This window comes from Lithobates pipiens, unplaced genomic scaffold, assembly GCF_037356315.1.
Source record: "Lithobates pipiens isolate NorthernLeopardFrog02 unplaced genomic scaffold, aLitPip1_a1.2 Scaffold_19, whole genome shotgun sequence".
Taxonomy (NCBI): domain Eukaryota; kingdom Metazoa; phylum Chordata; class Amphibia; order Anura; family Ranidae; genus Lithobates; species Lithobates pipiens.
Genome location: NW_027507764.1, coordinates 491,671,379 through 491,743,467, shown reverse-complemented (window position 1 = coordinate 491,743,467; position 72,089 = coordinate 491,671,379). Strand labels below are relative to the sequence as shown.

At 42.9% G+C, this 72,089-nt stretch overlaps 1 pseudogene; it reads right to left on the bottom strand.

The window, feature by feature from the left end:
* Nucleotides 1–49,303: 49,303 nt before the first annotated feature.
* On the bottom strand, nt 49,304–49,426 carry LOC143999753 (U2 spliceosomal RNA; annotated as a pseudogene).
* Between the last annotated feature and the right edge of the window lie 22,663 nt (nt 49,427–72,089).

Below are 72,089 nucleotides of genomic sequence, written 5' to 3'. Positions count from 1 at the left end.
CCACCAAAAGAAATCTCTATTTGTTGGGGGGGAAAAAATTATCAAAATGTAATTTGGGTACAATGTCGCATGACAGCGCTGAAAGCTGAAAATTGGCCTAAGCAGGAAGTGGTTAATATCATGTTCCCTCTGTGAGAAAGCTGGTGACTAGAGATGAGGCTCTGATTCATTGTGAATCCAGTGGGTTTGAAATTTGCCATCTTAAGCCTCATACACACGATCGGACTTTGTACAAACTTTCCCCGTGGACTTTTGTACAAAGGGCGTTGACCATAAATTTGTATTGTATACACACGATCAGACTTTTTAGGCAACAAACACGAATATAGTGACGTTTCAATGTACCGATGACACTTCAAAAGAGGACGTTCAATTAAGCCTCATACACACGATAGGACTTTGTACAAACTTTCCCTTGGATTTTTGTACAAAGGGCGTCGGCCCTGAACTTGTATTGCATACACACAGCAGGACTTTTTCAGCCAACTTTCACCAAATCATGTGGTTTTTCTGCTCTTTACCGCCACCTTTGGTCAACTTCTGTATTGTTGTCTGATCTTTTGCATTGGTTCTGAGCATGCCTGTTTGTACTTTGTACAAAAGTCCTATGGTTTTCTGTACACACGATCAGACTTTGCTCCATCGGACTTTTGTTGCCAGAAAGTTTGTCCGTTTGCACAGCCAACAAAAGTCCGATGAAAACCCAAAAAGTTTGTCCGATGGAGCGTACACACGGTCGGATGTTGCTCCAAAACAGCTAATTTGCATGTTTGTTGTCAAAAAGTCTGATCGTGTGTATGGGCCTTTACTCCAGCGCCACCTTTGGTCAACTTCTGTATTGTTGCCTGATCTTTTGCATTGGTTCTGAGCAAGTCCGATGGTTTTGTGTACACATGATCGGACTTTGCTCCATCGGACTTATGTTGTCAAAAAGTTTGTCCGTTCGCACAGCCAACAAAAGTCAGATGAAAACGGCTAATTTGCATGTTTGTTGTCAAAAAGTCTGATCGTGTGTACGGGCCTTTAGGACATTTATATCCACCCAAGCAAACTTTTTTTCGACCATAATGCACTGCCCGGCTTTTAAAACGGGAGTAAACCCGCTGACATTTTTTTTTTCAGACCTGCAAGGGAAAAGGCATAATGAGCTAGTATGCACCGCATTCTCCGCATACTAGCTCATTATGAAATACTCACCTTAGAACGAGGCCCCGACATCTCACCCGATCCATGCCGAGGGAGCTGGCATGTTCCCTCAGCGTGTCTTCCGGGTATTGCGGCTCTGGCGCTGTGATTGGCTGGAGCCGCGACATCGCCACTGCCGCGCATGCGTGTGGGAGATTTCTTTCCGGCAGGGTACAGCGTCTGCCGGGCTTTCAGCCGAAAATCCCCTGTGCGAATGCACCGCTTCAGTCAGTGGCTCATTGCGATGGGAATATCTCCTAAACCATACAGGTTTAGGAGATATTATTTTTACCTACAGGTAAGCCTTATTATAAAAAAAAGAAAGACTATACAACTGCTTTAGGCCGGGTTCACACCGCTGCGATGCGGGAACGCCGCAAATCCGCGGCGTTTTCCCGCATCGCATGACTCCCGCCGGCAGTTCACACTGCCCTATGCGGACGGCTGGGAGTGTCAATGATATGTTAATGACACCCCCAGATCCGTCCGCATATCGCAGTGCGATTTGCCGACTCGCACAGGAATCGGATCGCATGGTGTGAACCCCCATGCGATCCGATTCTGTTGCGGACCCAAAAAAGGGTCCCGTGCGAGTTTGCTGCGGGAGCGATGCGAATTCAGCCATACTATCTGTATGGCTGAACTCGCATCGCTACGGAGATCGGATGTGATTTGCGGTGCGAATCACATCCGGATCTCCCCCCGCAGCAGTGTGAACCCAGCCTTAAGCTTTTAAGCCATGGCCAACCTGCATAGAACAACCAAAAACGGGATTTTGGATAAGCCAGTTCCTTCCCTATGAAAGGAGTTGGGGGGGCACAGAGCATACATAGTGGAAGTATATCATAAATCTGACAAACATCATTGGGAGAGATTCGGGTCAGTTAGGAAACTGTACTTTAGTTCTAAATACTAACTCCATATGGTTTATGTTGAATATAATCAAGTTGTATTGTTTTACTCATATGTTTTATTTTAAATATACTATGTATCTATCTATCTATCTATCTATCTATATATATATATATATATATATATATATATATATATATATATATATATAGATAGATAGATAGATAGATAGATAGATAGATAGATAGATAGATAGATATAGATAGATAGATATAGATACATATCTATATATATCTATATATATATCTATATATATCTATATATATATATATATATATATATATATATATATATATATATATATATATATATATATATATATATATATATTATTATTATTATTAATTTTTTTTCAAAGCATCCAAACTACCTGTGTTTTTTTCCATTTAGGCTTATTTTCAATTTTCTTTCCCTGTGGCTTGTAATTGGCCATAGGTATTCAATTACCCCTCAATTGACATACAGCTGGGTTGCACTTTGTCATGCTGATATGCAATGAGATGTATCATGGTTCACACATATGGCAAATCACTCACGTGTACATAACCTTGCTGTAAAAAAGAAATAGTATTTCAGGCACTTTACTCAAAAAACATATTTTAGGTGAGTTTGACCCCCTATACTGGCTGCTTGCAAAGCTTGTGTTTGCCTTGGAGGCAATATAAAACCCAAATATATAGAGGCATTGCCGGCTTAATATTTGAATCATTCTTAAAAAATGCCATTAATTTCTTGGCAGGAATATGCTGGCCCGATGCTTACAATAAATTTTAACAACATGATCCAAGGATATAGCACCCAGGTATTAACTCCAGATTTAAAGCAGGACAATCTGGACCACAGGAAATAAGAGGATTTAATAAAATACCATATTTGTGCAGTAACGTAGTAAGAGACTGGAGAGTTGAGAAAATAAGACCCCCCATGTGTTTCATCTCTCTAAACTTAGAATTACTGTTTATAGGAAATATAGATTGTATAATGGTGGCAACAGGGTCTCTATAAAGCTACTCTGTATAGAAAACAAATATGAATGATGGCAGAAGAAATATGGCTAGGGAAAAATTTTTTTTTTATATATATATATATATATGTATATACAGTATCTCACAAAAGTGAGTACATCCCTCACATTTTTTAAATTATTTTATTATATCTTTTCATGTGACAACACTGAAGAATTTACACTTTGCTACAATGTAAAGTAGTGAGTGTACAGCTGGTATAACAGTGTAAATTTGCTGTCCCCTCAAAATAACTCAACACACAGCCATTAATGTCTAAACTGCTGGCAACAAAAGTGAGTACACCCCTAAATGAAAATGTCCAAATTGGGCCCAAAGTGTCAATATTTTGTGTGACCACCATTATTTTCCAGCAACCCTCTTGGGCATGGAGTTCACCAGAGCTTCACAGGGTGCCACTGGATCCTCTTCCACTCCTCCATGACGACATCACTGAGCTGGTGGATGTTAGAGACCTTGCGCTCCTCCACCTTCCGTTTGAGGATGCCCCACAGATGCTCAAGAGGGTTTAGGTCTGGAGACATGTTTGGCCAGTCCATCAACTTCACCCTCAGCTTCTTTAGCAAGGCAGTGGTCGTCTTGGTGGTGTGTTTGGGGTCGTTATCATGCTGGAATATTGCCCTGCAGCTAAGGTTGCCACCTCATCCCTTTAAACCTGAACGCTTATGAATTACACAGGTTCTGGGGCTAATGTAATGCAGATAAGGCACAGAGTGAGTTTAATTACCTCCTTAATTAGCCACAGAACCTGTGTAATTAATGTGTGTTCGGGTTTAAAGGGATGAGGTGGCAACCCTACCTGCGGCCCAGTCTCTGAAGGAAGGGGTTCATGCTGTGCTTCAGTATGTCACAGTACATGTTGGCATTCATGGTTCTCTCAATAGTGTAGCTCACCTGTGCCGACAGTACTCATGCAGTTCCAGTCCATGAGACTCCCACTGCCATGCTTGACTTTAGGCAAGACACACTTGTCTTTGTACTCCTCACCTGGATTCCGCCACACACATTGGTGGGGAGGGGTTTGTCTGAAGCTGACCTTTCACCAGTCCAAATTTGCTGGTTTAACAGGGACTAGCCATATTTGAATTAGTCTGCTTGTCTTCAGCAAACTGTTTGTGGGCTTCCTTGTGTATCATCTTTAGACGAGGTTTCCTTTTGGGCGACAGCAATGCAGACCAATTTGATGCAGTATGCGGAGTATGATCTGAGCACTGACAGGCGGACCCCCCACCCCTTTAACCTCTGCAGCAATGCTGGCAGCACTCATATGTCTATTTCCCAAAGACAACCTCTGTATATGACGCTGAGCACGTACACTCAGTTCTTTGGTCGACCATGGTGAGGCCTGTTCTGAGTGGAACCTGGCCTGTTATACCGCTGTATGGTCTTGGCCACCATGCTGCAGCTCAGTTTCAGGGTCTTGGAATTCTTCTTATAGCCTAGGCCAGGGGTCAAGTCCTGGGAAAAAAAGTGTGGGAACTCCCACCCAAGATCCATTCCCCCACCAAAAAAAAAAAAAAAAAAGGTACGCTCATATGCATATATACTGCACAGAAAATACAGTACAAAATTTATTGTAAAGTGCCAGTTTACAAAAACAAAATAACGTGTCAAACAAAACAATCAACACAATGGGTGATGATCTTTCCCTCGCAGGGAATTTCTACCACAAATACACCCTGTTCCAAATTCTGTTACACAGCCCATTAGAAAATATCCCACAAACAGGAATAAGTATTGGCAGAGTATTGAAGAGTATTGGCAGGGTATTGCAGAGTATTGGCAGGGTATGTATTGAAGAGTATTGGCAGAGTATTGCAGAGCATCGGCAGGGTATGTATTGGCAGGGTATTGCAGAGTATTGATAGGGTATTGCAGAGTATTGGCAGGATATTGCAGAGTATTGATAGGGTATGTATTGTAGAGTATTGATAGGGTATTGCAGAGTATTGGCAGGGTATTGCAGAGTATTGATAGGGTATGTATTGCAGAGTATTGGCAGGGTATTGCAGAGTATTGATAGGGTATGTATTGCAGAGTATTGGCAGGGTATTGCAGAGTATTGATAGGGTATGTATTGGCAGGGTATGTATTGCAGAGTATTGCAGAGTATTGGCAGGATATTGAAGAGTATTGGAAGAATATTGAAGAGCATTGATAGGGTATTGCAGGGTGTGTATTGGCAGAGTATTGGCAGGGTATGCAGAGTATTGGCAGGGTATGTATTGCAGAGTATTGGCAGAGTATTGCAGAGTATTGACAGGGTATTGCAGAGTATTGGCAGGGTATTTATTGGCAGAGTATTGGCAGGGTATTGCAGAGTATTGGCAGAGTATTGCAGAGTATTGGCACAGTATTGCAGAGTATTGATAGGGTATTGCAGAGTATTGGCAGGGTGTTGCAGAGTATTGGCAGGGTATGTATTGCAGAGTATTGGCAGGATATTGAAGAGTATTGGCAGGATATTGAAGAGTATTGATAGGGTATTGCAGGGTGTGTATTGGCAGAGTATTGGCAGGGTATTGCAGAGTATTGGCACAGTATTGCAGAGTATTGATGGGGTATTGCAGAGTATTGGCAGGGTATTGCAGAGTATTGGCAGGGTATTGAAGAGTATTGGCAGGGTATTGAAGAGTATTGGCAGGGTATTGAAGAGTATTGGCAGAGTATTGAAGAGTATTGGCAGGGTATTGAAGAGTATTGGCAGAGTATTGGCAGGGTATTGCAGAGTATTGGCACAGTATTGCAGAGTATTGATGGGGTATTGCAGAGTATTGGCAGGGTATTGCAGAGTATTGGCAGGGTATTGGCAGAGTATTGAAGAGTATTGAAGAGTATTGGCAGAGTATTGAAGAGTATTGGCAGAGTATTGGCGAGTATTGGCAGAGTATTGAAGAGTATTGGCAGAGTATTGGCAGAGTATTGAAGAGTATTGGCAGGGTATGTATTGGCAGAGTATTGGCAGAGTATTGCAGAGTATTGACAGGGTATTGCAGAGTATTGGCAGGGTATTTATTGGCAGAGTATTGACAGGGTATTGCAGAGTATTGGCAGGGTATTTATTGGCAGAGTATTGGCAGGGTATTGCAGAGTATTGGCAGGGTGTTGCAGAGTATTGGCAGGGTGTTGCAGAGTATTGGCATGGTATGTATTGCAGAGTATTGCAGAGTATTGGCAGAGTATTGACAGGGTATTGCAGAGTATTGGCAGAGTATTGACAGGGTATTGCAGAGTATTGGCAGGGTATTTATTGGCAGAGTATTGGCAGGGTATTGCAGAGTATTGATAGGGTATTGCAGGGTGTATATTGGCAGAGTATTGGCAGGGTATTGCAGAGTATTGGCAGGGTATGTATTGCAGAGTATTGGCAGAGTATTGGCAGAGTATTGACAGAGTATTGACAGAGTATTGACAGGGTATTGCAGAGTATTGGCAGGGTATTTATTGGCAGAGTATTGGCAGGGTATTGCAGAGTATTGATAGGGTATTGCAGGGTGTGTATTGGCAGAGTATTGGCAGGATATTGCAGAGTATTGGCACAGTATTGCAGAGTATTGATGGGGTATTGCAGAGTATTGGCAGGGTATTGCAGAGTATTGGCAGGGTATTGCAGAGTATTGGCAGGGTATTGCAGAGTATTGGCAGAGTATTGGCAGGGTATTGAAGAGTATTGACAGGGTATTGCAGAGTATTGGCAGGGTATTTATTGGCAGAGTATTGGCAGGGTATTGCAGAGTATTGCAGAGTATTGGCACAGTATTGCAGAGTATTGATAGGGTATTGCAGAGTATTGGCAGGGTGTTGCAGAGTATTGGCAGGGTATGTATTGCAGAGTATTGGCAGGATATTGAAGAGTATTGGCAGAGTATTGAAGAGTATTGGCAGGGTATTGCAGAGTATTGGCAGGGTATGTATTGGCAGGGTATTGCAGAGTATTGGCAGGGTATTGCAGAGTATTGCAGAGTATTGATAGGGTACTGCAGAGTATTGGCAGGGTATTGCAGAGTATTGGCAGGGTATGTATTGCAGAGTATTGGCGGGGTATAGCAGAGTATTGGCGGGGTATTGCAGAGTATTGATAGGGTAGTGCAGAGTATTGATAGGGTATTGCAGAGTATTGGCAGGGTATTGCAGAGTATTGATACTGATAGGGTATTGCAGAGTATTGATAGGGTATTGCAGAGTATTGGCAGGGTATTGCAGAGTATTGATAGGGTATTGCAGAGTATTGGCAGGGTATTGCAGAGTATTGATAGGGTACTGCAGAGTATTGGCAGGGTATGTATTGCAGAGTATTGACGGGTATTGCAGAGTATTGGCGGGTATTGCAGAGTATTGGCGGGGTATTGCAGAGTATTGGCGGGGTATTGCAGAGTATTGGCGGGGAATTGCAGAGTATTGATAGGGTATTGCAGAGTATTGATAGGGTATTGCAGAGTATTGGCAGGGTATTGCAGAGTATTGATAGGGTACTGCAGAGTATTGGCAGGGTATTGCAGAGTATTGGCGGGGTATTGCAGAGTATTGATGAGTATTGGCAGGGTATTGCAGAGTATTGATGAGTATTGACAGGGTATTGCAGAGTATGGATGAGTATTGGCAATTTGGCAGGGTATTGCAGAATGCAACTTACTTACACATGACACTACTAGTGACTGACCTCCTGGTATTCTCTTCTTCCGTTCTGTTCTGGGGGGAGAAGAAATAAACTCAAAGTGCACTGCAGCGGCTGTTTCCCCAGGAGGCACTGGGTAGAGGGGAGCGGGAGGACAGTCCGGCGCGCAGCGTGTGTCACACTGACGGGCTCGTGCCAGTGCGTGCCCACGCCAAAGTCATGTGACCGGTTGCTAGATGCGGAGCGGCCTCTGCCTAGCAACCAGTCACTCGGCGGCTGAGGAGCGGCGCGGACTACGCGCTGCATAGCCTCAGCCGGCCCTGCTCAGACAGCTAATGGGAACGGCGTTCCCGCTGTGGAAATAGTACGGGAACGCCGTTCCCATGCGTTCCCGCAGCACTCGAGCCCTGGCCTAGGCCATCTTTATGTAAAACAGGAATTTTTTTATTCAGATCCTCAGAGAGTTCTTTGCCATGAGGTGTCATATTGAACTTCCAGTGACCAGTATGAGAGAGTGATAACACCAAATTTAACACACCTGCTCCCGATTCACAACTGAGACCTTGTAAAACAAACGAGTCACATGACAACGGGGAGGGAAAATGGCTAATTGGGCCCAATTTAGACATTTTCATTTAGGGGTGTACTCACCTTTCTTGCCAGCGATTCACACATTAACCACTTCCCACCTGCCATATAGCAAAATGATGGGCAGAAAGTGGTTTGGTTATCCTGACTGGACTTCATATGACGTCCAGCAGGATAAGCCGCGATTGCGTGCCCACGGGGGAGCGAAGCGCAGCGATCGGTGGTATGGTGTGTCAGTCTGACACACTGTATCTCCAATTGAGGTAAAGAGCCTATGACGTAGGCTCTTTACCACATGATCATCTGTGTCCAATCTCAGCTGATCACAGTGTAAACAGGAAAAGCTGTGTATCAGCTTTTCCTCCACTCCCACTGACAGGCATGAGTAGAGGAAAACCGATCGGCTGCTCTTCGGGGGGGGGGTCTGATAATTAGTACATACCCATCAAGGATGCCCACCCAGGACCACCAGGAATGCCCACCCATGACCACCAGGTAAGCCCACTAGAGCCCACCAGGGATGCCAATGAGTGTCCATTAGGGATGGCACTCTTCGTCCATCAGTGATGTCTGCCAATGCCTCCTTATCAGTGCTGCCTATCAGTGCCACCCATCAGTGCTGCCTATAAGTGCCCTCTAGGGCCACCTATCAGTGCCAACTATGAGTGCCCATCAGTGTCACCTATGAGTGCCCATCAGTGCCACCTATCCATGCTCATCAGTGCCGTCTATGAGTACCCCTCAATGCCCATCAGTGCCGCCTATGAGTGCCCATCAGTGCTGTATATCAGTGCCACCTATCAGTGCCCATCAGTGCTACTTATTAGGGATGAGGCAAACACCCCCCCCCCCCGGTTTGGTTTGAAACAGGCAAAAAAATTGCCCTCTATGACCCCCAATCATGCTGTCCCCCCATACTGCCCTCCACTACACCACCTGCAAGCAAAAATTGTAAAAACAAAACAAAAAAAACTATAAAAAATAAAATTTTAAAATAGATATAAAATGGTAAAAAATAATTAAAAAATTCAATAACAAAAAATAAAAACTACTGACCCCATCCACTGCCCTACTGACCACGTTCCACTGCCCTACTGACCACGTTCCACTGCCCTACTGACCATATCCCCTGCCCTACTGACCATATCCACTGCCCTACTGACCATGTCCACTGCTCTACTGAAAATATCAACTACCCTACTGACCATGTCCACTACACTACTGACCACGTCCACTGCCCTACTGACCACGTCCACTGCCCTACTGACCACGTCCACTGCCCTACTGACCACGTCCACTGCCCTACTGACCATGTCCACTGCCCAACTGACCATGTTCACTGCTCTACTGACCACGTCCACTGCACTACTGAATACATCCACTACCCTACTGACCACATCTACTGCTCTACTAACCATGTCCAATGCGCTACTGACCACATCCACTGCCCTACTGACCGTGTCCACTGCTCTACTGACCATGTCCACTGCCCTACTGACTGACACCACTGGTGGAACTACCAGGGCTGCAAAGGTCTAGAAATAGAGGGAAAAAAGAAATGCATAAGTTTACAGTAAAAATACAGCTAAAGGTGGAATCCAACTATAATCAACACAGTCTCTAAGATACATACAGGAACCCAAGTATATGTATCCTTAGTATGTATGTATGCATTTTTCATCCAAAACTTCCTTGCATTTGGCCCCAAATGTTGCTGTTATTCTAAAGATGTGGAATCACCTTAGTGCCTTTCAAGCTATGACCAGATATTCCCATCATCACCCTCTAAAACTAGACTACTGACTTTGCCAGATCCTCCCCTCTCATTGCGTTCATCCCCTGTTGTCCACCTAACTTCTTAAAGCGGAGTCCCAGCCTCAAAAACGTTTTTTAAAGTCAGTAGCTACTGTCCAGGGAGCCCGTGATTTTGCCCCCCCCACCACCATTGCAACTAAGGGAAACTGGCAGCGGAGGCTTCAGGCTTCACAGCTGGTTTCCTACTGCCCATGCACGAGTCGTGCCACGCTTTCTGAATGGCCCCAATCGAAGCCAGCCACAGAAGAGGAAATTATGTACCTCGCTACGGTGAGGTTGGGACAGAAGTACAGCTTTGTACTTCAAAAAAGGTAAGAAAAAAAATATGCTAAAATTAGGGGGTGTGGTGATGGGGTGGTCTTTAGTTTAAGACCTAGTTGTATAGTTGGGTGGAACTCCGCTTTAAGTATTTTTCCCGTCTTACATCTAAATTGGCCCTCTTACAGGAGACAAGATAGTAATTCTAAGCCCACGTACACACGGTCGGAGATTTTGCCAACCAAATCCGTTGGATTTTGCCCGTCGGATTTAGTCCAACGGATTGTGTCCGAAACTGTTGCATACACACGGTTGGGCCAAGTTGGCAAAAAATCCGATCTTTCAGAACGTGATGACATAATTTAGTTACGATGGGACTACATTCAGGCTAGTAGCCAATAGCTTTGATGTAGGAATTTGATCTGAGCATGCGTGGCACTTGGTCCGATCAAAACGCTCTACACATGATTGGATTAGGTCCGTCCGGCCCAGTTGGTCGGGAAATATTTCCAACATGTTGGAAAATTGGGTCGGGCGGAGATTCGGATGGAATCAGTCCAATGCATACCACACACAGTCGGATTATGTGACGACACGGTCCGATAAGACTCATTCCGACAGATTCTCTGACCGTGTGTACAAGGGCTTACTCTGGTAAGCAATTCATGCTGGTTCAATAAAAAAACAACCACTACAGCAGATGTATTTACAAGCTATCATTGGGGTAATAAAAATAAAACGGTATAAAAGGAAACTAGGGGCAACTCCAATTTTGTTTTGTTTTGTTTCTGTTTCCTAATGATATACAAAAGTCTCTTCGTATTGCAATGTTCTCTTGACTGTATTACTACATCACTTATCTAATTTTATGGCTGTCTGGATTTATTTTTTTATCGCAAAGACCTTTTTTTTATTATATGGAGCAACATGAGTGATAGGGAGCTGCTTGACATTATTGAAAAAGATATACATTTTCTCCAAATAATGGAGATACCATTGATAAGTTGAGTGATAAAGACCAATATCTTCAATAAGAAGTGGCTAGATGTTTATATTGCTGTAAAGGATTGCCTTCATCCTGCACAAACCTTGCCAGTCATGAATCACACCTTCACTAAACTCAGAGCCCAGAAATGCAACGGTTTTGGGGGTTGCAAAATCTTGCAGGTAGATTTGAATACTGTAACTAAAGTTGATAATTTTTTTGGAGTATTGATCTTGGGATCGATTGTCTATGAATAACTTTGGCAAGCATAATTTTTTAAAAAACAGCCAGATGGCAATCCAATGGTGGCCATACACACTTTAATAAATGATCGATTTATTTTCCGATTGATCTCTTCCCATAGGAATAATTGATTCACAGTCAACAACCCATGCAAGTGGATTTCAATGAATAGTTAATATAAGATCATTATTTAGGAGTGTAAGCCATCCACCACATCCCTGTCTCTACCATGTAATCTCAGAATCTGTTTGATAAAAATATGATCACATTTATGAACTAAGTATCTCAGTGCTGTGAATCGATGCAAACTCATTGATAATTTTCCCCCTTGGCCACTCGACTCAGATGGATTGAATTTAATCTAAATCAAGTCTAAATTGTTCATAATGTGAGACTGCATCTAAATACAGCTGCATACTGCACAACAGATCCCCCCAATGTGAATGAATGAATGAATGAATGAAATACTTGTATAGCGCACAATGCGAACTGAATCGCCTCTAGGCAATTGCCTCTGTGCCATTGATCGTCTAATTCCACCACCACCTGCCTGATTCAACTCAGTTTTACCAAAATACTTATGCCCCGTACACACGATCGGCTTTTCCGACAAAAAATGTTGGATGTGAGTTTGTTGGCGGAAAGTCCGACCGTGTGTATGCTCCATCGAACATTTGTTGTCGGACTTTCCGCCAAAAAATGTTGGCTAGCAGATTCTCGAATTTTCCGCCAACAAATGTTTGTTGTTGGACTTTTCGATCGTGTGTACACAAGTTGTCAGAATCAAGTACGAGCCAGAGATATAACTAGCGTTGTAATGGAGCTATCACATATGTCTTGTACGTCACTACGTTCATAATTGTTGGCCAACATTTATGTGAACGTGTGTATGTAAGATATGTTGGAGCCAACATCCATTGAACAAAAATCCAGGGTTTTGTTGTCAGAAGGTCTGATCGTGTGTACGGGGCATAAGTCTGAGGGGGCACAGACGTTCCCAAAACTGTAGCAAAAGCCTCTGTTTTTTTCAGACATTTGCTGTATGTCCACAATCATGGGCTCCAGCTGCCATTTTGGGAAAACCTGCTATTGATAATTAAGTGTTGAGATTGGCATCTGTCACCAGCTAAGCCAGCCCCCTGCAAGGCAGGAACACACACGCCAAAGGTTCTGCAGTAGCATATGCCCCCTTCAGAAGATATGCCCCAAGGCACTGACCCCACTTTCATCTTTTTTCAAGCCTGTGTATATTTTAGTGATCACACTACTGTTCCTGCCCATATATTGACTCCTTGAACATATAAAATGTTTTATCTCATGTCTTTAAATATTTGAGGATATAGCTATGCACTGAACTTTACACTTTTCCATTCTACCTAATCAACATTTTCCTATGTTGCAAACGACTTGAACTTTTTCTGCTGGAAACTAGTGTCATGGAAATATTGCATTTTACACCTATTATAAAAACATTACAAGACGACTTTATGGCACTAGTAGAGATAAAGATATTTATCTAATGCATACTTTTTCCGCTCCACATAATCTTGGTGATTAACATACAAATAAAGAAGAATGCAGGCAGACCATACTATTATCAAAATGTTTGTCCTATGATGTGTGGAAAGTATAATTTTATTTTAAGTAAAACTGCAGACATTTTATTTATGTATAGAGTGGAAGAAGTTAGAACCCCTGGTAAATCTTTGTTGCTGTTTCTTGTCACTGGAGTGGTGTTCCCTCAGTCCTGTCGTGGAACCAGTAACTAGAACAGGACATGATATGACACCCCCTCCCTAATCATTATACAAAAAACATGCTCTCACTGCCTCCCTGCTCAGGTGATCTCCTCTCTTAGTATCCCAATGGCCCCAGTTATTGGAACCCCAGTGTGAGCCCAGTGTCAGCCCTATCAGTATGAATTCCCTGACTATTCCTCACGCTGACCAGAGCAAAACAAAACATATTATTTTTTACAATATATTGATTCTTATGCCCCATACACACGAGTGGATTTTCCATCGGGAAAAAACTTGGATGGTTTTTTCGTCGGAATTCCGCTCAAGCTTGGCTTGCATACACACGGTCACACAAAAGTTCTCTGAACTTTCAACCGTCAAGAGCGCGGTGATGTACAACACTACTACAAGCCAAGAAAATTAAGTTCAATGCTTCCAAGAATGTGTCAAATTGTTTCCGAGCATGTGTAGGAATTTTGTGCGTAGTAATTTGTACAGACAATCGGAATTTCGAATCGTAACTTTTCCCGACCGAAAAATTGTGAAACATGCTCTCAATCTTTTGCTGGCCGAAATTCCGCCAGCAAAAGTCCGATGAAGCATACACATGATCACATTTTGCGACCAAAAGCTCTCATCGGACTTTTACTGGCGGAATTTCCGATCGTGTGTACGGGGCATAACAGTAAGTTTATGATGCTTAAATCCAATTTAAGTTAAGCAGGTGTTTAATTTATGCATGGATTTTGATGAAATTTAAATCTGAGGTCACTTAATAAGGCTATCATCATTGTAGGTAGAAGCACAGAAAAAAAATGTATTTTACAGTTACCTGCAGCTTTTTTTTCATCAAGTATTTTTATTGACTTGCAATGTGCCCTCTAAGTTATTACACTTCATAGCCTTCCCTCATCTGGGAGCGTCTAAATTACTTTTTGTGCTGGCCCAGCTCCTCCACTCCTCCGTTCATGTCCCTACATAACCTTTTATGTAACTGCTGAAGAGGAGAGAAGGGAAATACATTAGAGCAGGGAGGGATAGACAACCTTGGTACGCCAAATTCCATCAAGGCTCTGCCTTTAGGAGTCATGCCTGTGGCTGTCAGAGTCTTGCAATGCCGAGCAAGAATGCCAAGGTTGCCTATACCTGTTATAGGGTGTAACTTGAGAGACAGCTCTGAGAGAATGCTGACATCACATTCAAAATGTGATTTTGGATGTCCACACAGGGAAGGTTTTTACAAGTAAGTATTACCCATAAATATGTTAAATGCACATAAGATCCTATGGAAGGATTGTTGTTGAACTGATTGATCTGGTGACAGGGTCACTTTAAACATACAGTGACTTGAAAAAGTATTCATACCCATTGAAATTTTCCACATTTTGTCATTTTACAACCAACAACATAAATGTATTTTATTGGGATTTTATGTGGTAGACCAACACAAAGGGGCACATAATTGTGAAGTGGAAGGAAAATGATAAATGGTTTTCAATTTATTTTTACAAATAAATATGTGGAAAGTGTGGCATGAATTTGTATTCAGCCCCCTTAACTCTGATATCACTAACTAAAATCTAGTGGAACCAATTGCCTTCAGAAGTCACCTAATTAGTAAATAGAGTCCACCCGTGTGTAATTTAATCTCAGTATAAATACCGCTGTTCTGTGAAGCCCTCAGAGGTTTGTTAAAGAACCTTAGGGAACAAACAGCATTATGAAGGCCAAGGAATACACCAGACAGGTCAGGGATAACTTGTGGAGAAGTTTAACGTAAGGTTAGGTTATAAAAAAATATCCCAAGCTTTCAACATCTCACGGAGAACTGTTTAATCCATCATCTGAAAATGGAAAGAGTATGGCACAACTGCAAACCCACCAAAACATCACCCACCTAAACTGACAGGCTGCCCAAAGAGAGAATTTATCAGAGAAGCAGCCAAGAGGCCCACAGTAACTCTGGAGGAGCTGCAGAGATACACAGCTCAGGTGGTAGAATCTGTCTACAGGACAACTATTAGTTGTGCACTCCACAAATTTGGCCTTTATGGAAGAGTGGCAAGAAGAAAGCCATTGTTGAAACAAAAGCCCTAACAAGTCCCGTTTGCGAGAAGACATGTGGGGGACACAGCAAACGTGAAAGAAGGTGCTCTAGTCAGATGAGACCAAAGTTTTACTGTTTGGCCTAAAAGCCAAGTGCTCTGTTTGGTGGAAAACTAACACTACACATCACCCTGTACACACCATCACCACTGTGGAACATGGTGGTGGCAGCATCATGTTGTGGGGATGCTTTTCTTCAGCAGGGACAGGGAAGATGGGTAGAGCCAAATACGGGACAATCTTAGAAGAAAATAATTTAGAGTCTGCAAAAGACTTGAGACTGGGGCGGAGGTTCACCTTTCAACAGGACAACAACCCTAAATATACAGCCAGAGCTACAATGGAATAGTTTAGATCAAAGCATATTCATGTGTTAGAACAGCCCAGTCAAAATTCAGACCTACCTTTCTAGATGTGCAAAGCTGGTAGAGACAGCCCCAAAAAGGCTTGCAGTTGTAATTGCAGGGAAAGGTGGTTCTCAGGGGGGCTGAATAAAAATGTGTGCCACCCTTTCCACATATTTATTTGTAAAAAAAATTGAAAACCATTTATCATTTTCCTCACACTTCACAATTATGTGCCACTTTGTGTTGGTCTATCACATAAAATCCCAGTAAAATACATTTACGTTTTTAGTTGTAACATGACAAAATGTAGAAAATTTCAAGGGGTATAAATACTTTTTCAAGGCACTGTGTATACTTTGATTGCCCAAGCATTGCTTAAGGAGGCAGTATACTGTAGGTGTGAGACATCTCAGTAGCTTTATTCTGCTTAAAGCTGGGGTCAGTACATTTTATTGCAGAGCTATCAGCAGAAATCCAGGGCCTCATTCAAATTGTTTGCATCCAGGGTTCGTTTTCTACCAGTAAATGCTACATGTCCAATTACATGAAAATGGCCATGAATGGCTAAGTGCACTGTCAAGTTCTCATTGCTTTTTATGGGGCTTCCTGCCTACAGCTGTTTTGCGGAAACCCAGCTGAGTCTCCAGCAAAAAGTTACAGTCGGCCCCCAAAAAGTGAATGAGGCCTAAGGGTAGATTGCAGTAGCTCCCAGCACAGAATGAGGCTGTATACAAAATGGATTAGAGGTAGCTCAGCATTCAGCAGTTAAGGTGTTTGAATGAATTTAAGGGTTGGGGTTTAGGGGTGTACCAGTACCCCTCAAGAGCCACTGGATATGTGGGTCCTACTATCTTCCCTCCAGTGATGACCCAACCTAAACTGACCCAAAACTCTCCAACGCAATAGTAGTGTAAAGTGGGCTTAACTAACAAGCTAGAAGCTCTACGGGTAAGCGGGTTTGTTAAGATTGTAAAAGAGAAAAAAATACACAACAATAGTATAGGTAAAAAAATGCTAATGGAGATAATGGTCCTATCTATCTGGCCTACCTGCAAATAGGAGACCCTATCTACACCTCTAGCCAGTGGGACTAAAAACAGAGCTAACGAGCTCTGGGCCCGGTACTGTTGCTGGAGTGCTCAATTACAGTATGGCAAACTGAGGTGGCCAAGATGCCTCTCACAAAAATCTTTGGAACCGGGTCAGTCCCCAGAAGGCTATGAGAAAAGTCATTCCTCATAAACAGGGCTCTCCAGTCAAGCTGTCATCCATTCACCAGCAGTAGGGTTCAGTCCTCTTTTCCAGGAGTCAACCATCTCGCCCTCAAGATTCTGGCACATGGATCTCTGGCCCTGTATTTCTCTGCTACTCTCTCTCTTAAGTTAGTCTCTAGCTCAGGGTCCCACAGCTGTGATTCAGCTCTCTCTTTTCAACTCTAGGTACAGCAGCTCAGTGTCTAATAGGACACACTGCCACCTCTGAGCCCTGTCCCTGACTCTCGTTTCCTCCTTTTGGATGGGTTGGTGTATCCCTCAGTTTCGGCAGCTACCAAGCACAGTCCAGCCTGCCCCATTGCTAGAGGTGAGATTCCTCCCAGGTTTTGCCAGAATCCAATTAAGGCCCTTATCTGCTGCTTTTTACCTGCACTGTCCATCAAGGCCAGGGAGGGAGCAAGAATTTGGGAAGAAGCATTATGTGGGGGAGCCTAAAGGAGCTGCTGGCTAGTGCCACAAGGACAAGGTAAGTGTGGAGGTGTTTACTACTGTAACTTAAGAGTTAGGATTTGGTGTTAGGGTCAGGTGTAAAGCTATGATAAAGCATTGATAAGCAGTTAAATGTTAGGAAAGAAGAAAGACATAGGGGTGTTATTTTAGGTATTAGAAGGTTGAAGTGATTGTAAAGCTTTGTTTTTTTTAAATAACAAACATGTTATACTTACTTCCACTGTACAGCTCGCTTTGCACAGAGTGGCCCCGATCCCCGATTTCTGGGGTCTCCCGGCTGCCTTCCCATATCAGATAACCCCCTAGGAGAAGCGATCTCCTGGGGGGTTACCTTGTGGGTGCGCTCCCGAGTCCAGCATTTGCATGCATAGACACGAATTCCGGACTCTTCCCCGCCCCCCCAGCGCCCACATCATTGGATTTGATTGACAGCAGCGGGAGCCAATGACTGCGCTGCTATCAATCTATCCAGTCAAGTGCCAAGAACCCCGGGCAGAGGGACAGCGCATCCTCACTGTTGGAAATTCCAGGGCTCAGGTAAGTAAAATGGGGGGCCTGGGGGGCCAGTGACTGACAGAAGTTTTTTCACCTTAATGCATAGAAACACAAGGGTTTACAACCCCTTTAAGGGTTTAGAAAGGGGTTAGTTAATTCTTACATTTTAGGTGTTGTTTTATAGAAGATATTTAAGATATAATAGCGATTAAGGGAGCCTCAGAGTTTTCTATGGACTATGGTCCAGGCTATAGATAATTTAGCTAACATCTTACATGCATGTGTACCTTAGCTATAGAAAGATACCTGTTTACAATACACCTTTTGTGGCAGAAGGGTGCTAAAAAAAGTCAATAAAATTTTAGGACTTAGACAAAGCTTTTGGAGTTAGGTAAGAAACCTCTTCCTTAGCTTCACCATTGTGGCTGTACCTCCTAGTGGAAAGTAGAATTTTTTTTTTAAAAAAGTGTCCTACAACTTTTGCCTAAATATCCAAGGGCAATCATAGTGCACATCGTGGGGGAGTGTAATTGGCAAACCAATCCATCTGTGTCATTTTAGATCAGAAAGAGCATGCAGTATAACAATTACCTGTCAATGTCACAGACAACTAACTACTGCTGTGTATGGCTGCCCTTGCCTGAACAATTCTATTTATTCACTGCACAGAAGTCCAATAGTTTGACTGACCATACTAAAATCATACACACTGTGCAGTTTTAGCAGATAAATATATATTTTTTCTTTTGTAACACTGTAGAAATTTGTTTTGGAACAATTTATTTGAGGACATATACCTATTTCTTTGTGACAAAGCATGCAAGCAAAGCATGCAACAATAAAAAAAAAAAGTAAAATGGACAGACTCCATAGACTACTCTAACTTTTTCTGCCATCACTTTTCTATGTTTCAGGTAGTCTTTTATTCCACTATCTTAATGTGGGTTTTGTTTGTGCATTTCTTCCAAATGAACTCTGTGACTTACTACACCTTTGGCATAACCAGATTGCAGACTCCTTGGCTTATCACCAAAATCAGTTTTCTAGCCATAAGAGCATCCAATCTCATCTACTTCAGTTAGAAATTTAACTTTAACAACTGGGACACCAAACTTATGTTAACTTATGTGACCTATAAATATTATTTGTCAAAGTTTCCAAGTCATAGGAGAAGGCACTCCTGTAATTTTGCACATTGTCGTTGAAGCAATTTCTCAGTTTAATAGGCTATAATCATTTTGTCAGAGTTTCCAAGCAGATAAACTCGGGTAATTTTATGCAGGAAGTAGTTAGAAATGTCTTGTGAGCATTCCAGAACACATTGCAGGTCTCTATTGACCTTTCTATGTCTCCTTGTTTCCGTCACATGCCTGATCATCTCATTGCTACTGTACTTTAATTATTATTGCTATTATTATTTATCCAGTTAAGCTCATTTTCACATTTCAGTTATATACCTTTTAATTTTGTCATAACTTTGTTGTTACTTATGCTTAGGGGTGAGGTTTGGGTTCTCTGCTTGCTACCCTGGGTTTACAGTAAATCTTGCATGTTCATAGATCCAGCAAAATAATGTAGGAATTAACTACGGTATGTTATTCATAGTGCACTGTGTGACCGTTGAATGTAGGTCAGATAGCTTAGAATGGCTTTTGAATATGCTAACCTGTACGGGGGGGGGGGGGGGGGGCAGGGTAATGGATGTCAGTTGACATCCACGTTGGGTGGCAAGCAAAGGTCACATGAGAGGCCTACCCCGAGATGGGCTCTTCTGGGCTACATTAGGCACTTTGTATAGGGTCACTTTACCACACACGGGGTACCTTTGTCTTTGTACACTTTTCACCAATGCCCTGGGACAAGGCTGAGGCTGCCACAAGGGAAAACTCAACCTTAAGACTGATCTCTACCCTTAGAGATGAACGTGCACCATGCATGCTGACACTAACTGTTCTCCAGTTAACTCTCTGTAACTGTTTTCTAGTTCATTTTCGACACCTAGCTATTTTCTATTGGGGTCTTCTTTAGATTATACCTTTTAGCCTGGGGTGATATATATTAGTCAATCATGTTGTAAAGCGGTGCGTAAACTGTTGGCTCTATACACTTACCTGACACTTTATTAGGTACACCTTGCTAGTACCGGGTTGGACATCCCTTTGCCTTCAGAACTGCCTTCATTCTTCATGGCATAGCTTCAACAAGGTGTTCCTCAGACATTTTGGTCCATATTAACATGATAGCATCACGCAGTTGCTGCAGATTTGTCGGCTGCACATCCATGATGCAAATCTACCGGTCCACCGCAGCACAAAAGTGCTCTATTGGATTGAGATCTGGGGACTGTGGAGGCCATTGGAGTACAGTGACCTCATTGTTATGTTCAAGAAACCAGTTTGAGATGATTTGAGCTGTGTGACATGGTGCATGATCCTGCTGGAGGTAGCCATCAGAAGATGGCTACACTGTAGCCATAAAGGAATGGACATGGTCAGCAACGATACTCAGGTAGACTATGGCGTTTAAACAATGTTGAATTGGTACACAGGGACCCAAAGTGTGTCACAAAATTATCTCCCACACCATTACATCACCACCATCAGCCTGAACCGCCTGAACCGTCGATGCAAGGCAGGATGGATCCATGCTTTCATGTTGTTTACGCCTAATTCTGACCCTACCATCTGAATGTCACAGCTGAAATCGAGACTCATCAGACCAGGCAACATTTTTCCAGGAGTGGCACCTGGTGTAGTCTTCTGCTGCTGTAGCTCATCTGCTTCAAGCTGTTATGTTTTGTGCATGCAGAAATGGTATTCTGCATACCTTGGTTGTAATGAGTGTTAACGGGAGTTGAAATTGAAGGTATAGAGGAATGGGATTATAACGGTGCTAAGACAAATAGTACGTAACCAATTAAGTAATAAAAATATACTATCTTTATTAATACAAAGGGAGGAAAACACAAAAAAAACAAAAAGGGAAATATTGAACAATTAAAATAAATGTTGCGAATATACATAACATGTGTATTGGGTTTCTGGTGTCCCAAGAGAGAAAAGGTGGTCATGAACAGATGTTAAATCCCAACATGTTTTGCCAATGATGGCTTCCTCAGGGGATAATGTGAGACCACCATGAATAGTCCAGCTCTACCATAGAAAGAAAAAAAGAAATATAAATAATTACATACATAATAATATAGAACAAACTTTTGTCATGCCCTCAGGGAAATGCATGGCATATACCTCAGTCAATCCCAAAGCCAGGAGACGGGAAATCTATGGGGACCCCCCAGGCAACGGGGAGGAAATGGATGTCAAAAAAGGGGCCCCAGCCAGGAGTGGTGCAAGGAAGACCATGTATGATCGCAGGAGGTAGATAAAGACCCAGCAAAAAAATGTAAAATTAAATAAAATGATGAACCAGGGGATCAATTGATATTACCAAATTCTGAACAAGAAAAAACACCAATCCAATTGAATGGGCCAAAAGAGAGAAAAAGGCCCAAAGAGAACAATATGCACTTACTACGCTCAGAATGGAAAGACAAATGGGTTCGGGGGCACCAATGTACTGATATAAACATACGAATGAGTCCAGAAATTGTCCCAAACCTTAAGCACATAACATTGATAATCATTGAAATAGAGAAAATAAAAAGGAGAAAATATATGTATATGGTATGTTTGAATACACCGAAATTAAGGCAACCAGTGATCCAGAGAAAAGGGACTAACAGACAAGTATGATAGCTGCATCATTAATTATATGAAAAACATGGCATATAACTCAATTCATCTTCACGATGTCTAGATGAATAAATGCACTGAGTTGCTGCCATGTGATTGGCTGATTAGCAATTTGTGTTAAATAAATAATAATAATAAAGTGCCGGTGAGTGTTTAAGTCCTGCATAATAATAAAATAATAATAATTTCTGACATTCTGTTCAAGAGCTGCCCTGTTTTTGCGGCACCTCGCTGCATCCTTTGAAAAAAATGGAAAAAAACTGTGCACCCAAAACACCCAAACCCCATCACCCCATCACCCCAGGGGCATCACAACTCCCTGCCATATCCCTCATACCAAAAAAGTGTTCGGTCTTCTTAGTTAAATGTATATAAAAACACGTAATGATTTTAATCAGTAACACCCACAGTTCCTCGATTTAGACAGCAGCACACTGCCAGCTATAAACACCATTTATATTTTCATTAAAATGGGGATTAGAACCAGCAGTACAATTAACAAATTCACAAAGGATAGGGTGAAGGATAAAGAGAAGGTGATTTTAGTACATGCATAAGATCTCCCTGCAATCCCTCTACCTATAAACAAAGCAAGCTCTGAGCTATACGCACCATATATGTTTCTATTAGAACAACCATATATGTTTCTATTAGAACAGGGAGGAGATCAAGAAAGAAAATACAGCAATTAACAAAACATGAATACACATAGATATGAAACTTCCAGCTGGCTTGTGGACACTCAGAATCAGGTGGAAGTGGGAATCACAATGTTTTTGGATATAAACTCCTATCTCAAGTGAGATCCACCTGTCTGAATGTGGCACAAAAAAATGTTTAAATGTGCAGAATGGTGCCATATTTCCTGGACCTGCCTCTTTACCTTGGGGAAGAGTGACTTTCCTGGGTGTCATATGCAGACAGGTGGATCTCTCTTGAGAAAGGAGTCTTCACCTTGACATGTTACGATTCCCACCTCCACCTTAGTATCCAAATGCCAGCTAAGGGGTTATTTGTGGTGTAGTGCTCTTCCCCAAAGGGGCCACTGGAAAGGACACAGGACTCCTTTACCAGGTCAGAGGCTGCCATGCCCAAACATCATTTTCAAGCATACCAACAAACCTAGGTGCAGTCTAGGGGAGGTTGTGGATTTATTGCAGCAATAAACAGGAGAGAGGGTGCAGGATACCCCAAAACGCAAAACAGATACAGGAGAAAAGTCTCTTAATCACAAATCCTTTAGCAGCAGCCTCTCTTGGAGGTAGCGGGGAAAGCTAGTAAATCTGAGACTCTTTATGAGCATTCCTAGTCTTTGAGGAAAATTCTGACATTCAGCCCCTAAAGCACATGCACACCTTGAGTTTTAAGCAAAGGATCCTACTCATAATGTTCAAGAACCGCTGTTACCCTACAGCTTCCATACGATGCTCTTCTGTGATAAAAGGATCCCTCTTTAGGCCAACTTCCTCAGACGATGCCCTCCATCAAAAATCTTTCAATCCAGATTCCTTCCATCCCTCAGCCAACTACATGCTGCAGCCTAACATTAGTTATTTAATACACAAGCTGCATCCCAGGGGCAGAAGCCCCAACAGAAAGATAGTGATGAACAGGCCTCCCAAACATTTTTCTTTTCCCCAGACACTTTCTGGGGCTCCCTTCCTAGGGCTTGGCTGTGGTCAGATAAATATTCATAACATCAGTGACTGACCCTCCTACTCTATCTTTGGAAGCTTCTTCCAGAGGCAGCTAGGAGCAATCACCCACCAAGCTTAAGGAAACCTGATCAGACCTAGAAAATGGATTGCAACTCCACTGAGTACAGCAAAGCCAAACAAAAATTAAGTTTAGAAAAAGATCTTCCACAAAATGCCCCACAAATTCCAATAGGGTCCCCCTTGTCAGATACCATTATTTTTACACAATTTGCATTGTTGTCACTTCTTGTGTTTTCCTGGCTGGGGCATGGATGCCCTTAGAAGAAAAAATGGGTATAGATTGTGACAGTGGGGTCACTTTGGGACACAGGGTGAATAAAATAAACCCCCGATATGGTCTGTGATAGCCATATTCAAGGCTGTATAATACATTGTATACTGTATGTGGGGGTTAAGTGTCATTGTTGTGAGGAATTAAGTTGTTTTGCATTTCTATTGTTCATTTAAGTCTATCCTTGTGTGTAGTGTAAAGTGCCAGACAGACTGGCTGCTAACCCTTTGTGAAAAGATGTGTATTGGGTGGGATCGTTTGAAGCATAGCAGACGTCTTGGGATGCTGGGCTCTTGTTCATGTTAAAGCATGTGCCTTAGAATTGTGTATAAAAATACAATGTTGGTTTTTAATAAAGTCATTCCTACTTCAGCAGAGTCAGAGTGCGTCTCGTCTTTTTGCCAGAGGGATCAGCTCCTATAGGAAAGGGTCGTTTAACTGTGGATATTGGTACCGATTGGATGTGTGTCTCGGAGAGGGAACATCGCAAACGGCGTTAACCCCCTTTATATTAGGGGAGCCGTTACATTGGTGGCAGCAGCGGGATCTTCCCTCCAGTTACTGGGACACTTCAAACCACCACAGTAAATGACCAGCTATGCAGCCTGCAGGAAAGCCGCACTGAAAGACTTACTTGAGAGCCGTGGAGGGACCAGTGGGACAAAGAACAAGGCCACCTTGATCAGGGAACTAACCGAGATGGATCAGAGGGATGGTGATGCAGGACCCCGGTCAGTTGAAGACTTGTTTCAGCAACGAGTTCGACAGCGGCTGGCATTATATGGTGCTAACCCATCAGAGACCGCCATACAGAATGCCATTAGAGACATCCAGCTGCAGGATGAGCGACAGGAGAGAGAACTAGAGCGGCAACATGAACAGAGAATGGCAGAAATACGGCAATCGGAGACAACACTTAAAAATGCAGCGCCTGTCCGTAAGTTGCCCTTTCGGGCGTTCAAAGTACTGCCGAAAGATTGGGTCGTCTTACTGGCAAGTAATTTAACTGGCAGAGCGGCGGATGCGTATCGGGCCCTGGAGGATGAGGACGCTAAAGACTATGATCGGGTAAAAGAAGCTCTGCTAGCCCGATTTGCCATTACACCCGAAGCCAGCCGGATTAAGTTTCGAGAATCTCGGAAACAAACCCACATAACATACGTGGATTGGGCACATCGTCTGCAGCGAGACCTTAAGGGCTGGATCCAGGGAAGCCACGCTCATACCATAGAGGACATCACCCAACTAGTACTCTTAGAACAGTTCTTTAACCACACCCCTCCGGTACTACGGGATTGGGTACGAGATAAGCAACCACGGACTGTACAGCAAGCGGCTACTTTGGCCGATGAATATCTGGACTCTCGAAGGTCAGGCGGAAGCGAGCGCTATCCACCATCTCGGCCCAGTTTATCAGCCTCTAACACAGCTTCAGCACCAACCCCAGCGGCCACTTATCCTCAGCAACCCAGGTTCAACGCCCAGGACTATGCACAACCCATCAGGTGTTTCGGATGTAAACAGCTAGGGCACAAAAAGCCAGACTGTCCATTAAATCCAGCCATCCAGTCCCAGTCATGGAGACAACCAGCAAGGGGGAGCCCCCGCACACCCATGCCTGCGGCCCACTGCGTTGAGGGGGAAGAACATTGGGGCGTCCTGCACGAGGCTGATCCAATACAAGCAGCTAACCGGGACAACAGGCAACAACACAGGCAGACGGTCCGGGTTAATGGAACGGTAGCCAATGGCTTACGTGATAGCGGCGCTACCATGACCCTACTACGGAAGAACCTGATCCCAGAGAGCCAACACACCGGAGACACTGTAGCCGTAAGAGTAGCGGGAGGTACCATCTTCCGGCTACCCGTGGCCCGTGTTCACCTGGATTGGGGGGTTGGTTCGGGACACGTGAATGTGGGAGTGATGAAGGACTTGCCTGCGGATGTACTACTGGGGAATGATTTGGCCCCCATGTTTTCTGCTTACACCCCGATGGGCCCCGATGAAGTCAACCCTGTGACTACCCGTGCACAGACACGTACTGCTGGAACCGGCCCACTTGCTGCAGAGACCCAGGTGAGACTATCCTCCCTGACATGTACCTTAGATCAGGCGCGCCTAGGCTGGGATACCCCAGAAGCATTCGGGAGGGAAACTCGGGAGGACCCGACCTTACACAAGTATAGGGCTAAGGCAGATACTCAGGAAAGAGGAATAGATGGGGAGCTGTTTGAATGGGATGGGGATAGACTGTATAGGATCCCTAAGCCATCTCAGAGAAGTAAGGCCCCTTCGCAGAAACGACAGCTGGTGGTACCTAAGAAATACCATCTGGAGATTCTGCGAATCGGGCATGATGTGCCGCTAGCGGGACATCTAGGGTTCTGTCGCACGGCCCATAGGATCACACAGAATTTCTTCTGGCCCAATTTTAGCCAGGATGTGCGACAATACTGCAAAACGTGTGACACATGTCAACGGATAGGTAAGAGGGGGGACCACCCTAAGGCTAAACTCACGTCCATGCCTATTATTGGGGAGCCCTTTTACCGCATAGCCGTTGACATTGTGGGTCCCCTTGCCCGGCCTAGTCCATCCGGAAAGAAGTATATTCTCACCGTGGTGGACTACGCCACCCGTTACCCAGAGGCAGTAGCTATGTCCAACATTGAAGCAGAGACAGTAGCTGATGCCCTGGTTAAGATTTTTACCAGAGTGGGGTTCCCTAAAGAGATTCTCTCTGACCAGGGAACCCAGTTTACCACGGTACTCACCCGGCAGTTGTGGAAGGTGTGCAATATTAAGCCCTTACTGAGCTCCCCCTACCACCCCCAGACTAATGGTCTCTGCGAACGCTTTAACGGGACCCTCAAGCAAATGCTGAGGACCTTTTCGGACTCTTGCAGAGACTGGGAGAGATTCCTGCCTCACCTGTTATTTGCGTACAGAGAGGTACCCCAGGAATCTACTGGGTTCTCGCCCTTCGAGTTACTCTATGGGAGAAGGGTCTGCGGACCCCTCGATCTCATCAGAGGACACTGGGAGGGAGAGACAGAGCAAGAAGGGACCCCCATAGTACCCTATGTTCTGGAACTCAGGGACCACATGGAGCAACTGTCTCTGATGGTAAGAGAGAATCTCCAGGCGGCCCAGGGAAGACAGAAGAGATGGTACGACCGGGGGGCCCGACAGCGGGTCTTCCAGGTTGGGCAGAAGGTCTTAGTGCTCAAGCCTGTGAAGACTGACAAGATGCAGGCATCTTGGCAGGGCCCGTATAAAGTAGTAGCCCAGGTATGTGATACTACCTATGTCATTGCCAGCTGTGCAGATGAAAGAATCCAGCGAACCTTTCATGTGAACATGCTGAAGGAGTATCAGGAACGGCAGGAGGATGTTGCGGCAGTATGTGCCCCTGCTGCGGACGACTCAGAAGGTTTACCCCTCCCTGACTTACTAGAGAGAGAGCCCCAGACCTCATTAGCCTTGTACAGCTAGGGGACCGGTTAAGCCCCACAAAGAAGGAACAGGCTAAGCGGCTTCTGTGGGAGAAACAGGCGACGTTCTCCCAAAGACCGGGCTATACGACCTTGGCTGTACATAAGGTAGAGACCCCTGGACAAGCACCCCTCCGCCAGTCCCCCTACCGTATCCCTGAAGCAGTCCGAGAGGAAATGCGGAAGGAGATACAGGAGATGATTCAGTTAGGAGTCATTGAGCCTTCTGACAGCCCTTGGGCCTCGCCTGTAGTCCTGGTGCCTAAGAAAGACGGGACTACCCGGTTCTGCGTGGACTACAGGCGACTCAACGAGAAGACCACCACCGATGCCTACCCGATGCCCAGGGTAGACGAACTACTAGATCGTATAGCCAGGGGACGTTATTTAACTACAATAGACCTGTGTAAAGGTTATTGGCAGATTCCCCTGGCCGAGGATGCTATCCCCAAGTCGGCATTTGTTACCCCATTTGGCCTGTACCAGTCTAAGGTCATGCCATTTGGAATGAAAAATGCCCCGGCGACCTTTCAACGTATGGTGGATAGGCTCCTCGATGGCTTCCAGGATTTTGCATGTGCATATCTGGATGACATTGCGATCTACAGTGGGTCTTGGGAGGAGCACCTGGTTCACGTAGGAGTGGTTCTGGACAAAATTCGGGCCGCAGGCCTGACCTTGAAACCAGACAAGTGCCATCTAGGGATGGCGGAGGTGCAGTACCTGGGACACCGAGTGGGGTGTGGGAACCAGCGACCCGAGCCAGCCAAGGTAGAGGCAGTAGCTAACTGGCCCACGCCCCGTACTACGACCCAGGTATTGGCCTTCTTGGGAACTGCAGGGTACTACCGACGTTTTGTCCCTAATTATAGTGCTATCGCCAAACCCCTGACTGACCTGACGAAAAAGAATTTACCTAGGCAAGTCCTCTGGTCTCCAGCTTGTGAATCCGCGTTTCTAGCCCTCAAGCAAGCACTTGTAAATGCCCCTGTCTTGGCTGCCCCAGTACCTAACAAACGTTTTCTTGTCCACACGGATGCTTCCATGTTTGGACTGGGGGCGGTGCTGAGCCAAGTTGGGGAGGATGGAGGAGAACACCCTGTCGCATACCTGAGTAGAAAACTATTACCCCGGGAAGTGAGCTATGCGGCAGTGGAGAAGGAGTGTTTGGCCCTGGTCTGGGCCCTTAAAAAGCTGAACCCTTACTTATACGGACAGGAATTTTCACTGGTCACCGACCACAACCCATTGGTCTGGCTTAACCGGGTCTCCGGAGATAATGGCAGGTTGTTGCGGTGGAGCTTAGCCCTACAACCTTACAACTTCACCATCAGCTACCGACCCGGTAAGCAAAATGGCAATGCTGATGGGTTGTCCTGGCAAACCGACGCCCTCCCGGGCTCCTAGTGCAATGTTGATGGGTTATCCAGTATTGGAAGAATGGACCCATGGACTAACTGCGGAGTCAACCCGTCTGGGGTCCCCTCCTCTGTTAGTCTCCTGCCGAAAGGGGAGATGTGTGACAGTGGGGTCACTTTGGGACACAGGGTGAATAAAAGAAACCCCCGATATGGTCTGTGATAGCCATATTCAAGGCTGTATAATACATTGTATACTGTATGTGGGGGTTAAGTGTCATTGTTGTGAGGAATTAAGTTGTTTTGCATTTCTATTGTTCATTTAAGTCTATCCTTGTGTGTAGTGTAAAGTGCCAGACAGACTGGCTGCTAACCCTTTGTGAAAAGATGTGTATTGGGTGGGATCGTTTGAAGCATAGCAGACGTCTTGGGATGCTGGGCTCTTGTTCATGTTAAAGCATGTGCCTTAGAATTGTGTATAAAAATACAATGTTGGTTTTTAATAAAGTCATTCCTACTTCAGCAGAGTCAGAGTGCGTCTCGTCTTTTTGCCAGAGGGATCAGCTCCTATAGGAAAGGGTCGTTTAACTGTGGATATTGGTACCGATTGGATGTGTGTCTCGGAGAGGGAACATCGCAAACGGCGTTAACCCCCTTTATATTAGGGGAGCCGTTACATAGATAAACTACAAAACTAATGAAAATGGACTTAACAGGCACATGGGTAAATCAACTAGAAATAGTTAAATATATTTATTAATGTAAAGATTAGAGTAGAAAACAATTATTACATATAAATACATATATTTAGAACATTGTATAATGATACCACTTAAGACTAGAAGAGGTAAATTGCTACATCCAAATGGGTAGAAATAGCTGTTCCCGTAGTATCCAATTATAGACGTATATGTAGGATGCTGTGGGTCCGGGTACAACTTGTTCATTTATTCGTTCAACATGTTGCATGTAAGGATATGCTTCCTCAGGAGATTAAAGTTCATATAGTCGTTCAAAATGAAAGTAGTGAGGTAGCGTTGATTGAATTTGATACAGAGATGTCTCAAGGAGAGATAAGTATTAGCACAGAGGTAGGAATGCACAGCCAAAATGTATTAAAAGAGCCTGGTAAGGCATTGTAGAGACACACTAACTGAACGTTCATGGGCGCTATTACCTACATCATAGGTCGCTGTGCAGTGCAAAATAGCTACCTCTACTGTGATTAAGGCAATGTCTGCTGGACATAGGGGGGAGTTTGGGACTTTAAATGAAGCACACGGTCTGTGCCTCCATCCCTGGTTCAGGTACAAAAAAAAGGAAGGTGGGACTTTAGATGAGGCTATTGATTTGTGGGGGTGAGATAATTAGAAAGTATATTTCGTTGGCATATGGAGTCCAACAATACATAACAATAATGCACATAGTAGAAAAGGTTTAATATGAATATATTACATATGCATGTCAAAGGGACAGCATATGTCTATATGTTTTATGTCTGCTGGACATTGCCCTAATCACAGGAGAGGTAGCTATTTTGCACTGCACAGCGACCTATGATGTAGGTAATACCGCCCATGAACAGATGTGCATGTCTACCTCTGTGCTAATACTTATCTCTCCTTGGGACATCTCTGTATCAATTGTTTGCTTATCAGCAATACGCTACCTCACTACTTTTGCTTTGAACGATTATATGAACTTTAAGCTCCTGAGGAAGCATATCCTTATGCGCAACATGTCGAGTGAATAAATGAACAAGTTGTACCCGGCCCACACCCTGACAAACAGCATCTTACATATACGTCTATAATTGGATACTACGGGAACAGCTATTTCTATCCGTTTGGATGTAGCAATTTACCTCTTCTAGTCTTAAGTGGTATCAGAGTGTGTGTAGGGGTACACATTATAAAATGCTCTCAATATATGTATTTATATGTAATAATTGTTTTCTACTCTAATTTTTACATGAATAAATATATTTAACTATTTCTAGTTGATTTACCCATGTGACTTTAAAGTCTATTTCCATTAGTTTTGAAGTTTATCTATAACCATTGTTGGGACGGTGGCACACTATTATCTGTACATTCACAGTGTCACCCTGTGAGAGTACATATTACATTTGTAATCTTCTCTTAGAAGAAAAAACTGTTACATTTAAAAAAAAAGTATTAAAACATTTGTAAATATGTACAGTAAATAATAATATCTGCAAAAATTGCATAAGGGTATATATTACTGTGGTACCATAGAAGCCAGGAACTTCGGCCACTGGAACTCGGCAAGGATGTCCCCTGCCCCTACTAATTTTTATCCTGACCTTTGAACATTATTAACCTAATTAAATCCCAATATAATGGGACTCTCATCCTGCAATTCCTAGCATATAATCGTGGGGTTTGTGGATTATTTATTGTTATTCATAACCTCGCCTGAGATATAACTCCCTAACCTTATAAAGGAGCTGAATAAATTTAGTGAGCTCTCTGATTAACTTCCACAAGTCAGAGGCTCTTAACATTACCTTGCCAGTTGCCAAACTAAAATCATCTCCACACTAGCAAATATGTTAGATTTAAAGCGGAGGTCCACCCTAAAGTGGACCTTCCGCTCATTGGAATCCCCCTCCCCACAATTGGCACCTTTCAGGCGGGAGGGGGGTGCAGGTACCTGTACAGTACAGGTATCTGCACCCACTTCCGGCGTAGATTCTGCAGAAGGTACGCCCCTTTCCGTAGAATCTATGCCCCTTTCCGAAAGTCCCCCGCTGCCTGCTGGGAAACACACGGATCCCAGAGACAGCGGGGACCATCCTTATTGCGCAGCGCGACTCGCGCATGCGCAGTAGGGAACCGGGAAATGAAGCCGAAATGCTCCACTTCCTGATTCCCATACCAGAGAGATCGGCTTCGGGTGCCGACATCGCGGGCGGGTAAGTGTCCTTATTTTAAAAGTCAGCAGCTGCAGTATTTGTAGCTGCTGGCTTTTAAAAAAAAAACGGCGGAACTCCCGGCGGACTCCCGCTTTAACTTCCCACCTTTACTTCCTGAAATCTGGCAAGCACTTGCATAAATTGCCACATGTGATTTGGGAGGATTGCTATTCTTAAAATGAATATCCTCATCCATATTCTATACCTAATGCAAACCCTTCCAGTCATGCTACCACTATCTTCCCTTAAAACACTACACTTCGAGTTCCTGTAATTTGTTTAGTCTCCTACTTGGCCCAAGCTTCAATACCAGCTTCTCACTCTAACTAATCTATGAATCTATGCGGAGGGGAGGCCTTTCCTGACCTGGTGAAATACTACCTAAACTATTAATCAATCTAGAACTCATCAAACTAGAATTCATCTCTGATGTCTCCTTTGGTTAAAGTCCCTCCATTGTAAAATCTAGGAAGTCAGCCGTCTATAGTCAATAGCTGTTAAATGCCTGGGCCTTAATATATCCCTCTCTAAGATGGAAATATTTCAGCAAAAAATGCGCTTCCGTTCACTTGGGTGGAAAAATCAATACCTTACCTTGGTATCCATTTGACAGCCTCTTATTCTGACCTCTTCTCGACTAATTATCCCCTTATATTGAAACAGATAACAACCTTACTAGGACAGTGGTCTAACCTCCCATTGTCATGGTTAGGTAAAACCAATGCAATAAAAATGACAATTTTACCAAAAATGTTATAACTGTTTAGAGTCCTACCAATCCAAATTCCTTCCTACTATCTAAGAATAATCCAGAAAAGAACAACAACATTTGTTTGGGGTTCCTCCAAACCACGTATTCCCCTAAATACTTTATATCTCCCTAAAATAAAAGGAGGCCTTGGCTTCCCCAATTATGCAAATTATTATAAAGCAGCACATATTGCCAGTCTTGCCAAATACCACGCAGCACAGGAAATCCCTTTATGGGTGATCATAGAGGCATCAGAGTGTGACCCTCTCTCAATCTCAAACCTGTTAGGGCTTCACCCCAAAAACAGACAGGGTTTGCGCAATCCTATCACCAAATATCATATAGCCTTATGGGATAAACTTAAATTTAAACATAACCTACAATCTCCACATAATCCTTTGCTATCATTCCTTAAAAATCTGGCTTTTTATTCAGCATGGGTCGCCCCTAAATCATTCAAAGCCTGGATATCATTAGACATTTTTAGGTTACATAAATGTGTCACTTCCAACTCTTTTCTCCCTTTTCCAACCTTATGTGATAAATATAACTTACCACATTCTGAATTGTTTAGATATCACCAAATAAAAAACTTCTAGACACCCTTTACTAATACCAATACCTCTATGTCCCTATTTACCAACTTTGAATCTATATGTATGAAAGATCCCCACTCCAGAGGAATGATCTCAACCCTATACACCCTACTTTCTATCAATTCTGAAATGGAAAAAACATCCTATGCACAGAACTGGGAGGAAGACCTAGGGCGAAATCTTGATATTGCCAACTGGTTGGAAATCTGGTCTATAACCAAATCATCTTCGCCCAATGTCCTAGCAATAAAAGCTAACTATAAAGTTTTAACTCGTTGGTACCTGGTACCCTCTAGAGTCTAAATTCGCACCTAACTATTCAGCTCAATGCTTCCGAGGTTACACTGATCCGGGTACACATCTACACATATGGTGGTCCTGTCCAATAGCTCAAACCTATTAGATAGAAATTTTTGAAATTGCATCCAGAATGTTTAAACAAAAAATACAACCAGATCCAACAACGGCAATACTCAATCTGAAACCAAATTTTATAACACACAATTAATTCAAACTATTTGTTCAACTTCTCACAGCTGCAAAACAAACAATTGCAAGGGGATGCAGGTCCCCTGTCCTGGTGATGGCTGAGACAAAAAACAGATTGAACACTTTCATGTCTCACGCTAAAATGATAGCGATTGAAATAGACCAACTCCCCACATTTTTTTTTTCAAAAAAGAACGTTTATTGAGCATTTAAAAAAACACAGGACAATAGAAACACGTGTGGGGTGCAACATGCACCAAATACAAGGATAAAACAGCTGTTAACGGTATAACGGACTGAGAAAATGTTTCTTTGTTTTCAGTTATAATAGTACATTTACAATAATAGTACAGCGTGTTCAGGGGGGGAGGCTTCAGAAAGTGAGGGTCAGAGGCAGATGCACGTCATACACTGCAGGAGGTCGTCCAGTGGGAAGGGGCACGGGAATGTCACCTGGGGCCGGGGACCCACATTTCACATACGAGGGTCGACTAGTTATATCGTACAGGTTCCTGGTAGTTTTGGGATGGAGCAGCTTCGGGTTGCATTTATTCTGTACAGGTATCAGAATCCCCCACCCACCTATCCCATATCTTAGCAAACTTGCCCGGGCATCCTCTATGCTTATACAGCAACTTTTTATAGGGAAGGGTAGCGTTGACCGCTGCCTTCCATTTCCAGACAGTGGGGGGTGATGAGCTCATCCAAGTGCGGGGCTATCACCAACTCCCCACATTTAAAAAAAACTATGGTACCCCTGGAAAAAATATCACTTCCCACTTACATTTGATGAATCCGTTCTTCTGCCATGGTAGCTGATTTACCTATTAGATACTCATATACTTAGTTATTTGAGTGTCTGATTGCTTAGGAGACAATATATTTGAATTCATGGAAACTTGAATATCCATACAGCTAGAATGTAACATGAGCTGCTTTTTTGGTCAACCCTGTGGACTTCCTCACCTTTTTTCTCCTCTTTCTTTCTTCACTTTTCATACTTTATCTTCCTTTTAAAACTCATTATTCTATAAAATATAAATATTATTTCCCATTAAACTATAATATATATATATATTATACTATATATATATATATGTATATATATATATATATATATATATATATATATATATATATATATATATATATATATATATATATATATATATATAGGGTTTTACTCAATATTACAGTATGCATTTCTTTTTGGTATTTAAACCCACACTAAACCCCCAGACTTAGTTGAATAATCAAATGTTTGTATAATGATTACATACATATATTTATATTCACAGTTTATATATTAATCAGCTTTCTTATGTTATTAATATTCTATAATATACAGTGCCTTGCGAAAGTATTCGGGCCCCCTTGAACTTTTCAACCTTTTGCCACATTTCAGGCTTCAAACATAAAGATATAAAAAAAATTTTTTTTGTGAAGAATCACCAACAAGTGGGACACAATTGTGAAGTGGAACAAAATCTATTGGATTTTTGAAACTTTTTTAACTAATAAAAAAATGAAAAGTGGGGCGTGCAAAATTATTCGGCCCCCTTGCGTTAATACTTTGTAGAGCCACCTTTTGCTGCGATTACAGCTGCAAGTCGCTTGGGGTATGTCTCTATCAGTTTTGCACATCGAGAGACTGAAATTCTTGCCCATTCTTCCTTGCAAAACAGCTCAAGCTCAGTGAGGTTGGATGGAGAGCATTTGTGAACAGCAGTTTTCAGCTCTTTCCACAGATTATCGATTGGATTCAGGTCTGGACTTTGACTTGGCCATTCTAACACCTGGGTACGTTTATTTGTGAACCATTCCTTTGTAGATTTTTCTGTATGTTTGGGATCATTGTCTTGTTGGAAGATAAATTTCTGTCCCAGTTTCAGGTCTTTTGCAGACTCCAACAGGTTTTCATCCAGAATGGTCCTGTATTTGGCTGCATCCATCTTCCCCTCAATTTTAACCATCTTCCCTGTCCCTGCTCAAGAAAAGCAGGCCCAAACCATGATGCTGCCACCACCATGTTTGACAGTGGGGATGGTGTGTTGAGGGTGATGAGCTGTGTTGCTTTTACACCAAATATATAGTTTTGCATTGTGGGCAAAAAGTTAGATTTTGGTTTCATCTGACCAGAGCACCTTCTTCCACATGTTTGGTGTGTCTCCCAGGTGGCTTGTGGCAAACTTTAGACAAGACTTTTTATGGATATCTTTGAGAAATGGCTTTCTTCTTGCCACTCTTCCATAAAGGCCAGATTTGTGCAGTGTACGACTGATTGTTGTCCTATGGACAGACTCTCCCACCTCAGCTGTAGTTCTCTGCAGTTCATCCAGAGTGATCATGGGCCTCTTGGCGGCATCTCTGATCCGTCTTCCCCTTGTCTGAGCTGAAAGTGTAGAGGGACGGCCTTGGTAGATTTGCAGTGGTCTGATACTCCTTCCATTTCAAAATGATCTCTTGCACAGTGCTCCTTGGGGTGTTTAAAGCTTGGGAAATCTTTTTGTATCCAAATCCGGCTTTAAACTTCTCCACAACAGTATTACGGACCTGCCTGGTGTGTTCCTTGGTCTTCATGATGCTCTCTGCGCTTTCAACAGAACCCTGAGACTATCACAGAGCAAGTGCATTTATACAGAGACTTGATTACACACAGGTGGATTCTATTTATCACCATCAGTCATTTAAGAAAACATTGGATCATTCAGAGATCCTCGCTGAACTTCTGGAGTGAGTTTGCTGCACTGAAAGTAAAGGGGCCGAATAATTTTGCACGCACCACTTTTCAGTTTTTTATTTGCTAAAAAAGTTTAAATTATCCAATAGATTTCGTTCCACTTCACAATTGTATCCCACTTGTTGGTGATTCTTCACAAAAAATGTAAGTTTTATATCTTTATGTTTGAAGCCTGAAATGTGGCAAAAGGTTAAAAAGTTCAAGGGGGCCGAATACTTTCGCAAGGCACTGTATACTGTTATTATTCATGTCATTAAACATACAATTAATAAAAACTTTTGACAAGGAAAAAAGTCAATAGCTGTTGAACCTATAGCTAACCCAAATATGGGCAAAACCGCTCTGATCCCTGTGATATGCAATCCAGAATTTACCCCTGGAATAGATGATAGACACTTCCTTCATCACCTTACTATTGACGCTTTTAGACTACAAGACTTCTTAAACAATTGACAACTAAAATCCCCCTAAACCCCCCCACCATTCCCCCAGAAATTCCCTCAAGTCTGATGACCCTCTGGACAGTTACTATACTGAAACAGGGTTTCTCTAATTCTGCACCTACTACATTTAAAAAGATGAGTACTGAAATCAGACCACCTAGTTGTTCGAATTTACACACATATCGATTCCTTATTCAACCTCCAGACACCTTCATGTCTCCTTTCTTGGTAAAATGGGAAAGGGACTTAAACGTCTAATTTTTTTACCTGAACAAAGGGATGATTTTGTATATTTTGCCAATTACTCATCATTGGTTTCAGAAGTCACGGTACAAGATTCTGACAAGGTGGTACAGTGTACTCAAGAGTCTCCATAAAATATATCTACACACCTCAGCCTTTGCCTGCAAAAAATAGCTTGCCACCAGTGTGCCCCCCGGCCTGCAAAAAGGTTGGTGACCGCTGCTATGGGCTCTAGGCCCAGATCTTTTGCAGACCTAGCAACACCCCTGCAGAGCATCAACGCATATATTGTGTATTACCATACTGCAGAGCTGTGATTCTGGTCTGAATCACTTTTCCTACAGTCGTAAAGACTGCTCTCATGTTTTTTTGTAATTATGCAAAAATGAACGACTTTCAAGTCTATTTTATGAACCTTTTATATATTTATTCTAGATGGCGCATTATTATTTTTGTAGGCAAATGAAGGTAAGTAACATTTAGGTAAGTATTTTGCTACTGTCTCTACCTTTTCAAACAGTAGTTAAAGTGTTACTAAACCCATGGCACTGCATTCATTATATCTGGTCTCTCACAGTACATAGAACATGGAAATGCAATTATTTTAGAAAATGTAAACTGCTAAATACCTTTTCTCATCAGCAGTGTATAGCAGTCTTGTGATTTCTATCAGTGTCTGGTTAAAGCTTGTAGGAGGAGTTTTCATTCTCCTCTGACTGTCCAATGAGGTTACAGGACCCCTGACCGTCTGTCGGGACAGTACCCATTGGTAATCAGTACCTGTTCTGATTACATGCACTCTTCCAAGAGAAAAAAAAACTCTCTAGCAAATACACTCCAAACTGAGCATGTGCAGCTTGCCCCCAAGGCTCTATTCTATCAGCAGGATAGAATAAACTGTGGAAGAAGAAGAGAATCAGATAAGACAGGATCAGACAGCCTTTTACACAATGCAGGGGATTAACCCCTTAGGTTTCACATTGAGTAGAACAAGCATGCTTTACTGCGTATACACAATGATTTTACTGTTGTGGGTTTAGTAACACTTTAAGGCTACTGATTTTAAAGGAAAGTGTTAGAGTTGGAGATTTTTTTTCAGATTTTCTCTGACTATAAAAAGAAAATAAATTATATTTTTATGGTATTGTGGTAATATCGGAAATATTTGACTTTTGATAGTCATATGGGTTTTAGTCACAGTGGTAGATTAATTTTGCATGCCATGCAAATGATGTGCTTTCTTTCTTTATTGCAAATTTTAACCAACAGTCTTTTAAATATTTTTTTCTAATTTGATATATAGTATATAAGTCTGAATGAGAGCAGATTTATTGACAGGTCATGATCCAAATGTTACATTAGCACTTATATAGTAGGAAGAGTGTACCCCTGATAAAAACATGTAATGGGTATTGTGACATTGGGGGTTGTTTAGCGCAAGTGTAGATGAGTTTATTGTGCAGTGAGTCCACGTCAGACAGACATTGTAGTTAAGGGCCTGGTAGCCCACGTTTATTAAACAGAAAAACAGAAGCAAAAGGTCCATTCAGGGTTCCCACGCAGGGGTTCAAACTTCTTTAAGCACTCAAATGAAAAACATACCAAGCCACCTGGCTCTCTCTTGTCAGCAGTTCCTCTGCTTGTTCTCAATAGGCATGATTCTTTCCAGCCCTCTGCAGTCAGTGGCTTCGGTAGTCTTCCCGACTCTCAAGGCTGGCCAGCCTTTCCCAAAGAATTCCCCTTACATGGGCTGCAGTCTCCCACTGGGCAGACAGCTTTCCAGACACAGATCTGTCTTCACACAGCACCAGCAGTAGCAAGCTGCTCACACTCCACCTTCTTCCTCCCACTGCTCTCACCAGCCTCTCGTTATATGGGCTGTGTGCACCTGGCCACAAAACCTGCTGGCTATTTGGAGATCCCATCCCACCCAAAACTCTTAGGCCCTTTTCACATGTGCGGACCGTTCAGATCCGCCTGTTAGTTGTTTAGGCGGATCTGAACGGTCGCTCTATACAGCTCTATGGAGCGACGGATGTCAGTGGTGACATGTCCACTGACATCCGATCCGCCCCGACGCAAAATCCAGACAGATGGAAATCCTATTTTCCATCCGTCTGGTGGATCATATGAAAATGGACCGGCGGTCCGTAATCATCTGAACCCCCATAGGGCGGACTCCCTGACAGGTCCGTCCCTGCACAGCACAGAGTGCAGAGACGGACTTGTCATCCGCTCCGTTGATCCGCTGAGCAAGCGGATGCTAAATACAGACAGCCCCATGTGAAAAGGGGCCTTAGGGATCTCCAAACTACATCCGGAACTAGCAAAACCCAGAGAAAGCTGCCAGAGCAGATTTCTCCTCTCAAAATAACTGAGGGACCGGGACTCTCACTATCACAGTATGTAAACCTAACAATGACCTTCTCTTATTCGGTCCCATTTGGGCTGTTAAATATACCTGTTAAGGTGTTTTGTTACATCTATTTTATATGTGGCAAAACGTACAGTTGAACCTGAAACAAAAAGGACAAGTTTGACATGGACTACTCCAAAAAATCGAAAACCATGTTCCGTCAATGGAGTCGAGGACTATCTTCATACCCAAACATTTAAACGAAATATATAAAAATTATAAATATTCAGAAAGACTTTTTTTTAAAACATTTGTTGAAGAATCAACCATAATACAAATATTGTGCTTTGTGACAGAAGCCAAGTTTACAATGACATGATACCCAGCCTCCTATGAGAGGAAAGCTGGGGGTACAACGGCTTATGTCCAAGTTGATGAAATTTCTCTACTAGTTTTGCGACAAATGTCGCTTCTTTGGGAGATCTCTTGGCACATATCTAAGATTAAATGAATATGTTTACATAATTAGGATGCTGAAACACAATAAAACAGTTCATAGTCTTATAAAATCAAAATTGTGGAGTGTTTTTACGGAAATTTATTACAACAGCATGGCTCACTACTGGGCTCCCCAAAAAAAGCCTGAAACTAGGCACGGGTGGCTCCCTACATTGGGTTTGTACTGTTGAACCTGTCAGAAATCCTGTGGGCTAACCTGCCTGTTCTCTCTGCCTCTGCTGTTTTGGGACGTGACTGTACGGCAACCAGTTATTCGCGCTTGACGCTATACAGGAAGTGACACTCAGAGGATCACAAGCTTTCACTGGTGAGATTCAGTTCACCTATGCTGTGTCCGCTGAGACCATATCACACCAGTACTTGCTGCTGCAAATGGATGCCTCTAGGCTTCATTGACTTGAGCTTATATGAGTGCAATGTTTGAAGCTGTTTTAATAGAATAAACTTTTTACAATGATACTGCACTATTGGAGCACTTTGTTTCAATATATACGGAGAGTCCATGATATCGGGTGTCACGTCTGGATATCGGTGGATATCTAACCATGTAAGGGTTGATGCTGTTTTGCAGAGCATGAGAGTGCAAGGAATCATTTGGTGAGTTTTTAATCAAAGGGGACTGGAAACACAGGGGGGTGATTTACTAAGAAGAAGGCACTGCACCAGTTCATACATTAATTGGTGCGCCAGAAAAGTCATTAACTGCTTAAAGACCACCTCCTGCACATTTACGTTGGCAGAATGGCACGGCTGGGCACATCATAGTACAGGTATGTTGCTCTTTAAGTGCCCAGCCGTGGGTCGTGCGTGTGCCGCCGATGGCACGCTCGTGACCCGGTCCTGAGCTCCGTGACCATGGGACCCATGGACCCGATCGCCACTGGTGTCCTGTGATCGGGTCACAGAGCTGAAGAACGAGGAGAGGTCTATGCAAACAAACCTCTCCCTGTGCTTCCTAGTGTGGCTGTTTTATTAGATCTTTAATGAATTACCGAATTATGACAAATTCATTCACTATATTTATTTCGTATTAGTTGAAATTTGTTATTTTTTTATGCCGAATTTTGATTTGTTACGAAACGAATTGCGCATGTCTGCTAGCCAAACACACAGCAAGCCAGCCCATCCAAGGGGGGTGTATGCTTGGGGGCAGGAGGGGCTTGGGCACCCCAAAAATCAAGCACCTTGTTCCCATATTCAGGGGGACAAGGGCCTCTTCCACACAACCCTAGGCTGGGGTTGTGGGGGGCTGCAGAAAGGAGGCTTTACGGAATGTGGAAAGCCCCTTTAAACTAGTGGGTACAAGGTGCTTTGTGGTTGTATTGGGCTGAGCCCAATATGCCCCAAAGGCATAGGTACGTATCGCAATCCTGACCTCTGTACATAGCGCAATCCTGACCCCTGTACTCTACATGGCGCAATCCTGACCCCTGTACTCTATGTGGCGCAATGCTGACCCCTGCACTCTATAAGTAGCGCAATCCTGACCGCTGCACTCTGTATGTAGTCAAATCCTGACCCCTGCACTCTGTACGCAGCGCAATCCTGATCCCTGCACTCTGTACGTAGCACAATCCTGACCCCTGCCCTACAGATACAACCGGCCCTTTGAGGGCCATCCTGTCGATGTGGCCCCCGATGAATATGAGTTTGACACCCCTGCTCTAAGCCATCCAGGACACTGCTCCTGCTTGAGTAAGAAACAGCAGCGGCGCCATTGGCTCCTGCGGCTGTCAATCAAAGTCTTCAGCCAATCAGGGCAGAGAAAGGGCGGGCCGGCTCCATGTCTGAATGGACACATGGAGCTGTGACTCGGCTCCAGTGCCCCCCATAGGAAGCTGCTGACTGTGGGGGCACTCGATAGGAGGGAGGGGCCAGGAGCAGCAAAGATAGCGTGCTCGGATAAGGGTATGATATGGACCTGGGGGGGGGCCCACGCCGATTTGTCGGCGTAGGGATTCCCCTTTATGTCCATGCCAGGTGACGGGGCCAGCGATACCTCCTTCGCTGGCCCCGGCTACCTGGAGCCGCAATCAAAATGAGCGGATTTTTCTCCGGGCAGGAAAAGTCCGTTCATTTCACAAGTACAGCGGGCTGGCACACACATGACCATACTGTCCGCCGAAATGCAAGTCCGGCGGACAGATTGGTGTTCAAAACGACTTTCTTAGTCCGCCGGACTTTTGGGTAAAAAAAGTCCGCCGGGGGCCTACACACGGGCGGATTGTCCGGCGGACTTTTCCACCGGATTGTTTGATTGTGTGTACGCGGCATTAGAAGCACTTTGAAAGCACCATAAAACTGGACTTTTTTCCCTTTTTTGGTGGTAAAAAGTGCCCCGCTAACCACTTAAACAGCACTAAAGTGCCGCTAAAATGAGCAGCGCTTTAGTGCTAATAGCCGGCGCTTTCAGAGTGAAAGCAGTCTAATGCCGTGTACACACGGCCAGACTTTTTGACAGCAAAGGTCCGACGGAATGAATTCGACCGTATGTGGGCTTCATCGGACATTTGTTGTCGAAAAATCAGACGGACTTTAGATTTAGAACATGTTTCAAATTTTTCTGACGGTCGAAAAATCCGTTCGTGTGTATGCTAGTCCGACAGGCGAAAACCGATGCTAGGGCAGCTATTGGCTACTGGCTATGAACTTCCTTATTGTAGTCCGGTCGTACGTCATCACGTTCGAATCCGTCGGACTTTGGTGTGATTGTTTGTGGCCAAGTCTGTTCGTTCACAAAGTCCGCCAGAAGTCCGCAGAAAGCCCGTCGGGAAGACCGTCGGACCTAGTCTGCCGGAAAGTCTGGTCGCGTGTACACAGCATTAGTGGTATCTTCTAAAATCTGCATTGGTACCTGCCCCCCATGGCAGTACTTAACCACCATTTTTTAAAAAAAACTATAACTTGGTGGTCTTGAAAAAGGGCAAAAAAAAATTACTACATTTCACTCCCACAGACCTCAGGCACCTCTCTCTTCTTTATTTTATGAAATATAACCAGATTTTTTTCTTAACTATATAATATCACCTGGCAAAAACTCAAGACACAACTCAGGTAATTCTAAACAGCATCCTCTTGCTGTATTAATTAGGAATGGTATCTGGGGCGGTTCCTCTGAGACTCATGATATCTAGTTTATTCTGAGCTGTATGTCATTTTTTTCCCTATTCAACACTTTCCCAGGGATTCAGTAATATTTTACTATTCATGTCCATGATTTTCTCGATAAAAAAAATGTAGTTTAATGATCTTCAATAATTGCTTATAGACTTACTGAATGCAGAATCATTTAGTATATTAATTAATAACTGTTCAACTGACTAGCTAGATTTGTTATAAGCAAACAAGTTCTTAGTCCCAAAACAACCCTCTTCAAAAAGAGAAAAAAAAGGACTTTTGGATAAAGCCATTTGTAAGTAGATGCCCCACCCAACAAATGTGTAAAGCCCAATTCCAGGTTCAAATAAAACCATTTAATCCCCACAACACTCTGTAGACCTCGCTACTGTTTTATTCCTCTGTGTACCTGGAAATCTTATTCAAAGTGTCAGTCACATGACTTTTGCAGTCCTTGCTGTCTCCCATCCAGCCTGTACGGAATGCAAATGCCACACTGCAGTGTCTTGTGCTACTACCCTGTTTCCCCTAAAATAAGACCTAGCATGAGTATCGGTGATGGCTGCAATATAAGCCCTACCCCCCAAATAAACCCCATCCTCTTTCCCCAAAAATAAGCCCTACCCTGAGAATAAGACATAGAAGGACTTTAACTAGGGCTTATTTGGGGGGTAGGGCTTATATTGCAGCCATCGTCGACAATCACGCTAGGTCTTATTTTAGGGGAAACAGGGTACTAGTAACGGAAAGCCGACTGCAAGATTATTCAGAGGGCTATAGGAAGTGTGGCTATGACTGCCTGAGAACCAGGGAGGGTTTGTTGCGCTGGATCCTGCAACTGGAGTGGCAGCTACTGAATAGAAGACAGATTTCATGGCAGGCAGAAGGTAAAAGGGACTGTTGAAATGCAAGTTGCTACTCTGCTATCAAGAAAATTGAAATTATTTGAAGGAGCTGAATCTGAAGTTGGGCTCTGAACCCTTATTTGCGTTGCATGCAAATAGGCTTCTACATTTGGAGAAGGTCATTTGAATAAGCTTACTAGGCAGCACTGCCAGAATTCGCCCTGTGTGCACTCAAGCGAAGTCACTTCTAATTCATGTTGAACTTCTCTAATTAGAATGGTCACAGAAAAATGTAACAGAAAGATTTTAAAGTAATTGCCTTTTGGCCTTTTGGCAAAGATCTAGTGTCTGAGCCTTTAGGTTAGGAAGTAGGGGACCAGTTATCCAGTTATTCTCGGCCTTGCTGTGTATTCCAAGCACCACTTGCTGCTATTGGGGATGACAATCCCCTATATCACATGGCTACGAATGCCTTGCCTCACCTTGCAGTGTTGCAGAGGTTTTTCTCTTGCTGAAGGATGGTGAATCCTCCAGAGGTTACAAATACAGGCTGAGCAGTGAAGGGCGATGATGTGTATTGTACCATAGCCAAAAGAAAGCTATCAAGGATCTGCTCTAAATGGAATGCTCAGTCCTTCCTCTCAAATGGCTTTATTGATGTAACCTTTAAATTGGGATTTGCAGACCTGTCTACAACTGTACGAAGGCAGCTAGAGAAGGCTGGATCTTCAGAGCTGCAAAGAACTGAGCTCCTGGTGAACTAATCTAAATAGTGAATCGTACACACGTAAAACCCGCTTGTGCCAGAAAAAGACAGGAAAGTATTTTTGATGCAATATTGTGAGCTGATGTCCAACAGAGGGAAATTGACCAATGTGTCTGGGACTTTTAATTGCATGCAAAAATTCTGATTTAAGATTAAGAATGACACAGGTGGCATTGGAGGCACTTGTCTACTCTGCATGCCTTCACTCTGGACAGTAATCAGGGTTATCTGTGATACCCCAGATAACCAGTGTTCTGCCATGCCTGTTTCTCTTTTGGGAATTCAAACACCTGTAGCCCTCTGTTTCTAAAAATGGGGCTATACTGTAAATGTAGATTTTGGCTGAGCTGTAAACAGCTCAGTTTGATTGTACATAGTTTATTTGGTTGTGTTCTAAACTTGACTGGGTTGCGCATTTCCCACTGTTGCTAGTAGGTGTCACTGGTACCACGGGACAGTGTGGGAATTACAACTAGGTTGAGTTGTAATGAATATTCTTTTTCCGGAAACAGACCAGTAGGAGGTTCCTGGCCGCTGTGCATTCTGGAAGGGGTATTTATTGGACAGATGCCACGTGCTCTAGTTAGTCCTCACCTCGTGGCCCTTCTGGCCTGAGGCTACATTGCTGCAAGCTCTGCAAATAGGCCCAGAAGCCTGTCTGGGGCCTATTACTACTGAGGTGGTCCTAGGCTGTCTTGCCTGTTTGGAAGAAGCCGAGCCAAGCTGAGGAGGACCCTTGCTGGAGAGAGCCAGGATGAAGGCTGGTCTCTCAGAAAGGCCTGGCAACTTGGAGGATGCACCTACATCTGACTACCCTTACAGTACCCAGGTCAGCTTAAAGGTTCTGGTACTGTCAAGCTGTTCTACAATCTAATCAAGGTAATACGCTCTTGGCTGCTAAGTCTGTGAGAGAGGCTTATCCAGACATCTTACATCTTAGTTGCATAGTTAGTAAGATTGAATCCGTCAAGGAGGTTAATGATAAGTGAGTCAGGTGATGAATGTCTGAAAGAGGAGTATGTTCTTTGTGTGGAGAATTGAGAAGAAACAGATATGTTATTTTAAGAGTGCGATTGAATGTGGAAATGGCTTAAAGCAGAACTTCACCCAAAAATTTTGGAAATTTTTTAGGGGGGAACCTGGTTTTTACAGATACCTGCTCCCCACTTCTGGTTGGACTAGACGCATTTTGGCCCCTCCTCCTTCCCCTGCAGGCCTCTGGGACGTGAAAGAAAGCTGCAGGACCAATCAAATAGCGCAGCACAGCTAGAGACCGCTCAGTGAGCAGCCGGTTGTGAAACCGCAAGCAGTCACAACTGGCTGTCCACAGTTAAAATGCCGGCTCCAGAGACCAAAGCCCAGTGAAGAAACCATCCGGGTGAGGACATCGCTGGATCCTGGGATAGGTGAGTGTCCTATTATTAAAGGTCAGCAGCTACAGTTTTTGTAGCTGCTGATTTAAAATTTTTGAAAAAATGACTGGACAACCACTATAAATTGAACACTAAATCCTTATGGAAAGGATGAGAGAAAGTGCAGTGTAAATGAGTGTTAGAAGCAGGACAGATGTCTGAATCGATGAAAAAGCGTGTGATTGTGTTATTGAACAAAACAGAGAACAGGATGAATCTAAAAAATTGGAAACCAATATCTCTGCTTAACACAGATTACAAATTGATTGCTAAGGTAATGACAGATTGGTTAAGGGATGTATTGGATACAATGGTGTGTCAGGAGCAAGTATGTGCCATGCCTGGGAGGATGATTGCAAAGACTTTGACTGTTTTCTCTCCCTACAATCTCACAACACATGCAAATTCACCAGTCGCGATGTTAGCCATGGACTTCAAGAAGGTGTATGACAGGGTTTTGATGGGTTTATGTTTGAAGTGTTGGAATGAATAGAGGTGCCTGATATGATGATTGGTTGGACTAAATGTGTGTATGGAGATATAAGTAGAGTGGAGTACAGGTGAATGGATGGTTTTCCAATGGGGTGGAGATTAATTCAGGGGTGAGACAGGGGTTTCCTCTGTCTCCAGTGTTGTTTGTGTGTGTGATTGATCCATTGTTATAAATATTGAAGAATCTTTAGTTAGTTAGAGGAGTGGGTATGCTGAGAGGTGGGGGGGGGGGGGGGGAAATCTCTGAGCATATTCGGGAATATGGATGACATGAGTGTGGTGTGGTGGGGTTGGAAAAAGTGAAATTATTGATTGTGTCATGGACACCCTGCACATAGCGCTGCAACTGGTCACAGGCACACAGATTCACAGAGACGTGGTCCAGCTAACAGGCATCCAGCGGTGAACAGACTGCACCAGTGCACGTGTGCAGATCACGAAGAGTGCACAGTGACGCTGCCTTTGTGTCCAGTTGCCTTTAAAGGGGTCTCCTGTTGCATGGATCCTTTGCTGTTTGATCTGCAGCTTACCCTGTGACCTGATTCTGAACCCGTATCTGATCCAGTAATTACCCTGCTTCCTGACCTTGCTGCTGTCTCTGGTCCTGACCTTTGGCTTGCCTTGACTCTGCTTTGTTTACCTGTCTGCCTGATCTTCTGTTACCAACCCTGCCTGAACTTTGACCATTTGCAGCCTGCTACTTCTGACTGATTGATCCACTGTGCATTATCTGGCTAGTCTGACCTTGCTCCTGCCTGCTGTCTTGCATCCGTGTGCATCTGCATCTGCTGCCCCTCAGCGCACCTGCATCCGCTTACCTGCATCCACAGCAATCAAGTCTGTTCCTGTCTCTGTCAGCTGACATCATCTCCAGCCATGTGAATCCTGCAGGCACTCATACCTCACTGCGCTCCGACTGTCACTGTCCCAACTCCAGTGATCCCGGGAACCAGGGCCATATGAGAGGTCTCCCTCTGCATGTCAGGCTCACCTCCAAGGTACATGTCAGATTGGCATTTGAGATGGGGTTGTGTTAGTGGACAGCGTGTGATGGAGAAATTTGAGTTCTTGGGGTAAAACCCTATATGGGCAGAAGAGTTGGAAAGATGTTCTAGAAAATAGAGGAAAGGTTAAACCTTTGGTCACTGCAGACTTTATTTTTGGTAGGCAAATCATTCATTATAAAATCCGTTATAATCCCAATTTTGCTATTTTTGTTTTATGTCTTTCAAGCACCCAATTGAATTTTAAAGCTTATAATTAAGACTTGTTTTTCATTTTTTTGGTCTTCAAAAATGATAAAACTGAAACAGCAAAAGGTTGTGAAGAAAAGATAAAAGGGGGTAAGAATGTTGTGTGTATTGAAAAGTTTTTGTGTGTGAAGTATGTGATCTTTTTGGTGAGATTGAGTACGAAAGAGTATCTAGAGACGTGTATGATGAGGTATGTAGCAGTGCACTGAGAAATTGTGGTTTTGGGTGGCCGACCCTAATGCTGCGTACACACGACTGGACTTTTCGGTGGACTTGGTTCGACGGACAATCCGACGGACTTTGCAGCTGAGGTCCGCCGGACTTTCAAACGAACGGACTTGGCCACACACGATCACTCCAAAAGTCAGACGGATTTGAACGTGATGACGTAGAATAAGGAAGTTCATAGCCAGTAGCCAATAGCTGCTCTAGTGTCGGTTTTTGTCCGTCAGACTAGCACACAGACGACTGGATTTTTAGACCAGACTCAAGTCCATCGAAAAGATTTGAAGCAAGTTTTATTTCTAGGTCCGTCTGACTTTTGGGAAAAAAAGTCAGCTGGAGCCCACACACGATAGAATTGCCTGACGGATTCCAGTCTGCCGGACCATGTCCGTCAAAGTCCGGTCGTGTGTACGCAGCATTAAGTGTCCAGTGTGCTTAAGGCTCCATGCACATTATGCTTAAAAAAACATTGGTTCTCTTGGGAGTAAAAAACACTCATAAAGAGCATTTTTTGTATGAAATTTAGACTAGTTCAGGAGAGTTAAAAAAAAATTCTCCCAGTAAGCTCCAATCAGAAACACGAATCAGAAGAGTTTTTTTCCCCTGCCTTTAGACGTTGAGCTTAAAATATGCCTGTAATCATCCTAATGTGCATGGAAACATAGGATAACATTGAGCTGCTTCTACAGGCAAAACACAAAACTGTAGAAGCAACGTTTTTTAAGGCAGTGTGTCAGTGCCTTAATGCACCCTGATTCTTTGTGCATTTTGATATAGATATAGATTTTTTTTTAGTTTTATCAGTGGTGGTGCAAAAAACCTATAACGAAAACCTGTAAGTGTACAAAAAACGTGCATGATGTGAACGCACACAAAAAAGTGCACTTAAGGGTGTGCTTTTGTCCACCCCCTGAAGGGGTAGGAGTAACAGTCTGACTCCCCAGGGCGCAAGGGACATAGGTTTACATGGTCTGCCTAGCCAAAAGGCCTGGCAGACCCTGTTCTTCTGGGACAGCCAAAGCCATCCCCGAATATTAAGTCAGGGGAGGAAAGAACCAGAGGGCCACACATCCTCTCCCTAGACATCAGGGTAAGCCCAAGGACTCACACCCTTCATCCAGTGAAAAAAAAATACAAAAAAGTGAAAGTGACAAACGTGGGAGAAAAATAAATACTAAAAATAAAAAGTGGGCGTGCCCAAATTGTGCATTGGCCTAGGCCCTGAGGCCTGGTAAGCAAAAATTGTCCCCAGACTTAGCCAAAAGGCCAGGCCCTAAAAGGCACAGTGCAGAAAAAGCTTTAGTGAATGTGATCATGTGCCTTTTCCCACCGTGGGGTCCCCCACCCAAGTGTTACTAAGATCCCCCCTAGGGCGACCACTCCCAGGGAGCACAGACAACGTGGACCCTCTGCCTTCCCAGCCCATGGCCAGGCGCTCTGGTTTCAGTTCCTGCATTGACTAACCTTCCAGGTCCCCATCACTCCAGTGGATTTGCATAGCCACCACCCCAACTTAGGTCAGATCAGGATAGTAGCACAGCGCCTCTACTGGATCACTGATAAGAACAGATACTACACTTGATCTTAGCCAAAAGGGCGAGAAGCAATTTTGAGTGATTTGCCAAGGGAGGAATGGTGTGATATGAAGAAGGTTTTGAATATATTGGACAAGAGAGCGATTGTAGGACAGATTGGGGATTTGAGTGATAGAGGACACATGAACACATGGAAGGTGGGGAATGAGAGGGATTTAATGAATTGACATAAACACATTTCTTGATTGGTGACACAGAGATGCCTGCCTGCCAAAGAGTTCCAAAGGAGGAGGGGACTTGTAGTGAGGTATGTATTAGATAAATATGTAGGGCTAGAGAGGGTGGGGAACATATGAAGTGGAAATGTGGTGTATGCTAGGAAGTTGTGACAGGGTTTAAGGAATTTGAGAGACGGGCTGATTGGAGTACAGAATGTGTCATTTCGAATAGTAGTGTGTGGTTGTGAGGAGCTAGAGAAAAAGAAAGCAAGATTGGTATGGCTGTTAATAGGTGATATGAAAGAACATCTTTAGGATGTGTTTAAAAAAGAAATGATTGAGATGGATGAGTGTGTGTCCATGGTCCAGGAAAGATTCTTTTTGTATGTCACCTGTAATATGGAAAAATTGGGGAAAGTGGTGGCAATGTATTTGTGGCAAGCATCCAACTGGAAATCTTGGGGTTAATGTGGGTGCAGGGGCGGATCCGGGGGGGCAACAAGGCAATTGCCCCCTCTGAGAATGCGGGTGGCTCTGTGGGTGACAGCGCGAGCGGCGGTCGGGTGGCTCCGCGGGTGATCGGGCGTGCGGCTCCGCGGGTGACAGCTCGCGGGCGGTTCCACGGGTGTCGTTCCAGGCAGGCGGCTCCATGGGTGACAGCGAGGGTGGGCTCAGTGTTTGAGCAGGGTAGCAGGGAGATGGCATCATCTCTCACTGCCCTGCATCTCTGTAGTTCCGCCCTCACTGTGCGGGAAGCAGTGGGCAGCAGAGAGATTACATTATCTCTCTGCTGCCTAATTTCACTCTGGGAACAATCCGCAACGTGTGGCAGGCTACGTGGCAAGGGACAATCCGCAACGTGTGGCAGGCTACGTGGCAAGTGACAATCAGCAATGTGTTGCAGGTGACGTGGCAAGTGACAATCCGCAATGTGTGGCAGGCTACGTGGCAATCCGCATCTGGTGGCAGGAGACATGCAAGTGACAATCTGCAATGTGTGGCAGGTGACGTGGCAAGTGACAATCTGCAATGTCTGGCAGGCTACGTGGCAAGTGGCAATCCACAATGTGTGGCAGGTAACGTGGCAAGTGACAATCCACAATGTGTGGCAGGTGACGTGGCAATCCGTAATGTGTGGCAGGTAACGTGGCAAGTAACAATCCACATTTGGTGACAAGTGTTGTGGCAAGTGACAACCTCAGGGCTCCCACTGATTCTGCATTATGGTGAGTTGAACCATTTATATTAATATTACAATGTAATAATAGAAATAATGCGCTTCAATCATCCTGACACCATAACAACTATGGTGCCATGATGATTGAAGCGCCAATACCAGCCATTTCCCTGATAAATTGCCCCCAAAAAAACATATTTTCTAGCAGTGCCCCTCCCGAGACTAGACTCTGGATCCGCCCCTGTGTGGGTGTATAACCCAAATGCATATATTAGTGTATGACATGATACACTGACAAGTTTAAGATATAAAGCGCCTTTATTTGGTACAGAGTTTTTTGTTTTTCTTTTTCAGGGATATACAAGACCTAAAATGATAGTATGCCAGATTGCTTACTATATCAATTGTCTTTTTTGCAAATTCTGTATATTTTTCAAAAAAAATAAAAAATGTTTTCCTTTGCAGGAACAGCTGGAAAGGGAGAGGATTGAAGGAACAGTTTTTGTTAAAGGGAAAGTGGCTTCAGGGCAAGAATTGGGGGATGGCTATTTTATTTTGATTTGTGGATTTAGGATGTGTGTCATGCGGAAAATTGTGGTGTACTTTTTCTGAAAATTCGATTATAATTTTTTTTTTTGTAAATATGAAATTTTCTAATAAGAACAGATTTTTAAAAAAAATGTTTTTTCATTGAGCAGTAGGAATCCTCTGCCATCATTCGGGACCTATGGTTGGGATGGCTGGCTGTCTAGTGCTGTTGCTGGTATGATGGGGGTCCTGAGGGGAACAGAAACCTGGGGCAGTAATTCTCTACTGGAGGAACCCAAGGGGCCTAGTGCCTCCAGATTTAACCATGTTACCTTGTCATGCGCTCTCTGGGAAGGGCAAAGTAACACTATGAGCTTGGAATTTCACTGTGTGAAATTGTGCTAGGCCATGACTCCTTAGCTTTTTTCTGTTCTACGTCCTTTGGACTAGGTCTTTTGGCCAAAACAGGGACATTTTTGTTACCAGGCTGTCAGGCCTAGCCAGTGAACTTGACTTTTTGATTTTTGCTCTCCATGTGTGCCACCCGGCTCTTGTGTATGTGTTCCTTTTTCACTCAGATGGTAGGATGTGGGTCTTTGGGTCTATCCTGAAGCCCAGGGGGAGGATGTGTGACCATTAGGTTCTATCCTCCCCTGCCTTGGGGGACTCTCTTCAAGAGATACTCCCACCCAGTACTCATTGGTTGGCTTTGGCTGACAATAAGGTGTTGGGTCTTTTGGCTAGGTGGACCTGGGTGTGCCTTACCTCTATTAGGAATCCTGCACTACGAGGAGTCAGGGAGGGGTCCTTCCTCTTTAGAAGGGGACTGTTTGTCATACCCTTGTGCCTTGTGCACTTTTTGTGTGTGTGTGTGTGTTACACACACACTTTTTTGGTTTACTTCGGTATTTTATTTTGTACACGGCAAAACAAAAAAGATGGTAAAGTACACTGCCATATCTCAGTCATTGAAACATGTCCAATAAAAGGTCAATCCACTCAGCAAAGCTTTTTTATGCCTCTTGGGCACTCTAGTGGTGAGAATTCTTGGATTTGCTATTTATTTTTAATGCAGAAGTGTGACGCAGGAGACATGAGAATGCCTCAAACTTCACAGTGACCAGGAACAGAGACAGAAGCTATGGAAGGGAGATATTGTTGTGGAAAATTCCATGTGTAAACCAGTGCATTCGTCTGCATTCCAGACTCAACCACCAACTAAAATATATTCGGCTGCACTGAGTCTTTAGGCTGTAGCACAGTTTGCCTAAACACAGACCAAAATGTATTCATATTTGGGCAGCCACCATGTGTGAATTTGATACACAATTTGGGACCCAAAAAACAGTCCAGTTAGGATTCTATTACACAACATAAAAGTGTGTATGCTTTTATAGAACAATATTTATAGTGTTTGGGTCAGTCACCTCCTTATATGAGACTGAACACCCTCTACTATGTATAAATAATGCCCAAACAGCCACTTTTTAATACATAAAGGGGTGGATTTACTAAAGGCAAATAGACTGCATCATGCAGTTGTATTCATTTTCCAAAGAGGTTTGTAAATGTTGTAAAGCTTTGATGATTTCCATCATCTAATCAGGTGCAAGTAAAAATTTTTTTTTTTTATTTTCCTTGCACCTTATTGTACCTCTTTACAAAGCAAAGCTTTACTACATTTACTAAGGAAATGAGTGCAACTGTATTTGCAATGTCTATTTGCCTTTAGTAAATCCACCCTTTTGTATCTTGTTATAAAACAAATTGGTTTCTGTTAAAATATTCAAGCTACCATTGTTTATCGGCTTTGAGCGTCCTTGGTTGCAATTGAGCCTTTCTATGTGTCTCTGGATAGCTGGGCCAAGTTGTTAAGCTGCAGTGCATACAGTATGTAGCCTGAAGGCTGCTGTAGGTACTGATAGGATGACTAGAATAGCAAGGTCAGACTCAGAGACCTAAAGTATGCCCCCCCCGCCCACCCCCCACCACTTGCTCCTTTAACCACTTCAATACCAGGCCCTTAGACACCTTCCTGCCCAAGCCAAATTTCAGCTTTCAGCGCTGTCCCAATTTGAATGACAATTGCGCAGTCATACAACACTGTACCCGAAACAATTTTTTTTATCATTTTTTCCCACAAATAGAGCTTTATTTTGGTGTATTTGATCACCTCTGCGTTTTTTTTTTTGCGCAACAAATAAAAAAAATGTGAAAAATGAATGTGTTTTTCTTTGTTTCTGTTATTTTTTTGTAAATAAGTTAATTTTCTTCTTCATGACGGGCATTGATATGGTTGCACTGATGGGCACTGATATGGCTGCACTGACGGACACTGATAAGGTGGCACTGATGGGCACCGATGAGGTGGCACCAATGAGGTGGCACTGATGAAGTGGCACTAACTGGAACTGATAGGCGGCACTGATAGGTGGGACTGGTATGCGGCACTGATGGCACTCATAGGTGGCACTTATGGGCACTCGTAGGTGGCACTGATGGGCACTCATAGACGTAATTGATGGGCACTCATAGGTGGCACTGATGGGTACTTATGGGTGGCACTGATAGGTGGCATGGATGGGCACTGATAGGTTGGCACTGATGGGCACGAATGGGCACTGATAGGTGGCACTGATGGACACTGATGGGTGGCACTAATGACACTGATGGGCGGAATTGCTGGGCATCCCTGTTTTGTAATGTGCCACAGAGGTGCCAGTCAGTGCCCATTTGTGAGCACTGATTGCCATATTTTGGGCATATTTTGTCACATGTGGATAGCCATGGGGGATGTACCTGGCCATCCACATGCTGCAGGCTTCCCTGATGGTCCTGGGGGCTTCCCTGGTGGTCTAGTGTGGGCATCTGAGGGGGGCTGCACTGATAAACAATCAGCGCAGACCCCCCTGTCAGAAGAGCCACTGATCGGCTCTCCTCTATTCGCATCTGTCAGACGCGAGTGAGAAAAAGGCGATCAACGGCTCTCCCTGTTTACAACGTGATCAGCCGTGATTGGACACGGCTGATCACGTGGTAAAGAGCCTCCGCTGGAGGCTCTTTACCGAGATCGGTGTAGCGGTGTGTCAGAGTGACACAACGCACCAATCGCCGCGATGCACGCCCCTAAGGGAGCGCGGTGGCTGTTATCCTAAAGAATATCATATGACGCCCAGTCAGGATAATTGAACCACTGCCCGGCCGTGATTCTGCTATAGGCCGGGCAGGAAGTTGTTAAGCACACCCAACACCAACACCTCTGGGCTATCAAGTGCAGTCTTGTACATAATTATTTAAAAAAAGCATGGTGAGCAAGCTATTACACCAGCAGATCATTGGTGCTTTCTTCCCATGCTATGTTAACATTGTGGTTTGTGAAAATTGCTCATGCACTAAAATTGGGGGAGAATAATAATAATAAACTTTATTTTATATAGTGCTTTTAAAGGTAGCTTCTCAAAGTGCTTTACAAAGACAACACAAGAAATACTCCAGATAAAACAAAGGAAAAAAGGGACAATTAAGTAAAAGCTTGTCTAAAGAAAACTGTTTTTGGATTTGAGTTTAGAGAAGATGACTCTCTGATGTACTTTGGAAGTGAATTCCAGAGTTTTGTGGCATAGCAGAATAAGGCTCTGTATCCCACATAGCGTAGATGAGTGGGGGGAATCACATAAGACCAGAATTTTAGGAGCGGAGATTACAGGGGGAGGGGGTTAAGTTGATAAAAGTTCAGACAGATAATGGGATTCCAAGCCATGTGAAGCCTTATAGGTGAGCAAGAGGATTTTAATCGGTCCCCAACCAGCTCACGTACTTTTACTGCTGCAGAATGGCTCTCCTGGGCGAAATCCTGAACAGCAGGGGACCAAAAACGCGTGGCGCGAGAGCCAGTACGGGGATTGGTGTGTAAACACATCAATCCCTGTGCTGTCAGGGGAGAGGAGACAGATCATGTGTTCTTACTAATTAAGAACAACGATCTGTCTCCTCCCTTAGTCATTCCCCAAATATCCCCATACAGTTAGAACATGCTGAGGGAACACACATTTAACCCCTTGATCGCTCCCCTAGTGTTAACCTCTTCACTGCCAGTGACATTTACATAGTAATCAGTGCATATTTATAGCACTGATCTCTGTATAAATGTCAATGGTCCCAAAAATGTGTCAAAAGTGTCCGATCTGTCTGTCGCAATGTTGCAATACCGCTAAACATTGCAGATCACCGCCATTACTAGTAAAAAAAAATGACATAAATCTTTCCCATAGTTTGTAGAGGCTATAACTTTTGCGCAAACCAATCAATATACGCTTATTGTGATTTTTTTTACCAAAAATATGTAGAAGAATATATATTGGCCTAAACTGATGAAGAAATTTGTTTTTGAAAAGAAGAATTGGGGGTATTTATTATAGCAAAAAGTAAAAAATATTGTTTTGTTTTCAAAATTGTCGGTCTTTTTTTGTTTATAGGGCAAAAAACAAAAACAACAGAGGTGATCAAATACCACCAAAAGAAATCTCTATTTGTAGGAAAAAAAGGGCGCAAATTTTGTTTGGGTACAACATTGCATGACCAGGCAATTATCGGTTAAAGCAACGCAGTGCCAAATTTTAAAAAGTGCTGGTCAGGAAGGAGGTAAAATCTTCCAGGGCTGAAGCGGTAAATGTCTATGCAAAACCTGACAGGTAGCCAGTGCAATGACTCCAGGATAGGGGTAATATGGTCACTTGTACCAGACCTAGCGAGGATTCTGTCTGCAGAATTTTGTACATATTGAAGTCGATTATTGGTGGATTTAGGTACACTAGCGAGCAGAGCATTGCAGAAGTCAAGTCAGGAGAACACAAATGTATGGATCAACTTTTCAGCTACAGTGTTTGTTAGCATAGGACGCAGCCGAGCAATGTTTTTCAAGTGGAAAAAAAGATGTTCTGAATGTTTTGTACATGTGGATCAAAGGTTAGACTAGCATCAAATATCACCCCTAGATTTTTCCATATAGACTCAAGCTCAAGTACTAATTTGAAGGGGGGGGGGGGGTGTCAATAAGCATGACTGCTGTCTTGTCACAGTTTAATTGCAGGAGGAAATTATGGGCCATCCAAGTTTTTATATCACAAATATAGTTAGGAGAGCAGCAGCCAAATTAGGATGCAGTTTAGGCCGCGTACACACGGGCGGACTGTTCGCCCAACTTTGTCCGCTGAACAGTGTTTGGGCGGACAGTCCGCTCGTGTGTGGGCTTTCAGCGGACAGTTTCAGCGGACAGTTGGACGGACAAGGTTTTTCGGAAATTCCGAAAAACTGTCCGCTGAAACCTTGTTTCAGCGAACAGCCCGCTCGTGTGTAGGCTTGTTCGTCAAACAAAGTTGCGCGCATGCTCAGAAAGGATTTTCACGCCGAAAGCTATAATGCAGTGTATAGGACGTCGTATTTTTCGTCCCGTCGTACGTGCTGTTCACGTCATCGCGCAAGGTTTCAGCAAACTGTTCGTTCGCCGTGTGTGGGCATGTCCGTCCATGCTAATTTTGAGCGGACTGTTTGCTGAAACTGTTGGACAGACAAAGTTGGGCGAACAGTCCGCGCATGTGTACGCGGCCTTAGTGTTAAAGTATATTTGAGTGTTGTCAGCATAGTGATAAATGTGATCTAAGCAGTTGGCCAAGTGGAAACATGTAAATGCTAAAAAGAAAGGGACGCAGGATTGAGCCCTGAGGAACACTGAAGTTGACTGGACCAACTTCAGACTGGAAAATCTTGAAGAACTGTTTATGTCTGTGGCTAATTTTTGTGTTGACCAGGGAATTCTGCTGCACCCTTCACAGATGCTATGCTGGAAACCAATTCTACTGGGCTTCCAAAGGCAGCCCAATCTTTCCTTCATGCTACAGGCAGAATCTGACTGCTGTGTTGGTGGCAGGGGCCAATGTGAGATAAAAGTAATTTTTGGTTAGGAGCAATAAAATGTAGGTCAGGAGAGCCATCATATTCATCATCATTACATGCATTAGAACTTGGAGGAAATGGATTGTATAATGTGTCCCGGTACATTAAACAGGCTAGGACAGACATAAGACTTGGCTTGGAGTACGCAATGTGTTGGTCTGGCTACATTTTTGGTAAAAGTATTAGGAAGTTACTTCTCTCTTTCATATTGCTGGAGTGTATTTTACAGCCCAGGAGATGCATACCATATATTGTACAAGCCACATTCCTCAGCCAGCCAAGTGCCCAATTTTTGAATCAAGTAGCACAAAGTTACTTCTCTCTTTTATAATATTCTACAGGCCAACATGGAACTATAAGGCCAATCCTGAACTCATGCAGTTACTGGACAACTGCTGGATCCTACAGGCCGCCAATTGAATAATTTTCAGTATAAGTACCACAATGTTGCTACAGATTTAAAAACAACAAAACATTTTTAAGCTTGTATGGCAATTATGTTTTATTAATTTTTAGCAAAACCAGAGTTACACTTTGGGTTAACTCACAGAAACTATATATTTTTTTCCCAACTTTCAGTCTTTAAATATAATTATAGCTTGTCCCTCCTTTCACTTTCTTCTTTAATGTTTGTATGTGTTGTACACAGCACAACTAGAGAATGGCAATAAGCAAGTGGCTTCTGGCTTCTACTTTCTTTGTTTTATTACCAAACTCTCATTTAACTATCTGCTAATTGTATGGCAGCCTGTGTCGTAATTCAAACTGGGTCATCACTACTTCCTAATTAAATATGCTGAGTGATCTGCAAATTATCTTAAAAAATAATGGAATAATAAATATAATAATAATAACATTACCAACAATAAATGTTTATGATATTTACAGTAAAAGGTACTTGACATCTTAAAGCTTAACTTAATCAGATATAAAAGTTATTGTAGCTCTGTATCCATCAGTACATCCTTGATTTTTTTTTTTTTTTTTAAATGCAAGCAGTTTAAGTACGTGAAGTTTATTTAGTATCAGCCTCTCGCAGTCCCTGTACAGCTCATTGGGGGAGACAGAAGCAGTTCAAGGAGTCCATCTGATATGTTACAGTGCAAGGAGTATGCTGATTGGAGGAGAAAGCACAGTAACAGAGAGAGGAGCTCCCCAATCTGTTGCTTCTCTATTCTGAATATTAATGATATCATATGATTCATACTGCAGTGGTGTCATCAGTTCCAAGTAATTGTTGGACTGCATTCTAACCATTGTGGTTCAGCCTACGAAATGACTGCATCTACTATGTATAGTGTAGGCACACTCAATACTACTGGTGCTGGTTGAATAGGCTAAGAATATCTTTAGCATTATCTTTGTGAAATTTCCAGAGGTTATGTTGCCCTCAAGCACATATTAGCAATAGACCTCCTTCATATAGGAGTCATTCATTGTCATGAATCTTGTAATATGACTTTTAGCATAAAACTCAGTACTCAATGTGCTACCAGGGACAGCATGCTCATTGCATTATGTACAGAGCTAACTTTAGATTTCAACCTTTTTATTGAGCTTATATAACAAAGAAAGCCATCAACAGTGGGAAATAGTAGACAGGCACTTGGGTACGTGTTATTAATTTTTATTAATGTTATTACAGAAACATCAATAACAAAGCTTTTGGCTTAGGTATAAAGAAAGTTATGGTTATGACAGAACATTTGGATTGATTGATTGAATTATAAGCAAATGAACAATATCAATTGAAGTTTTGTTATATAACCAATATTCTTGACTCCTGTCTCTCCTGCACAGTGTCAAAGAGTAAACAAGGTACAATGGCAATTGTAAACAAAAGTTTTATGTGGTCACCATATAAGAAAGTAAAAAAAAGTGTGTGGGGGGGGGGGGTAGGAAAGAATGAGTGGAAGGAATAGTGCCCCATAATTGGTGGCAATGGGAAGAATTCTGCCCCATCGATGGTGTCAGTGGGAAGAATTTTGCCCTTTTGATGGTGTCAGTGGGAGGAATAGTACCCCATTACTGGTATCAGCGACAAGAAGTATGCTCCGTTGTTGATATCAGCAGATGGAATGGTGCCCCAAGGGCCGGATAAAAGCAAGCAAGGGGCCCCCAAGGCCACAGTTTGGAGACCGCTACTGTAGACAATAGGATGAACAATGCAAAGTTGCCAAAATTCTGAAAAAATTAGGATAGCACTTTAGGCTGTTAGAGAGACCACACTCTGCCATTGTGGCAACATGGTTGTGTGAACTGTCTGTGGGTATTTCCTTAAGGGGTTTGTTTCAAAATCATCCCTTTTTCCACTTATACATTAATAAAATGGGGTGTTTAAATGATAAAGTATTTCATAAGCTGAATAAGCTGACTACTGTACTTTTATTAAGCAATGTTATGTTACAAAATGGTGTGGTCTTACCCAAAGAAAATATCATGTCCTCATCACAAATAATCCTTATTCAGAATATAATATAAAACATGAACACAGCCCATAGCAGGTGGAGTAGTGTGTGACTGCAACAACGCAAAAAAAAAAAGTCTTGCCATTTAAAGTAAGCAGCTGCCATTTAGATTTAATAGGATTTCAAAAGGCAACATGCAATGTTAATCTTTTTTCTGCCAGAGCTCTAAAATATGTGGACACTTTTAACCTCTATCTCAACATTTTAAGTCAACCACCCTGTCTGCACCACAATGAAATTAGAACTTACTATAAAGCTAAAAGTACAGAATGTGGAAACTCCGCCAAATTATTTAATATTCTTATACATGATTTATATAGTGTCAACAGTTTGCGCAGCGCATTACAATGTAGAGGGGGGACAGCACAATTACAGTACAGTTCAATACAGAAGGGACAGGAGGGCCCTGCTCGTAGAACTTACATTCTAAAGGGAGGGGGTGGTGGTACAAAAGGTAATAGATGCAGGGAATGATTTGATGGGGTGGCTCGGGGACAGTAGTTAGGTGGGTGTGGGATAGGCTTCCCTGAATAAGTGAGTTTTCAGGGATTTCCTAAAGGTGGACAGGTTAAGGGCTGATCGCATATACCGGGGCAAGGAATTCCAGAGGATGGGAGAGGTTCTGGAGAATTCCTGAATGCGACCATGAGAAGAGGTAACAAGGGAGCTAGAGAGCAGGAGGTCCTGGAAGGAGTGGCGGGGACGATTTGGGCGATATCTGCAAATGAGGTTGGTGATGTAGCTAGGGGTGATGTTGTGGATGGCCTTGTATGTTGTGGTTAGTATTTTGAATTTTATAAGGTGGGGTAGGGTAAGCCAGTGAAGGGATTGGCAGAGAGGGGCAGCAGTCATGGATTGATTAGTGAGGTGTATTAGTCTAGCAGCAGCATTCCTAATTGACTGGAAGGGAGGGTAGCCTGTGTAAGGGTAGGCCATTAAGGAGAGAGTTGCAGTAGTCAAGGTGGGAAATAATCAAGGAGTGAACGAGTTGCTTTGTGGTGTCATTAGCCAGGAAGGGTCGAATTCTGGAGATGTTGCAGAGGTTAAGGCGGCAGGATTTAGCCAGTGATTGGATGTGGGGGCTGAAGGAGAGGTCAGAGTCAAGTATTACACCCAGCACCCTGGCATGTGTGGAGGGACCAATGGCTGTGCTGTTTATCTTAATGGTAAAGTCATGGGGGAGGACCAGGAAGGAGGAAATATTACAAGCTCAGTTTTAGAAAGATATGTCATTCAGTAAGTTTGAGATCCATGAGGAGATCGAGGGGGTGAGTTGAGGAGTGGACAGATCTGGGTGTCATCACGTAGAGGTGGTATTCAAAGTCATGGGAGGTTATCAACTGGCCCAGGGAAGAGGTATAGAGCAAGAATAGGAGGGGCCCAAGGACGGAGCCTTGGGGTACCCCAACAGAGAGAGGAAGAGGAGCGGAGGAGATGGAGTTGTAAGTGACACTGAAAGTGCGCTGAGATAGGTAGGAGGAGAACCAGGATAAAGCAAAATCACAGAGGCCAAGGGAGTGTAGTTTGCTGAGGAGGAGCAGGTGGTCAACTGTGTCGAAGGCAGCAGAGAGGCCTAAGAGTATAAGTATGGAGTAATGGCCATTGGCCATAATGGCAGGGAAGGAAAGTTGGGAGAGGTTGAAGATGTGGGTTAGGGAGTTTAGGATAGAGTTGGAAGGTGGGCGCAGTAATTGTGAGGGGACAGGATCCAGGAGACAGGTGGGGAGGGGGGCCATGGAGAGAAGTTTATTAACTTCATTAACTTCTGCATGTAGAAAGAGGAGCAGGTACGTCTAGGGAGGATGACAGCGTGTTGTTGTCGATGGAAGTGGTTAGGTCTGGGCAGGACAGGGGTGCGATTTGTCATAAAGGAGATCAGTAGCAGAATGAAGAAGGGAAGGGTTGAGGTTGAGAAGGTTTCTGCAGGTAGTGGTTTGTGGATTGGCAGCATGGGAGGTAGGGGACAAGGAGAGTGTGAAACAGATAAGGTTGGGATCAGAGAGAGGAAAGGGGGAGTTAGAGAGGTTGCAGTAAGTGCAGCGATGGGAGAATACGAAGTCGAGTGTATTGCCGTTGGAGTGAGTGGTGGTTTGTGTCCATTGTGTTAGGTTAAAAGAGGAGGTTAGGTTGAGCAGTTTAGAAGTGGTTGCAGTATTAACATTGATTGGAATGTTAAAGTCATCTAGGATGATGGCAGGTACTTCAGAGGAGAGAAAGTAGGGTAGCCATGAAGAGAAGTCATCAAGAATGTGTGACACTGGTCCAGGAGGCCGAAAAAATGACTGCGACCCTCAGACAAGCTGAAGAGAAAAGACAAATGCAGTGCACTTTGAAAGAGCAGGGGGAAAGAGAGGGAGGTGTGGGAAGAGTTCATGTGTCTACAGTGAGGGTACTGGAACTGCTACAGTGTACAGTGATATTTTAGACAATTGTGTGTCTCTAACAGTTTGGGGAAGGCCCAGCAGAGTTTACTATAGGAGCTCCACATTTCCTATGCTTCATGGTACCACATATTTTTCCTGTGGCGGTGCCACCTTACTGATTGTATCTTGAAAACTATGACTCAGCTTTAGCATAAATTTATATTTCAAAGACAGTGTTTTTTTTATAAAATCCAGGTACCTTGAATTAATGGGCTCTTGGGAATTTATTAATGATTATGTATATAGTGCCTTGACAAGGCGTTCATACCCCTTGAAATGTTCCACATTTTGTCATGTCACAACTAAAAACGTAAATGTATTTTATTGGAATTGTATGTGATAGACCAACACAAAGTGGCACATGATTGTGAAGAGGAAGGAAAATAATAAATGGTTCTCAATATTTTTTACAAATAAATATCTAAAAAGTGTGGCATGCATTTGTATTCAGCCCCCTTTACTCTGATATCCCTAACTAAAATCTAGTGGAACCAATTGTCTTCAGAAGTCACCTAATTAATAAATAGATTCCACCTGTGTAAAGAGAAATGAGAGTTAAAATAGAATACTTTATATGTTGTCAGAGAAGGAAGAAGGGATGAGCACTATGGCTGCCCGTCTGATCATAGAATCATAGACGCTAGAGTATGTGAAGTATGGGGTTACAATACATGGGATGCAAAGGATATCTGAACAAAATAAGGAGAGCAGATTTTAAGCAGGGAAATATTAAAGAGTTAAAAGAAAGTGAGAGAATGATATGCATGTGTTGTGTACAAATGGGATAATGTAAGTGATTTTAGAGAAATATTTGTGTATGTGTGTGAATGCTGGAACCTTTAGTCTCTTGTGTGTGTCATGTACGTAGCTGTGACCCCCTCCTATGCGCTCTCATGAAAGAATGTAGCTGGAATGAGAGGTCAGTGATAAGCTGGAAGGACACCATGCCAATTTCATTTTTTTAAGACAAAACATTTATAACAAAATGTGCTGGGTTAATTAATCTAAACAATGTGATCACAGTTATTTTGTATCTGTTTTCCAAACATGATAAAATGAAGGTATTACACCAATTGAATATCTTTTGATAGTGGAAAATTACCTTCTTTAAGGAAATGTATCTGTGGATATATATTAGTATTAGGGTGTGATATTGAGATTAACACTTGAGTATTTATTTCTGATATGAGTTTACCAATTTTATTAATAATATAGATATATTGTAACTGGTTTAGACAAACTTTGGTTGGAAATTAAATCCAGCTTATTGGGGAAATATGTAAAATGGAATTAGTTTAGATTAAGATAACAATTTTGTAATTTTACATTTATAAAATAAGCCCTTATTGAGATAAAAAAAAAGATTAAGATGAGGTTGTTAATTTAAATACAGCTGCCATAATATTTAACAAAGCCAGGATGGATGGGGTGCCTAAGAAGTTTTTCTACAAAAATGAAATCTAAAGTCTGATAATAAATTGGCGTGCGGTCCATGATGTGAGAGTAATAATAAATACAATTTAACCCTTTCATAACTAAGCCTATTTTTGGAATTTGGTGTTTACAAGTTAAAATCCATATTTTTTGCTAGAAAATTACTTGGAACCCCCAAACATTATATATATTTTTTTAGCAGACTCTAGAGAATAAAACGGCAATTGTTGCAATATTTTATGTCACATGGTATTTGCGCAGCAGTGTTTTAAACGCAACTTTTTGGGAAAAGGGATACTTTCATGAATAAAAAAAAAACGAAACAGTAAAATTAGCCCAATTTTTTGCATAATGTGAAAGATAATGTTACGCCGAGTAAATAGATACCAAACATGTCACACTTTATAATTGCACGCACTTGTGGATTGACGACAAAGTTCGGTACCTAAAAATCTCAATAGGCGGCGCTTTAATTTTTTTTTACGGTTACCAGGTTAGCGTTGCAGAGGAGTTCTAGTGCTAGAATTATTGCTCTCGCTCTGATGATCGCGGCGATACCTCTCATGTGTGATTTGAACACCGTTTACATATGCGGGCGCGACTTCCGTATGCATTTTCTTTGCTTTGCGAGCTCGCGGGGACGGCGTTTTTTTTTATTATTATTTTATTTATTTTAAAATGAATAAATAGTTTGTTTTTTTAAATTAAAAATTTGATCACTTTTATTGCTGTCCCAAGGAATGTAAACATCCCATGTGACAGTAATAGGTGGTGACAGGTACTCTTTATGGAGGGATCGGGGGTCTAAATGACCCCCCACCCCTCCTTTACACTTCAATGTATTCAGATTGCCGAAAACGGCGATTCTGAATACCGTATATATTTTTAAAACCAGCGCCATTGGCAGCCGAGTAAACGGGAAGTGACGTCATGATGTCGCTTCCGTGTTTACGATTAGGATACTGGAACGAAGCCGATTAGGGCTTCGTTCCAGTTCCTCCTCGGCAGCCGGATGCGCTGGATCTTGAATCGGTGCTCCCGATCGAGCGGGAGCACCGGTAACAGCGGCGGGAGGGGGGGACGTCCCCTCCCGCTCCTCCGGCATAACAGCCGAGTGCCTTTTAGCCGCTTCAGTTGTTATGGCTGGAAAGCCAATCGCCCGCTGAAAAAAACGGTACCAGGATGATGCCTGCAGGTGCAGGCATCATCCCGGTATACCTCCCGGAAGCTGAGTACGCACATCTGCATACACTCGGCAGGAAGGGGTTACATAGTTAGTAAGGTTGAATAAAGACACCAGTCCATCCAGTTCAACCTGAGTGTGTGTCTACAATAGTCCCTATCCCTGTACACTGCACACTTACATCAGTCCCTACCCTCAAGGAGCCCACAATCCAAGGTCCCCATTCATATACTAGGGCCAATTTTGTACAGAAGCCAATTAACCTACCTGCGTGTCTTTGGAGTGTGGGAGGAAACCCACGCAGGCACAGGGAGAACATGCAAACTCCAGGCAGATAGTGTCGTGGTTGGGATTTGAACCAGCAACCCTTTTTACTGCTAGGTGAGAGTGCTACCCACTACACCACTGTCCTGAGTTAAATATAACAGACTCATCACATCAGGTCCACACACCCAGTTAGCATAGATGCCACCTGCAGCCAGTTGTTTTATAGTTTTTGATGTGGCTGGGAGCTTTCTGTTCTGTCATATACAGATTTTGGTCCTTTTGTTTTTATTTATTTTTTAAATCCAAAGCACAATGTGTGTTGTGAAATGATGTGCCTCTTTTCCTTGTAAGTGCAGTGGTATAAGCAGAAGAATATTTTGGGCATCTCTGCATGACTGCAGGGTATTGTTATAATTTATTATAATATTGCCAGGAAAAAGTTGTCTTTTTGAAACATGAATCCGGAGTTCAAACAGCATGATAGAAAACAAGTCATTGTAATATATTTATGCAAAATGGACCCAGTATTAAAGGGATCACCTCGATTAGACAAAGTTAGACATTATTTTGGTCAAAAATAACAATTTTTAATGGTCTCACATTCCACACAGCAAATATGCAGCTAACTAAATGTTTGTCTAATGAAAGGTTCAAAATATAAATTAGTTTTGTTTGTTTATGTACAAATCTAACAATGAAAAATGCGTACATTTGAATACAGCCACCTTATTGCCTCTATTGGAGGAGACTGGAGACAAAGGAAAACCACATATGTTAACCACTTCCCGACCAGCGCACGACGATGTACGTCGACAGAATGGCACGGGCAGGCATATTGGCGTACAGGTACGTCCAATATTCGATGCCGCCCTGCCATCGGGAGCGCGCCGCCGGCGGCGCACTCCCGCGCTGGTCGGGACCCCTGTGAGTCCGGTCGCGGGACCCGCGGACTCGGTCGCCGCGGGCATCCCCACGATCGTCTCACAGAGCGGCCGAATGGAGGAAATGCTGTATAAACAACATTTCTCCATTCTGCCTAGCAACTAGTGACGCTGATCTCTGCCCCATGTGATTGGAGCAGAGATCAGTGTACACTAAATGAAAGCCCAACCCCCCCACAGTTAGTAACACACCCCTAGGAACACTTAACCCCTACACTGCCACCCACTGGTTAACCCCTTCAATGCCAGTGTCATTTACACAGGAATCACTGCATTTATATAGCAGTGATTACTGTATAAATGACAATGGTCCCAAAAATGTGTCAAAAATGTCCGATGGGCCCCCCACAATGTCGCAGTCACAATAAAAATCTCAGATCGCCGCCATTACTAGTAAAAAAAAAATAATAAAAAATTATTAATAAAAATGCTATAAAACTATCCCTATTTTGTAAACGCTATAACTTTTGCGCAAACCAATCAATAATCGCTTATTGCGATTTTTTTTACCAAAAATATGTAGAAGAATACGTATCGGCCTAAACTGAGGGAAAACATTTTTTTTTTATATATTTTTGGGGATATTTATTATAACAAAAAGTAAAAAATAATGCGTTTTTTCAAAATTGTCGCTCTATTTTTGTTTATAGCGCAAAAAATAAAAACCGCAGGGGTGATCAAATACCACCAAAAGAAAGCTCTATTTGTGGGAAAAAAAGGACGTAAATTTTGTTTGGAGCCACGTCGCACGACCGCGCAATTGTCAGTTAAAGTGACGCAGTGCCGAATCGCAAAAAGTGGTCTGGTCTTTGACCAGCAAAATGGTCCGGTCTGCAAGTGGTTAAATTGATGACGTAGGAATCAGCTGCTGTGAGCTCCGTGCAGGACACACTCCCTGAAGACCCAGATATTTAATTTTTTTTTGTAGTTATTCCCAGTTTTATACTGAGTATGCAGTTTCTCACCCAGAAGGATACTCTGTATTCAGAGTCATTGGATCCTTTTCCCCAGCTCAAGAAGCAGAGCACCATGTTTTAGCAAAGCCTGTGAGCTATAAAAAGAGTATATATTTATATAGATAGTAGAGAATTAAAGAGCTTTTGGTTCCATTTGAAGGGCCAGAAGTTTGTTTTTACTTTGGCACGTAAACCAATCAAGCATTCTAAGTTCATTTGATCGGCTGTTTTCAGCCTTCCAGGTTGCTGATTTAGCCATACTAACATTAAAATTCACACATAGAAGCAGTCCAGGCGACTAAGGATGCTGCATTACAGCCCCTGATACTTGCTGGATCTGTGCAACTCATAGATTCCACCCTAGTTCTGGCCCAGTATAGCTGGAATTAATAATTAAACTTTAAGGACCCCAGAACGAGAAGAACAAGTGATCCACAGGGGGAAACTTCTTATGAAACAGGACTTTGGAAAAGGTGATCATTTATGTCTGCCAGTCACTCTTTTCCCTCCAGCTTGACAGATGAACCGTGTCATCAGTCACAAGCAGTTATGGCTGCCTTAGTAAATGAGCATGGGATAGAGCCAGGGTTCACCACAGTTGTTTTTTTTATAACATACCACTTCTTGTTTTACCTGTTACCAAAGGTGTTACCAAAAGCTGAACATCCCTTCCAGAGATTACAAAAAGATATATCCAGATGCCCAAGTCAGGATCTTACGAGTATGCATTTTGTCTGTATGGACACGCTTTCTGGATGTCCAGTGGCAAATGCTACAGGAAAGACCACAGAGAAAAAGTGTTATCAGAAGTAGTTTGTAAGTACAGAGTGCAGAATATACAGAGAGTAACAGAGGAAATCATTTTTATAGGAGAGTCCTTACTAGAAGTGTTAAGGTTTTATTTTTACACTCCGTACTGTCTACAATGTAGTGGAAAAAGTAGAGTTAGCCCTTGTACACACGGTCAGACATTCTGATGGAAAATCGGACCGTCTTGTCGGATAATCCGACCGTGTGTGGGCTTCATCTGACTTTTTCCGATGGAATGTCCAACCAACAAAGTTTGAGAGCTGGATATAAAAAATTTCCGAAAACATGATCCAATCGGACTTTGTCCGATCATTTGTAGAGAATTGCGATCGGACAAAGTGCCACGCCTGCTCAGATCAAGTTCCTAGACCAAAGCTATTGGCTACTAGCCTGAACGTAGTCCCGTTGTAACTAAAACGCTACCAACGATCGGATTTTCTGACAACTTTGTCCGACCGTGTGTATGCAACACTAGTTTCGGACAAAATCTGACGGATTTTGTTGTCGGAATGTCCGACCGCGTGTACAACAGTTAAGAAAGTAGAAAACTTTTGCCTGAATGTTTTCTTATATTTTTTCAAGCCCCTAAGGAGATGTTGGACTCTCTCCCTATGGGATTTTGTTTGGGAGCGTATTACTCACTTGCTTATAGTTTGTCTCAGCAGCTTAAGTCCTCCATTCGGATCTCACAGAGAAAGTTGCTGAACTTTTAAGTTTTTTTTTACAAACTCATTTATGTGTTTTCTCCCCAATTCCAGATCCTAAAAGTTTGGAAGGATCTAAAACTAAAGCCAGGTGACTTGTGGATTTTTAAGAGACATACATAAGGAAATGTTTATAGACTCAATACAGCATCTATTTAATTTACAGTTGTGCAAAACTTGAAGGAAAAGTAACCTGGATCTACACCAGACACTGCAAAAATCTAGGGTATTATTTATTCAAATACTAATTGGAAGGGATATATATATGTATATATATATATATATATATATATATATACATACATATATACATACATATACATATACATACATATGTTTTATGTAGAATTGTCTGCGTTTACATATGCTGATAAGTCAGCATGCCAACAATTAAGCTAGAAGCCCATTCTGGCCACAGGAGTGTAAATCCAGTACTCTGTAAATATGTTTTATCAGTCATTTGTTTTTCACAATGAAAAGTCATTTTGTAATGAAAAAGCTGCTCAGCTATTTTTTTCTCCACAATTGAGTTTTTTTGCCTCTTTGGCCAGGACTACCTCCACCAGTGGAAGTTCCCGGTTAAAGGTGATAGCAGGTATGGTTAGTGATAAAAATATTGATCAAAAGCGAGGAGACTGTTAAGGAAATTTGTAAGTTCTGTATATAATTGTGTTCTATTTTGTATATATTGCACACTGTCCTCACTGTGCGCACGGCACTGATATTGTTTTATTACACGTTTGCATTCTTTTGAGTCCTGATTAGAAATAGTCTGCCTATGTTACGCCCCTTGTTACCATAAAAGTACAATTGTAATATTAATGTGATACCTACATAATCATGTGTGTAAAAACCTTTAACCGTGTCATAATAAAGCAGAACAGTTATTTGGAAAGATGTTGAGCGTGTCTTTTGTGTCTGTTCCCTACTGCAATATTTATTATTAATTTGAAACCACTAATCAATATGAGGATAGGAGTTGCCTATCTATAAAATGTCCAGGTCAATCTGTGTGTAATTTAATCTCAGTATAAATACAGCTGTTCTGTGAAGCCCTCAGATGTTTGTTAGAAACCCTAGTAAACAAACAGCATCATGAAGGCCAAGGAATACACCAGACAGGTCAGGGATAAAGTTGCGGAGAAGTTAAAAGCAGGGTTATGTTATAATAAATATCCCAAGCTTTGAATATCTCATGGAGCACTGTTCAAGCCACCATCTGAAAATGGGAAGAGTATAGCACAACTGCAAACCTACCAAGACATGGCCATTCACCCACACTGACAGGCTTGGCAAGGAGAACATTAATCAGAGAAGCAGGCCAAGAGGCCCATGGTAACTCTGGAGGAGCTGCAGAGATCCATAGCTCAGGTGGGAGAATCTGTCCACAGGACAACTATTAGCCGTGAACTTCACAAATCTGGCCTTTATGGAAGAGTGGCAAAAAGAAAGCCATTATTGAAAGAAAGCCATAAGAAGTCTCATCTACAGTTTTTCACGAAGCCATGTGGGGGACAAAGCAAACATGTGGAAGAAGGTGCTCAGGTCTGATGAAAGCAAAATTGAACTTTTTCGCCTAAAAGCAAAATGCTAATTGTGGTGGAAAACTAACACTGCATATCACCCTAAACACACCATCCCCACCGTGAAACATGGTGGTGCCAGCATCAAGTTGTGGGGTTGCTTTTCTTCAGCAGGGACACAGAAGCTACTTAGAGTTGATGGGTAGATGGATGGAGCCAAATACAGGACAATCTTAGATGAAAACCTGTTAGAGTCTGACAAAGATTTGAGACTGGGGTGGAGGTTCATCTTCCAGCAGGACAACAACCCTAAACATACAGCCATAGCTACAATAGAATGGTTTAGATAATTTATAATGGTCCAGTCAAAGACCAGAGCTAAATCCAATTGAGAATCTGTGGCAAGGCTTGAAAATTGTGGTTCACATACGCTGTCCATCCAATCTGACTGAGCTTGAGCTATTTTGCAAAGAAGAATGGGCAAAAATGTCCTTCTCTAGATGTGCAAAGCTGGTAGAGACATATCCAAAAAGACTTACAACTGTAATTGCAGCGAATGGTGGTTCTACAAAGTTTTGATTCAGGGAGGCTGAATACAAATGCACGCCACACTTTTCAGGTATTTATATTTATAAAACAAATTTAAAACCATTTATCATTTTCCTTCCAATTCACAATCATGTGCACCTTTGTAAAATCCCATTAAAATATATTTACGTTTTTGGTGGCAACATGACAAAATGTGGAAAGTTTCGAGGGGTGTGAATACTTTTTTGAGGCACTGTAGATATTTAATCTTAATGGTCATTATGGTGTGCCCTAAAACCATATTCCATCTGTAGAATTCTGATGAAATGTCTGTTAATGTGTTATACAGATGGCTTCACAGTTATTTTATGTTACAGTGAGAGATTCTGTAGAGGATGATATCCTAACTCACTGTGACATCTCACCTGTCAAACTTCTGAATCTAAGTGAGCCACGTAATGAATGCCTCTAGGTATACAGAATTGAGGATGCATCTACAAGTGACAGATGAAGCAGAATGTGTTTCAAAAATGGTGCAGTAAGGCTAAGGATTAAATAACTCCACCAACCAGTCCACCTGTGGGGTGCGTACAATCTTAAACTGCAAGTAGAGAATACAAAGCAACCCTAAAATTACCTTAATTCTACATCACTTTAAAACAGAGGGCTATACTCCTTTGAAAGATCCCCCTCCTCCATTTAACTCACACAGCACAAAGCACCTTCAAAGACGCTATAACACTCACAGGCTGCCATGAAAGAAAATCAAAACCAATATCCACCTGCATAATAGTAAAAAAAAAGAAAAATACTGACCGAAAAATAAGCTATAAGGACATGGGCACAGTGTAGCGATACACAACTCAAGTCATTGCATGCAAGACTGGCTTTATAGGACACAGCAATGCCGCGTACACACGACCGGACTTTCAGGCAGACTAGGTCTGACGGAATCACTCCGTCGGACAATCCGATCGTGTGTGCGCTAATCCAATTGTTTTTTATTTTAAAAAATCAGAGGGACCTAGAAATAGAACATGTTTCAAATACGACGCAAGGGAAGCTATTGGCTACTAGCTATTGAACTTCCTTTTTTAGTCCTGTCTTACGTCATCACGTTCAAAACTAACGGATCTTTGAACTGACTCAGTCAGTTCATGTGTGGCCAAGTCTGTTCGTTCGGAAGTCCGTTCAAACTCTGCCAAAAAGTCAGTCGGGAAGACTGTCTGACCTAGTCTGCCGAAAAGTCCGGTCGTGTGTACGCAGCATAAGAGAAAGGAGGAACTCTGAAAATGGAAACTTGGGGCCACAGTTCTAGCAACCAACTCAAACAGGAACAGTTGATTAAAGGCAATGATTAAAAAATAAAGACATTGTATAAACAGTAAGTGATTTTAATATCACTTTAGGTTTATTTTTAATTGCAAATTAAAAAAATACCTACATTTGTCTTGATATCCACCTAATGTAATCTGCTGCACAGGAGCTTAAGGAGAGGGTGGGGCAGCATTTAGAACCAATTGTTTGTGCTGCTTGCATATATACTGACAACAGGAGGATACAGGAGGATACTGCATTACAATACAGAAGATCTGTATGGCATAAAAACAAACCTTTAGGCAGG